The following is a 71,879-nucleotide window of genomic DNA, read 5'->3' as shown; positions in this document are numbered from 1 at the left end:
TATGATTGTTGTTGACATAATCTGAAGAATTCCCGTTTAGAGCAGAGCAGGACAGAAGTGTGTATTACTTTCACTGTTTTAACCTCTGCCCTAGTCTCCAGTGTCTCCAGTGGTCAAATACAGCACCATTTAATTGGCTTTATTCTTTAACTACCATCCAGTAACAGCATTCCCTCATTAGAACAGTGTGAGGGAGAAGAGTGTGTGTGTGTGTGTGTGTGTGTAGGTGTGTCTGTCTGGCCAAAGGTTAGTCACCAATCAATAATCACCAACCAGTCAACACTCACTGTCTGTATTTTACGGTATTTTACGAATACAGAAGGCGGTCCATCTGATGCTCTGCATACTTTCTTAGGACCCCAAGAAGTGGTGGATCATTCTCAGCGCTGCAGTGACACTGACGTGGTGGTGGTGTGTTAGTGTGTGTTGTGCTGGTGTAGAGTGGATCAGACACAGCAGTGCTGCTGGAGTTTTTAAACCCCTCAGTGTCACTACTGGAGCATCCTGTGTCCACCCAAGAAAGACTACAGATGAGCTACCGTCCCTGACCTGGACCCACGAGGGAGGAGTGTCTCACAGTGGACAGAGAGTGGACAGAGTCAAATTCAAATTTCCATCGATGCACTGAAGCTCATATCGTGTGATGTAGAACACGGAAATCAACTTGACTACTTCAGGAGAAAGTCAACCCTTTCTCCTTCCTTTTCTTCTTCGGCGTTCTCAGAGCGATAAAAGCGAAGAACGTAATGCGTCGGGCTCGACGTGAATGAGCGGAGATTAAAGCTGTGGTGGATATGATTTGTCATTGTACAAGGAGTGACAGAAAGTTTGCACAGGAACATGTCGGTGGAAAACTCCTTGTCTGGGGCCGACTGACTTTTATTATAAAACAAAAGCAGCTCATTCACTCCTCACTGTTTAAACAGACTGCTCCTAAACTGCCTCAAACACCAGCCACACTCTGAACACTGTTTACAGCCGGGTTTCAGTCGGACGCGGTGCACACTGAGGATTCACTCTATTTATAACAGCTCCTTCTTATATAAGGGGCATTTTGTATGTAACATTTAAATACATTCAACATAACTGTGTGTGTGTGTGTGTGTTCATTGTGTGTGTGTGTGTATGTGTGTGTTCAGTGTGTGTGTTCAGTGTGTGTGTGTGTGTTCAGTGTGTATGTGTGTGTTCAGTGTGTGTGTGTTCAGTGTGTGTGTGTGTGTGTGTTCAGTGTGTGTGTTCAGTGTGTTCAGTGTGTGTGTTTGTGTTCAGTGTGTGTGTGTGTGTGTGTGTATGTGTGTGTTCAGTGTGTGTGTGTGTGTTTGTGTTCAGTGTGCGTGTGTGTGTGTGTGTTCAGTGTGTGTGTGTCTGTGTGTGTTCAGTGTGTTTAGTGTTTGTGTTCAGTGTGTGTGTGTGTTTAGTGTGTGTGTGTGTCTGTGTGTTCAGTGTGCGTGTGTGTGTGTGTGTGTTCAGTGTGTGTGTGTGTGTGTGTGTGTGTGTTCAGTGTGTTTAGTGTGTGTGTTTGTGTTCAGTGTGTGTGTGTGTTTGTGTTCAGTGTGCGTGTGTGTGTTCAGTGTGTGTGTGTGTTTGTGTTCAGTGTGTGTGTGTGTGTGTGTGTTCAGTGTGTGTGTGTGTGTGTGTGTGTGTGTGTGTGTTCAGTGTGTGTGTTTAGTGTGTGTGTGTGTCTGTGTGTTCAGTGTGCGTGTGTGTGTGTGTGTGTGTGTTCAGTGTGCGTGTGTGTGTGTGTGTTCAGTGTGTGTGTGTGTGTGTGTGTTCAGTGTGTGTGTGTGTGTGTGTGTTCAGTGTGTGTGTGTGTGTGTGTGTGTGTGTGTGTTCAGTGTGTGTGTGTGTGTGTGTGTGTGTGTGTGTGTTCAGTGTGTGTGTGTGTGTGTGTGTGTGTGTGTGTGTGTGTTCAGTGTTGTAGATGTCAGTAGATGTTTTTCAGGACTCTAAGTGCATCAAGTGCAGAGCTCTTTGATCAGTTCAGTTTTATTATAAACGCAGGCGTTTATCCCGTGTTTTTCTGCTCCAGCTTTTCTCTGTTGCATTCAGAAAATGAATCCCTGTTCGCCTGATTTAATTACGCCTCACATCTCCATTCTGTCTCATACAGCGGGGTCAGAGCGTACAGACGACAGTGGGTGGCATTTAAAGTGCATTCAGTGGCGAAAGGTCTTTAAGATTAGACACGAGACCCAAGGCCTTCACTTACTGCCGTTAAGAACAACACTACAGTCACATTCTGCATTGATTCTAAACTACACTCTGAAAAAAGACTCAGTGATTCACAGCACAATGGGCTCCTGATTCTGGAGCATCTGAGATATAGCGCCCCTTGTGGTGAAATTCCTCACAGTGAATGAGTGAGTGGGTTACAAGCCAGGACCATGGGGTGCTTTGAAAGAACACTATTACAGGTCAGAAGGACTGGCGCCCCCTCCAGGGTGTGTTCCTGCCTTGCGCCCAGTGATTCCAGGTAGGCTCCGGACCCACCGCGACTGTGCTTACAGATGTGAGTGAATGTTACAGGTCAGTGGAGAATCACAATGGTTTTGAAGCTGTCATTTTAAGGTAAAAACACTACCCAGTGTTGCTTTAATTAAAGCTGAGCTATTAACACGAGGCAGATGTGGGCTAAAGCTTAAAGAAGCAGGTTTGAATGGGGTGGGGACACAAGAAGGAAAAGCACTTGCTGTTCCTTCTCTCTGTGTCTGCGTGGGTTTCCTCCGGGTGACTGTCTGTGAGGAGTGTGGCGTGTTCTCTCTGTGTCTGCGTGGGTTTCCTCCGGGTGACTGTCTGTGAGGAGTGTGGTGTGTTCTCCCTGTGTCTGCGTGGGTATCCTCCGGGTGACTGTCTGTGAGGAGTGTGGCGTGTTCTCTCTGTGTCTGCGTGGGTTTCCTCCGGGTGACTGTCTGTGAGGAGTGTGGTGTGTTCTCCCTGTGTCTGCGTGGGTATCCTCCGGGTGACTGTCTGTGAGGAGTGTGGTGTGTTCTCTCTGTGTCTGCGTGGGTATCCTCCGGGTGACTGTCTGTGAGGAGTGTGGCGTGTTCTCTCTGTGTCTGCGTGGGTTTCCTCCATGTGACTGTCTGTGAGGAGTGTGGTGTGTTCTCTCTGTGTCTGCGTGGGTTTCCTCCGGGTGACTGTCTGAGAGGAGTGTGGTGTGTTCTCCCTGTGTCTGTGAGGGTTTCCTCCGGGTGACTGTCTGTGAGGAGTGTGGCGTGTTCTCTCTGTGTCTGCGTGGGTTTCCTCCGGGTGACTGTCTGTGAGGAGTGTGGTGTGTTCTCCCTGTGTCTGTGAGGGTTTCCTCCGGGTGACTGTCTGTGAGGAGTGTGGCGTGTTCTCTCTGTGTCTGCGTGGGTTTCCTCCGGGTGACTGTCTGTGAGGAGTGTGGTGTGTTCTCCCTGTGTCTGTGAGGGTTTCCTCCGGGTGACTGTCTGTGAGTAGTGTGGTGTGTTCTCCCTGTGTCTGCGTGGGTTTCCTCCGGGTGACTGTCTGTGAGGAGTGTAGCGTGTTCTCTCTGTGTCTGCGTGGGTTTCCTCCGGGTGACTGTCTGTGAGTAGTGTGGCATATTTCACTAAGCAATACAATAATATATAATAATGCTAAATATATTTACTACACATCTAAAGTAATTTAACTGAAATATAGTTACATAGAGAATTCTGTGCTGCTTCTGAACCTACGTCCTGAGAGTGCTCCATTATTATATTTAAATCCAGCTCCTGCACAGTGGAGCAGTGAAGCTCATCGTGTTTCTGACAGAAGTCGTTTGTTGGTTGGTTGGTGTTTGGGTGCTGCACTGTTTTCAGCTGCAGGTACAAAAGCGATGAGGAAAACGAGCCTGTGATGAAGCAGTGGCCCTGGATTTTCACTGAGACTCCCACAGTGATCATTTCACCACAGAGACAGGAGTGTTTTTTTCCCCCTGAGCTTCTAGTCGTGACTTGTGACTTGGATGATATCTTCACCGGGGACACTTCAGTAAAAGACCTTGACAAATCCGGATAAATCCAGTGTAGTACGAGTTTAATGCTCAGAGTGGGTGAAGGCAAGGGTTGTGTTCCAAATCCACTCTGAAACAGAGTGTTGAACAAGCCTTAACGCAACAGAACACCAGTGTTAGGACAGGGAGGGTCTCCACACTAATCCACCTTACTCACTACTAGCCCTACACACACAGGTCAGGAAACCTTACGCGCAGTGTCCTGTTTCACACACTTTAGCACCTGAGCCACGTACGGAAATGACCACACTATTGGAAAACAATACAACTTCCTCAGATTTCCAGGTCTGGTTTGGGACAGCAGGTGATTCGTCACTGTTAGCCAATAAGATTTAACCTGTGAGCGTAATGAGGAAATAAAAGATGGCAGTGCCACTCTGTTTTAATAATATTAGACGTTAGCGCTGTCTTCATCCCGATAATTAATGCTGCTAATGGCTGGAAACTGATATGAAAAGCAGCGGTACATTTTTAATAAGAATATGCAAAACACAATCCATTACAATGTGAGAGTGCAGCCTTCATTAGCTTCAGAAACAGCTCTACATTTAAATGTTGCCCTCATAGCTGAGAGAAATGGACCTCATTTTTATAAAATTCTGAAGATGTTTCCTCGCCATGAACTCGAAACTGGTCTAATGTGTTTACGAACACACACTGTCTGTAAATGGGTAAAAAACCAAAGTGTCTCGGTCCAGTGCTAGTCTCTCTCTGTCTCGGCTCACGGCAGAGGCATCTGGAGTGTTTTTAGACGACAGAGAGACTCCAAACGTTGAAAAGCACGACCCGAGATGAGGATGTTGCTCTAGTCCTGCTCCATAGGGGGGTAACACTGACTTACTTTTGCTGTTACTTATCATTTAAGGTGGAAATGTCTCCAAACTTGGGACACGGCTAACTGCGTTAGCGACAGTGCTACAAAACTAAACAGCTCGAGTTACACATGAGTTTCTGTGGGAATTCAAACAGTGAATAAACACTTACAGACAATTTACACCTCAACAGTCGTTTTCTTTCCCCTCAAACACACCGTTCCACCTTAAAAGACGGTAAGCTTCAGAATGGCCCACAATCGTAGACATTCCCTTTAAGAGGCATGGCTAGCTGTATTCCAGTATTCCACTGGTTAAATCACTTCCAGCACCAGACTATCTTCTCCACCCTGCTGTTGGTGCACTCATGATGTAGCGGTTTAGTCGGCACTGAACCTGCATTAACGGTGGCACTGGGGCTAGATTTGGCCCTACATGTTATTTTTAACAATATTAATGCAGTTATCATGTCAGATTATTAGTCTTAGAGAGGTATTATACGCATCATATTTCTTTTAAATAATGAGAGTGATAATCAATAGCCTGAATTAATATAAATGCCTGATCAATAGTAAAATGACTGCTTTAGAAGTGGACAAATGGGTTCAACTACAAAACATATCTTCAACCTCCCTGCGAACGAACAGAGAGTGTTTATTACAGGGCAGGAACTCTCCAAGGCCAAAGCGACACAGGGCACAGATACAGACTCTTCTGGAGCCCAGATGTCTCTCTCCGCTGATTGGCTGTATTCCAGTCAGAACATGGGGACGTTTTCTCCGGACTATAATGTGTTTTAAAGCTGATTGTCTTAGAGTAACTATATTTTACATCCAGTTTCTAAATCACATTTTCAGATGACATTAAAAAAAGCGTTTTTTCTTATTAAACATAAAAATACATTTTAAAGCGTTTGTGTGATGTATAACAGTGATTTACTGTCATTTAAAATTGACCACTCATTCTGAGACAGATGTTATTTTATGGTAAGTCTTCCATAGTTTAAAAAAGACACGTTTCATTTTATTCAACTGAAAATAACCTAAAAAAGAAGCCGTGTAAGAAAGAGTTTATCGGGCGCTGCATTCGTTATGAGCTCCATCAGGAAAAAGAGCTGCAGAGGACTGTGATGGGTTTGTGCTGTTCTTGGGGAGAGTATTGTGTCCAAACTACGGTGAGTTTTAGTTTAGACGATTTACAGATGCTGATGTTAGCGATCGTTAACGTAGTGTTTTAATTCTTCACTTTTGTGTTAAATAAAGCGACAAAAACAAGACAAAACCTATGCAACAATGACCATAGAGAGGGACCTTCAAGTTACAGTTATATGTTCCACAAACACTCCATAGTAGACACAAGTCTACAAGCCCCTGTCCACTACATCACCCTCAGGGCTGCTCTGATCACCCCACCCCCATTCACAGATGAGCGGAGACTCGCAGCGCTGGGGGCTGAAGCCGAAGGGCGAACCAGAGAGAATATCTCTGTAGCTGTTGGGTGGTTTGTTACGGAGTGAGACCTGATGTAGGAGGATGGTGTGTGAAGGCGAGGTGTTGTGCAGCTCTGTGTGTGTTGCTGTGTTTTATGGGAGTGGCTTTGGAAGGAGGGCTGAATGTAGGCGGTGGAACTTTAATTTTTACTTACACCTACTCGCTTTTTGACTAGTGGGCTTTTTTTTTTTCTTCTGTCCTTGGATTCCAGGCTCCAGTTTTGAGTTTTGTTGGTTCTTCTTCATGTTCTAAAGATTTTTTTTCCCGCCACAGTGGCCCATCTGGGCCCTGGAGCTCTGATAAGCTGCTTTTGAAAATGCCATCTGTAAAATACACTCTAAAGATAAAGCAGAATTGAATTAAATTGAATCTAATCACCTACAGAAAGAGCCCCAAAGCCATAAGAAATATTATTACACTAAAGAAACCGCCTTAACATTGTGAGGAGCCCAGAAATAGAGCTTTTGGCACAAGGAACCATTACTTTTCTACAAAAAAACAACACTGCAGACACAGCCCTTCACAGCCACTGCAGAAAACTGAGCCTGGAGCACCATCCCCAAGATTTTAGCCAAAGATTTTCTCTCCAAATATTAGTTGTCACCAATTCCATCTGCCCGTGAGTCTCCCACAGTCACACACACAATGCCCCCAGCCTGAAGAGCATGGGCAGACTGTAGGATGGCTGAGGCAACACCAGCGTTCACAACAGTGGTCTCCTGATTAAAGGACCAATGCTTAGACCACTGTGTCACCCGGAGCCCCTTTACTAGCTTTAAAAAACTGCCAGAAAGCCCTATAGGAATGAACAGTCCTTTAATATCCTTTCAACCCAGCCTTAAATATGAGAAACACTTTTACTGCCTACTCTTTGTTTCTACAACTCTTCAGAAACCGTCCCTGCAAGTACCCCTTTAATAGCCTTCAGAAAGTGAGTAACCTTCCTAATACAGCTTTAACAGCCAATCAAGGTTAGCTTTAACCACCCTAAAGGCCTCAGCAGCACTTGCTAGGTTAACAACAGCCCTAAAAACCATAAATAAAGTAAAGAAACAGTGCTAGAGGTGGGAGTAGCTCGTATTAGACTTCCAAAATGGCCATGCAATGAATAAATAGTCTAAAAGGACGGTGATTGTTTACTTATAGAAAGTGAGAATATTGGGTTAGCCCTCATCAGCTAGGCTAACAGCTCTAACAGAAAATAACCCTCTTTTCTCTGGTAAAGAGGCAGTCCCAAAGGCCTGGGCAGCCTCCACAACTGTCTAAAGAAGTAAGTATTCCCTTATGAACACCGGAGGCATTTACTAAAGCAGCAGCAGGAGCCGTATTTAGCCTACAGCCCTAAAGGCAAGAGAAGACAACTGTACAAAAAGGTTAGTGTTCCCTTACAGAAACCTTAGAGGTGTGTACAGCCTTAATTACTCTCCAACACAAACAGCCTTAAAGTTGTAAGCAGCCCAATATCGCCTCAAGAACCAGCTCTAAACTATAAATATCCCTTATCAGAGTGAACAGCTCTAAAGACATAATCATCCTCACTAACAGTAAACAAACATGAGTTTTCCATTACAGAAAACCTACAGGTTGAGTTGCCCTGTTTGGCTTTGCTCTGAAATGCACAAATAACTCTTCCCAGAGCAGTAAGCATAGTCTAAAAGGCATGACTAGCTTTTACAACTGTACACATGTTAAATACACCCTTACAAAAACACTAGACATAAAAGTAGCCTGATGGTATACTACAGAAACAGCCCTAAATGTGCGAGCAGCATCTAAAGCTGTACAAAACTACCAGTATTCCTTTACAAGAACCGTTGGCTTTTATCATCAGCCCATAAGCCTTGGGTAGCCATACTGCACAAAAAAGGCATTTTTGTAAGTGCACAAAAGGGTATTCCTTTAAAGAAGCCCTAAAGGTGTGAGCAACCTTTAGGTTCAGCAGTATACACAAACACACACACATTTAGCAGTGTACAGAAACAGCCCTGGAGGCATTAAAACGTTCTACTACTGTACAAAAGGTGAGATCTCTAATGTAGAACGCCCAGAGGAGCAGGTAGCCCTTTACTGTCATACAGAAACAGCCCTAAAATGCAAAAATATGCCTTAGCAGTGTACAAAGTCTGCCCTAAAGGCTTTAGAACCCTCTAGTGCTGTACAAAAACGTAAGTCCCACATTACAGAAAGCCTACAGGAGTGGGTGGCCCTTTACTGTCATACATAAACTACTCTGCAATGCACAAATAACCACTAGAAGTCTAAAGAGAAAGCCCTAAAGGCATTAAAACATATAATATATGCTTAATATAATAGAGCAACAGCTAGGAAAAGCACAAATAACCCTTAGCCAGTGTAAATAGACAGCCCTAAAGGTATTACAACCCTCTAGTACTGTACTAGAAGGTGTGCTCTCCCTTACAGAAGCCTAGAGGAGTGAATAGCCCTTTATAGTCATACAGAAACAGCCCTGCAGGGCAGCATGAGCCTCATTCATGTACTGGACAAGCAGCCTGTTTACACGACTAGTGCAGGAGGGTCACTCCTCGTTCTCACCTCAATCAGAAAACAGTGCCGTTGCCCCTTGGCGTCTCTGGGCTATTGTCCAGCCCCCACCAGCAAAAGCAAATGAACAAGCAGTGCACACCTGCTCTGAGAAGCACACAGGCAATGCAAATGGCATTCAAATGATTTTCCCTTCGCATGATGAAACAAAACACGCAACTCCGTCTGGGTGGAGGCGATACGGAACATAGGGAATGCGTTACAGGTCTCGTTTACGCGCGCAGACACGGTGCCCAGCCGGAGAGGATCAGTGGGAGAACGACAACGTGGTCCACGGCCCCAGAGAAAAGCAAGACAACCCTTTTCTGTCCTCCCCTCCCAACTTTCTCCCCTCGTAGCTTCATTTGTAGGTTAAAATCGTACTTACAGTCCCTAGGAGCGGCTAAAAGATCGGCCGCATGTCCGGCACCATTCCCAGTGACGCGAGGGAGCCTCTTTCCAGCCTCACGCCCTTCCAGCGTTAGCCGCGTTGGTCTCTCTATCTCCCACAAACGACGACGTGGGGCTTCTCTCCAGCACCACCACACTTCGAACAGCTCCACTGACGTCACCCTCCACAACCCCGCGGCCACGCCCTTTAGATAAGGAGGCTGGCCAATCAGAACCCGAGCCCACAAACCCAGCGCTCGTGTTCTGAAAAGACCCCACCCAGTAGCGATGGGCATCTCAGTGAGTCGAATCAATTGGCTCGACTCTGTAAACTGAGTCGACTCTTTCAGCTTCCAAAACGGCCAGTCCTACTCCAACATGTTTATTATTTAAATGATTTATTACATATTAAACGTCCACGTGCATTCAAACATCACAACATACGAAAACTATCAAGACGTTACAGGAAATGAATACATAGTATTAACCAATGCTTGTATTGTATTAACACAGTGAGGTGTGTTCCACCTGTATCAGCGTGGGTGTCCTCCCTCTGTCCAAACACACACACTGGTAGGTGGGTTGGCCACAGGTGTGAGTGTGTGAGTGACTGGGTAAGTGTGTGATGCCCTGCGATAGTCTTGTGCCTTTTTGCCTATATTTAAAATACACACAAAACTAGCAAAAGAGAAGAAGAAGAAAAAGAAATATACAGCTCTCATATTTAGGTTCAGCCTAAAAATGTTTAATCAGCTCAACGAGTTGACTCCCTACGTTCATATAAAAGAATCGATTCGTTCATGAACGACACCTCACGCCCAGCCCAGTAAACAATTAGCCGTTGATTCAACGTTGAAATAACGTAATGACTGCCGTCTGATCAACGTTCTCTTAAGGTTGAAAATGAAAGTTGAAAAGACGTCCAAACACAGACATTGAAAAGACGACTATTAGACGTATTTTGGACGTCCATTGACGTTATTAATTGGTCCCGAAATAAATTACTTGTATAAAACGCGTTTTGGACGTCCACTGACGTTATCGATTGGTCACCACTTAACTAACTTATTAAGATGGATTTTGGACGTCCATTGACGTCCTACTTTTAGACCTGTTTTGAACGTCCAGGGACGCTCATTGTTTACTGGGAGGGCATTAAAACCTTATATAAAAACAGATGAAGAGAGGGACCAATAAATAACAAACAAACAAATAATTGTGCTTCATAAACATTCAGAATTCATAATGAATCTGTAGAAGACTCTGTGCGGATCAGACACAGCAGCGCCGCTGGAGTTTATAGACCACACGGTCACTGCTGGACTGACAATAACCGACAGTTATCGCCTCAACCTTGTAATCTGCTTTGTGGTGGTCCTCTGGGGGTCTTTAACTTTACACATTAATATAATCAATGTTGAATATATGAACATATATATGAGAGAGATAGAGAGAGAGAGAGAGAGAGAGAGACGGGGGGGGGGGGGAGGGATTTTAGTGGTTTAAGCAATAATCAAACGAGAGGGACTTGTATATACATACAGCGACAAAGAAAGTTAATAATAAAAACTCCAATTCCCATAAGGCACTGCCACCGAGTTCCGCTGTTTCCATAGTAACCACCCCTCAGCGCAGTCGTGTCCATGTAGTTATGACTGCTCTGAGTGAAAGCCGGCCGAGTTTATTTGAGGGGGGAGTTAATACTCGACAAACCTGAGGCAACTGGCCAAAGATAAAATGGAAATCCCAGGGTGAGGGAAGAGGGCTGAACGCCGTCCGTGTGTAGTTGAGTTGGTTGAGCAGACGCCACTCAAATTTAAACATTTATTTGCAGATACACACTAACGTCAGGGTTGTAAACCTCCGGTAAAATAGAACTAGACGAATATAAAAAATGGTTAGGGTTTAAGAAAAAAAAAAACCTAAGAAAAATGTAAAAATAATAATTTAAAAAATTAAAATTGAAAAAAAAAAACCTCACTGAAACAAAAACAAATAAATAAATAAATAAATAAATATAATAGTTATAACTAGCAAACACATGATGTGTACTCTTGTTCCTCACTGATCAGATTTGGTGGGCTGTGGTGAAGCTGAAGCTCTCTCTCTCACACGGCCTGATTTTGTTTGCAGCTCTGACACATTTTGTGGGCAGTGTTTTTCAGGAGCATGTGTTTTTAGTCAATTTTCTGTTCTGTCAGTGGGTTGTGTTCCCTGAAATATAATGCAGGAGCTCTTATAAATTTCCTAGGGCCATTGTCAGCTGTCTCAGCACAGCCTGCTCACTCGGTGTAGCCATTTGAATTTTATTATACAATGTAACCCTTTTCGGCGACACGGTGACACAGACACCGGTGGGTGACTGTCTGTGAGGAGTGTGGTGTGTTCTCCCTGTGTTTGCGTGGGTTTCCTCCGGGTGACTGTCTGTGAGGAGAGTGGTGTGTTCTCCCTGTGTCTACGTGGGTTTCCTCCGGGTGACTGTCTGTGAGGAGTGTGGTGTGTTCTCCCTGTGTCTGCGTGGGTTTCCTCCGGGTGACTGTCTGTGAGGAGAGTGGTGTGTTCTCCCTGTGTCTGTGTGGGTTTCCTCCGGGTGACTGTCTGTGAGGAATGTGGTGTGTTCTCCCTGTGTCTGTGTGGGTTTCCTCCGGGTGACTGTCGGTGAGGAGTGTGGTGTGTTCTCCCTGTGTCTGTGTGGGTTTCCTCCGGGTGACTGTCTGTGAGGAGTGTGGTGTGTTCTCCCTGTGTCTGCGTGGGTTTCCTCCGGATGACTGTCTGTGAGGAGTGTGGTGTGTTCTCCCTGTGTCTGTGTGGGTTTCCTCCAGGTGATTGTGAGGAGTGTGGTGTGTTCTCCCTGTGTCTGCGTGGGTTTCCTCCGGGTGACTGTCTGTGAGGAGTGTGGTATGTTCTCTCTGTGTCTGCATGGGTTTCCTCCGGGTGACTGTCTGTGAGGAATGTGGTGTGTTCTCTCTGTGTCTGCGTGGGTTTCCTCCGGGTGACTGTCTGTGAGGAGTGTGGTGTGTTCTCTAAAAAGATACACAGAACATGTCTGAAAATGAACTGATAGAATGTTTATTTCTGCAAAGAAGCTCTGTAAAAGAAACTGCACCAGGACACTCAGAGTAGTGTAATCTATGCTCTCAGCCGTATAAAGACTGGGCTCAAACTTAACAAATTGAAATCCATTTTTTAAGCAACCAAAATTGTTACGTACAAAAGAACATTGGGGTCATGGCTCCAATTACCCTCTCTCTGTCCGACTGACTGTCTACCCTCCCATCCATATCCATCTAGTGTAGTGTGCTCTGGCTAAAAGTGGATGGTCAAATGAACAAAAGTGAGTTGAGCATTACTGTTAACCCCTAAAGAGTTAACGTCATCATCAGCTGCAGACCTGTGATGCCCCTGAGCTTCTGGATGAGTTTTTATTCTGGTTCTGACTCAGCGACAGCTCGCCTTTAATGCAAAACTCACTGTTCCACACAAGCCTCTTCCTCTTCAAAGGTAATGAGTACATCTCCCTGTCTAAGAAATCAGAGAGTGGCCCAAGCCCTGCTCGCGGATCCTCCTGGGACTGGCCTTTTGTCTCCTCTGTACGACACATTGCTCAGGGGGAGCTCAGATGGGAATGCTGTATTCCTAATCACAAGTAGCGTACTACACTGCACAGACATCTCTGAGCCCGTGTTTGTGTGTTCATCTTGCACTCATTTCCATGTGTGGGAGGTGGGCCTAGTGCTATTTTAGTTTTCAACTGCGCCTTGGTCCCACTCTTTAGTTAAGCGTTCTGTGTAATTTAGAAACCCAAGGCTTTACTTACACAGACTCTGATCTGGGTTTTTTGAAATAATACAGAATAAAGGAACCGTGTAAACTACACTAAACAAACCCAGGGGTACAGCTGCTGCTCTCATTGGTGAATCCAGCGCACACACACACACACACAATGGTCTAATCTCCATAGAACAGCAGTGACCAATGAAATGTGATCTGGACCTAGAGCAGCCACCGAAGCCAAAAGCTGGGTTCTCTGGAGTGATCGAGCTCCATCTATAGTCTCTGGGATGAGTTGGTGTGGTGTTTGTGACCCAGGGTTAACACCAGCACCTGACCTCACTAATGCTTTCATGGCTGAATGCAATCAGAATCTCACAGCAGTGTGGAAACATTGTAAAACCTTACCAGAAGTGTGGGCGAGGTTTCCGCAGCAAGAGGAAAGCAGAAAAGACATTGCATGCTGCCAGAGCTGAGTGAGCTGCTCTGTGGCACGCAAAAGAGAGCTACAGAGGATCATTGGCTGCTCTATTCATACCCTGGAGGACTTACACTGTTTCTGCAGCCTCCAAAAGAGCCCATAACTGTATTAAGGACACATCCCACTCCAGTCACCACCAGCTTGAACTGCTACTGTCGTGTAGAGCCCTGTCTAGTGTATTTCTGCTGTCTGTGTATCATTGTTTCTGTTGCTTGTCATGTATTTCTAAGCACGTTGCTCTTTGTTTTGTTCCTGTCTTCCTGGTCTCCACCTTTGCGCCTCCTTTGTGTTCCTGCCCCTCGTTAGCTGTCCCAGGTGTTTCTTGTTTGTCTTGTCTTGTTATAGTCCACGTCAGTGGTTCCTGTTTGTGGTTCATGTCCTTGATTAGGAGTCCTGGTCTGTTTAGTTTCTCTGTGGTTAGTGTTCATTGTTTATGTTTCAAGGTCTTGGTATTGTTTTTTGTTAGTTAGTAGTCTTTGTGTTTAGCTCTTTTGTCTGTTCCTTTTGGTTACTATTAAAGTCTTCTGTGATGACCTCCTTCCTGTTCCTCACTACTTGACCTCCCCTACACACCACCTTATGACAGCGACAGTCAAACACTAGTGTAGAGCCATCAGAACAAGGGCTAACCGCCTTAAAAGCAGTTTATCCCACAACTCTTCAAGCCCCGAATGCCTCTTAATAAACAGGGACCTCTGCATTTTTTCTGACAGAAACATAGCTTTATCTGTACGTCTTGTCTTTTGCCTTGGCTTTCTACATTTTGTTTATAAGAGCTATCTTTACAGTTACGCTTATACAGCGCCTTTCTAGACCCCCAAGGACACTTTTACAATCCACACTGCTCAGAACACTCAGTCTGCACACACACTGGCGAGACGACGCAGCCAAACGCTCACAGTGTACTCTCGACCAGGAACAACTGTCCACCTGGAGGACTGCATCGGGCACTAGGTTGCACACAAGACAGAGCACCAATCCATATCTGGACTCACACTCATTCACTCACACACCAGGACAGTTATTAGAGAAGCCAAATCACCTACCCTCCATGTTTTTGGACTGTGGGAGGAAACCTGAGACCCCGGAGGAAACCCACGCGGACACAGGGAGAACACACCATACTCCTCACAATCACCTGGAGGAAACCCACGCAGACACAAGGAGAACACACCACACTCCTCACAGACAGTCACCCGGAGGAAACCCACGCAGACACAAGGAGAACACACCACACTCCTCACAGACAGTCACCCGGAGGAAACCCACGCAGACACAGGGAGAACACACCACACTCCTCACAATCACCTGGAGGAAACCCACGCAGACACAAGGAGAACACACCACACTCCTCACAGACAGTCACCTGGAGGAAACCCACGCAGACACAGAGAGAACATACCACACTCCTCACAGACAGTCACCCGGAGGAAACCCACGCAGACACAGGGAGAACACACCACACTCCTCACAATCACCTGGAGGAAACCCACGCAGACACAAGGAGAACACACCACACTCCTCACAGACAGTCACCCGGAGGAAACCCACGCAGACACAGGGAGAACACACCACACTCCTCACAGACAGTCACCCGGAGGAAACCCACGCGGACACAGGGAGAACACACCACACTCCTCACAATCACCTGGAGGAAACCCATGCAGACACAAGGAGAACACACCACACTCCTCACAGACATTCACCCGGAGGAAACCCACGCAGACACAGAGAGAACACACCACACTCCTCACAGACAGTCACCCGGAGGAAACCCACGCAGACACAGGGAGAACATGGAAACTCCAGATGGGACTTGAGCCCAAGATCCCAGCGCTGGGAGGTGAACGTGCTCACCACTAAGCCACCGTGCCGCCGTTATAAGATATCACGCTATTTACATTTAAACTCTAGTTCCTTACTTACTTCTAGTGTTTATCGTTTAACGTTTAATGCTCTTTTGTACACGTTACAAAGACAATAGAGGAATTCTCTCCTGTTATTCTCGGTTCTGTTCTTTAGGAAATGCAGAAAGTCTCAGGCCGTTACATATGCCGCACAGTGAGAGTGATGATCAGAATATCGAAGTGACATTTCACCGGCAACATCTCTTTTTCCTTTCGTCTTCGTCGTTCATCACCACTCGCCCACGTCCTGTTTTTCCATTCTCCATTTCCACGCTCTTTAAATCAGGGTTTAACAGAAACACCCTTCCGCACCTCACTGATATTTCTTTTTTCTCCACCACCACGATGCTGCTGCTGCTCCCCTCACACTCGAGCACACACACCGCAGGCCTTTCAGCATCAGAAATGTGATCCCCCAGCCCGTGTGATTATGAATATAGGTCATATTTCAGCCTGGTGCTGTCTCACATTGCCCTGGATCTCTCCTTCTTAATTGATTGGATTTTTCAGTGGCTGCCAAGCGGCACTGTGTAAGCGTCCTGAGCCCCCGCACCGTCCTGCTGCTGCCAGATCACACAAGACCTGCTCCACAGCAGCCACAGAGTTTGATAAGAGGTAAAACACACACACACACACCTGATCAATGAGACGAGCTTTCGTTTGGTCCCTTTCCAATCAGAGAAGCCTCTTTTCCTGCAGATTTCAGATTACAGCTTCGTTCACAGTGGAAGGATACACAGAAAATACAACCACAGCAACAGGGGATCATCGTGGAGATGAACGCTTTACGTCCCGTGAGAGAGATCATGACGGATTTAATCATTTCCCAAAGAATCATAATCAGTTCTTAGTGAGGTCAGAGATAAACGCTGAACACACCCAGGCAGTGTATCAGGTTCCTTCAGCTCCAGCGGCTAATACATGTCCTGTCATTCTTCCCTCGGGCCCTGAGTGTATTATAAACAGTGTGTGTGTGTGAGAGACAGTGGGAGAGCGCAGAGGGATATTGAACAGTGTGTGTGTGTGTGTGTGTTGTGCTGGTGTAGAGTGGATCAGACACAGCAGTGCTGCTGGAGTTTTTAAACCCCTCAGTGTCTGGACTGAGAACAGTCCACCGACCAAAAACATCCAGCCAACAGCGTCCTACACTCTAAGCTTTTATGAGGTCCACAATTCCAGAACGTAGTCCACCCGTTGCTCTGCATACTTTGTTTGCACAGATCAGGTGTAAAAGGTGTTTACGTTTTTCGTGAACGTGTTGTTGACAGCTTGTTCTCAGCTCGTGTCCAAGGTCAGCGTGTTCACGCCAGGCTCTGATTGGATATTAATGAAGGAGAACGAGTGCTGAATCAGCAAAGAGCCGTGGCGCTTGCCTACTCTATTAAACATAATGAGATTACAGGGGGCTTTGTCCATATCCGCTCTCTGTAAACACAGTGCCCTGACAGCCCTGCTCTTACAAAGCACCCCACTCTCACTCACCCAGAGCCCGCGCTCCTGGCAGAGTTACAGGAGGCACCGTGTACACCATATGGCCGAAGGGTTGTCGACACCTGCTAACAGACACACACATTTCTTTTAAAGGGGACTCTTATTTAATACGTGACATGGGTATAGTGTGATATTGGGAGAAGGCTGCTGCGTAGCTATTGGCCCCCACAGGTGGGGGTGGGGGGGGGGGGGGGGGGGGCTGTGAGACCTGAAAATCTGGAACGTCCGAGGTTGGTCAGTTAATACATATTCCCACTTCTAGTGAAATCCACACTGCTTCAATCCCTGTGTTGAACAACATCGCACCCTCCACTTCCCCCTCCTCCCTTTTTCTCTCTGATCATTTAAGTCCTGGGGGGGTGCACGGCTCTACGCGCATTCCTCCACGCCACCTCGGACTCCAGGCCAAACCTTCTGAGTTCTCCCCCCTCTCTGACGCTTCTCTGGGCGTGGCCTATCCTAGTAAAGAGTGTGCTGTATTTAAAATAGGAGTAAATTGGTACAAAACTTAGGTCCTAATTGTACTATAGGTATAATACAAATCACACAGAAGGAGTATTTTTAGGTTAAAATTACAGCTTCAGAATCACTGATGCTCCACTGAGCTGTAACGGAGATTAGAGCCTCTGTCGTCCGGGCTCAGCACTATAGAAACTGTACTATGTAACTTCTCTGAGGAAGGGTAGGGTGTTCCTGACCAATGAGGAACTGGGAGAAAGGGGCAAACACCAGGGTTATTGTAATGTTACTGTTATTTGGTGTAGCTGTGTTAGACAAGACACCTTTAATTATACATAATAAAACGTTTAAAGGACAGCAACTTCCTGCACAATCAATAAACCAAATTAAGAAATAATTAAATGTTATCAAGGTGGTGCAGCAGGTAGGTGTCGCAGTCACACAGCACCAGGGACCTGGAGGTTGTGGGTTCGATTCCCGCTCCGGGTGACTGTCTGTGAGGAGTGTGGTGTGTTCTCTCTGTGTCTGCGTGGGTTTCCTCCGGGTGACTGTCTGGGAGGAGTGTGGTGTGTTCTTCCTGTGCCTGCGTGGGTTTCCTCCGGGTGCTCCGGTTTCATCCCACAGTTCAAAAACACATGTTGGTAGGTGGATTGGTGACTCAAAAGTGTTCGTAGGTGTGAGTGAATATGTGTGTGTGTTGCCCTGTGAAGGACTGGCGCCCCCTCCAGGATGTGTTCCCACCTTGCACCCAATGATTCCAGGTAGGCTCTGGACCCACCACGACCCTGAACTGGATAAGGCTTACAGATAATGAATGAATGAATGAATAAATGTTATCACAAGATTAAAAATATAACCAGTCAATATCTTTGAGAATTCAAATCCCAGGACAAAAAGGGGTTTTCTTTACCGTTTCTAATGTGGGAGGGGACTTTACGAAACATGGAAGTCTGGTCTTAGACCAGGGTCTTGGCCCGATCTCTTTTAAACTTTAGCTGGGAACGTGGAGCTGTTACAAGCCAGTGATTTGAGGAATGCGCCGATGGAGGAGGAGTGAAACGGAGCAGATCAGATACAGAGCGAGGTCTTAAAAATAAACAGTAAACAGTTCACTTCAGTTCAGAATCTCACAGGTATCCACTGCAGGGGGGAAGTGATGCTCTCACGTGTCTTCGGGTCAGAAGCAGTGTTTTTGAAGCGGCTGCAGTCGTGACAGACAGAACTGACTGAGGAGTACAGTGAGGTACAATAATCAAGACCTGGAAGATAGATAAACGAATGAACGGCAGTTTCCCAAATATTTAAAGTGCGTTAAATTAATGTGAAATATATGAAGACTTCTGAATAGAGGCCTAAAGCTCAACTGCGGACTCCTGCAAAGAGCATTTACTGAGTTGGACGAACAGATTCCTCCCTGTAAGCCTGTATGTGTGTGTGTGTGTGTGTGTGTGTGTGCAGTCCCCAGCCCCCTCCAGAGTTAGACTTCTAAGGGAATTTCTTCCAGCTTTTCTAAAAAGAGCCTTTATTTATATCGTCAGACTGAAGCACTGCTTGTCATTACGGTGCCCACTGGAGCCTGGGCTCCACCCGGATGCTATTTCCAGTAAAGAGTCCGGAGCCCTGCCCTGCGCTCACTGCTGCTAATGTGTTATTACAGACGGCAATGAGAGACTGCTGCTTCCTCTTCCCCCCCTCAGTCTCTCCCTCTCTCTCTCTTTCTCTCTCTCTCTCCCTCTAATCTTTCTCTTTCAGTTTCACTCTCTTTCAATTCTTCTCCTCCATCTATTACTCCTGTGTGTCTCTCTCTCTCTCCACCTCACCCTCTCTTTCTGATGCCTTTTGTGGTTGTGCCAATGAGTTCCACATGTCAAACACACACACACACAGAGCAAGTGGTGTCTCTACTCTGTTTGCTAACGTGATGGTATTAAAGGCTGTGTGCTAGCGTTACGTTAGCCGTGTCAATGGCATTTCTGTGTGTTTATAAACATGTGATAAATAAAAGACACTTCCAAACTCAGCATTCCTATAGAGGAAGCATGATTAGACCTCATGGCTCCCTTGTTGCCTGCCGCTGTGCCCAGATGAGACAGGTGTTTCTCACTGGGATGGGGCCTACAGTTCATCAGGAGACCTGAGGTAGGTGAGGAGTCTCCGCTGTGCTCAGCCCTGCCCTTATCCTCCACCCCCACCTCAGGGTCCAAACGCCAGTCTCCTCAAGAGTCTGTCCTCCTTCTGGGAAGACTTTGCCCTCGGTGGCACGTCTCTGTGAGGAACTGAAGGCCAGTCAGCCTCAGGGTGATTAGTGAGGTCAGGTTGTGATGGTTTTTCAAATTTCATTCAGACTGTAACTGGGGTTGTGCAGAGGTAGGGGCTGGTACACAGCTCTATACAGTGACTAGCTCTACTCCACCAATCACTGATGAGGAGCTGTGCCCAGACTTTTGACTGACACTGTGCATTCTAAAAGACTTATCACAGTTTGGGTCATTTTATCTCCTACTAGAAAGAGTCTCTGCTCTAAACGTATCTACACTACGTTGTGGTTTTCTGACTCTTCCCTGAGTCAGATTTCTGACGGATATTTCACACGTATGAAGCAGTAAGTACAGTTTTCCCTTTGCCCTGTGTTTAACAGATCGCTGGATGATTCACGCCATGGATTTTACTGCAGAAAGGCGAAGTGGGACATTTAAACAGCTGCTATTTACCCAAATATTGATAGAGAAATGCTTTATGATTTGCTGATACGGAATATGAGCAATCAAGTGAAGTGAGTCACGGACGCTGATGAGCATTTCCTGTAAACGCAGCGAGCCGGGGGTTAGGAACAAACATAAACAAATGTGTACGAGGCTGAGGATGAGGGAGAGAACAACAAAGTCCTGTTATTCATGTTACTCAGAGCCCTAATGTAGTACAGCAGGACTGAGATAAGAGCACTCTCCAGAGAGAGAGAGGAGAGAGAGAGAAAGAGAAGGAGAGAGAAAGAAAGAGAGAGAAAAAAGAAGGCAAGAGAGAGAGAGAGAGAGAGAGAGAAGGCAAGAGTGAGAGAGATGCTATAGTTGATTCTTGGCTATTAGGAACTGTTCCCTGCACAAACACAAACCAAATCATAAAATTTAAGGGTAAAAAAAAGTATAGCACGTGTAAAAATAACAGCTGGTGATGCCGCATCAATACAGAGGCAGTGTGGCAGGGTCCTGGGTCCTGGGTCCTGGGTGGGATCCTGTGTGGGTTTCCTCCCACATTTATAAACAATTAATTGTTATTGTGTGCAGACTCTGAAGAAAAAAAAAAAATTAAATTCTGTACAGATACATTTGTATTCATTAAAAGATAATTGTACCGTTCTGTGCCGACGTCTAGGTACCTGAGATTATTTTTTAAAATAACTTTGCGTAATGTTTTACAAATACTGATACAGTAAATACAAAAACAAATACCTTAAAATAACAGTATTTTTTTTTCTAATACGTAGCCACTGTGTTGTGAGCGAGTGAAGAACACAGTGGGTTTCCCGATGTTTCTTCTGATCGTATGGATTTGTTAAATCTACAGCACCCTTCATTTAACACAATGGAGTGTTTATTATCCGCTGACATTAGGCACGGAACGATCACCTCAAATAACACTGGACTGTCACCAGGAGAGACGTGGAAAAGGTTAAACCAACACACACACACACACACACACACACACACACACACACACTGTGATAATGGGATTTGGTTTTGGTTTAATTAGTGGGTTTGTTTGTTTAATAAATAAACTCTCATATAAACAGCTTTTTATCTTTCCATTGAGAAATGTGAATGTTTTTTATTTTCTAAAACACTAAAAAAAGTGTATGAAATCAACGCCACCCAGTTCCAGTTCTGTTCTCCAGTTACTGAAGAACACCGCGGTGAAAAGGTAAAAAAGTTTGAGACACACACGGCTGCTGCTGTCCTCTGGAGGCGCTAATGAGTGACTGCGGGAGGTCGGTGTTGTGTTAATGCAGCAGTGATTTAATAGTAATTTAACTTCGTCTGTCACTTGAGGCAGTGTCGTGCTGCCCCCTGCTGTTTGAGTTTACGCAGTTCTCACAGCTCGTGGCAGAGGAGGAAGAACCAAATTTAATCACAGCCCTCAGGGGTCACATAATGACCTAATTAAAGTCCACAGCTGGGGTTAGCCATTAAATGATTGAATATGTGTTAAAAATAGACGTAAACATATGCAGATTCTTAACTGCGTAAGACAGCCTTAAACCACTGATGCGATTTAAAACGTCTCACTTCTTCACACACTGTGGAGTTACTGATGATGCTCTAATTATTGAAAGGTAAACACACACTGGCTGTGTATCTCTGGCTTCTCGTTTTTATTGTGGGATTCTTAAGGAAACAGTGAAGTAAATCCATTTCAAACGTCACTTTTCCCGGTTCATTTCTGTTATTAAGTATAACACAAGTCACTGAATCAATACAGTTTCAAACTTCAGTGATATTTGAAGAAGCAGCAATGTAATTTTAATCTATTTTGGGAAATTGAGACCCCACATTTAACCCATTGTGGGCAGTGAAACACACACACACAGGGCAGTGTGCGCACACACTTGGAGGAGTGCAACAGGAGCCTTGCTAAACTGCACTTCAGCCGTGGATGTTGAGGGACCGCAAAAAAGGGACATAACCATTTTCTTTTTCTATTTTGCTGTTGCAGAAAAGTGATCCAGCAACCTTTCAGTCTCAGGCCTGTTTCACTAACGTTCAGACGATGGCTACATCCAGGGCTGGTTAAAGATCTATACCCAGTAAACAATTAGCCGTTGATTCAACGTTGAAATAACGTAATGACTGCCGTCTAAACAACGTTCTCTTAAGGTTGAAAATGAAAGTTGAAAAGACGTCCAAACACAGACATTGAAAAGACGACTATTAGACGTATTTTGGACGTCCATTGACGTTATTAATTGGTCCCGAAATAAATTACTTGTATAAAACGCGTTTTGGACGTCCACTGACGTTATCGATTGGTCACCACTTAACTAACTTATTAAGATGGATTTTGGACGTCCATTGACGTTTAAAATAGGTCTAAAAGTAGTCTGTCCGTCAAGGACATATTTTGAACGTTCAGGGACGTTCCTTGTTTACTGGGTATTTCATGTCAAAAACCAAGAATCAATGCCCAAATTCTCAGCAGGTTTGATATTAATCAGAACAGCTCTGTGCTAACGAACCCATTCCTGCTCAGCACACAGATGTCGTCCTTTAACGTGATTAAAGAGAGAAAGCAGGGGGTGTTTTTAATTCTTAACTTTGTAATTGTTTATTAAAATACGAGCTAATTTTTTGCCTGAATTTTTGTCGCAGTTGGACGTGCTTTTACCTAACTTTATTCTGTTTCTATGTCAAGGGCAGATGTGGTAAAGCTGGAGTCGATCTAAAAACACAACAGACATCCTATAGATGTGCACTTACACTACAGGGACAAACGTTTGTAGAACGTTCTTCTGAAATGTAGGGTATTAATAAGGAGCTCGCTGCCCTTCGCTGCAGTAACACGTTCTGCATTAGATTCTGGAACACTGCTGTGTGTGTTTTATTGCCTCCATCCACAGGACCAGTTAGAGTGAGGTGAGCTACTGATACGTTTCAGCAACATCAGCACAAACCTAATGGAACACACAGTATACTACATCAGCAATAAAGAGAAGATAAATGGAAGCAGTCTGAAGGCAAGGGATGGGAAAGTAATATTGCATTAGTGTTGTTTCTGAATAAATAATAGAACGTGAGGCTGCACAGACCGTGTCCGTATTCAGGGTCTATACAATGTTGAGAGAGTGGACTCTGCTGATGTTATGGAGGTTTGCTGAAGGCTGGTTCATGGTGTGAATGCTCTGGGTAACTTTTGTTGAGTTTTTGACTTGAGTGGTTTCTCTCGGTCAGTTGGACCAGCTGCTGCTTTTCTAAACTAGCAACACGCGGTAGCACTCCCTCTAGTGGCCGTGGGGAGGACACAAGAGCAGAAAACGTTTAGGAAAGAGCGTAATGACTGAGAAAATCTGCTGTAGGGTCTGATCCTCTATTACTCAGCATGTGTTCTGGCTCCGCGCCACTAGAGGGCGCAGGAGACAAGGAATGGCGTCTTTATGAGGGGGAAAAAAAGCAGAAAACGTACAAAGGAATAAAGAAAACACAAATCTTATTATGAAGAATAAGGAAAGGTGGCACAAAATCAATAAAAGCTGCAGTTAATTTTATATTCTTCGTTTTCCTTTTCTCTTCCGGATTTTCTTTGTTGTTATTTATTTATTCTTTTTTCAGTGTTTGCTTTGAATATTTAGAACGTATTTTCTTGGTGATTTTCCCCTTCTTTTCAGACACACTTCTCTGAGACACCAGCCCGGTCACCCCTTTACACAGGTGTGACACTGCGTGCTGTTTGGTATGGGCTTAGGTACAGCACTCTGCACGTGATCCTCGTCAGCCCAATTAACCCAGAGGAGTCTGGGAAATGGAGTTCATTTAGTTACTGACTGTAGTTGTCCTAGAGTGCTGGTTCCTTACGTTGGCAAAAGAATATAAAGCAGAGTTAGTATGAGTGTTTATGGTTCTCTGTAGGGCTAATGTCTTTAGTGAAGTTCCCCTGAAGAACCATTATTATGGTACTAGATTACTAGAACCTTAACTACCAGTATTAATGACCAATATTTAAAACCTTAAAGAAATGCCCTTTTTTCTTCAGTCTTTAATCCTCAGTTATCTTTAAACCCTCTATAAAAGCTGAAGTGGACTGAAGGTTGTGTGTGGTCCTAGAAGGTCCTGGGACAGTGGAACCCCAAACGAGGGGCTGTGTTATTGTTGGAGATTACACTTGTCTCAGTACTGTCCTGTTGTTTAAACACAGCAAATTCTAACCAGGCATTTTCCTCTTCAGACTGCGACGTTAGCACAGCAGCCTCTGACAGCCCCCACCTCTGAATCCAGTCCAGAGTGACCTTGGCCGGACCTTCCAGTGAGAGTCTTCCTCTTTCCCAAAGACTGAGAGGATCCTTTTCTTTGTGAACAATGTGAGTCAGTCCTCTGTCCTTCTGCGACCCTCTCTGAGCTGTGTCTCTCATCAGCTTCTTCCCACAGCAGAAAGGATTCCAGGATCAATAGTGAACAAACAAACAAACAAACAAAAACATCTCAGGGAACAGCACACACATAGACCTTTCTTTCACTGTAACATCATGCTATTCTTATTATTTAGCTTTAATTTCTACATTTCTAAACATCAGGTGAAGGTGAAGACCTTTCTTTACCAGTTAAATACATAAAATAAGGGGAATATTTTGTTTATTTTTGTAAAATACTGCAGTAACAGGGTAAATGATAATGATACTCAATAACGCTGTTCTGTATTTAAGATCTAACCAAGCACAGAAATCATAAGCTGGTAAGATAACGATGGGAATGTTGGGAACATTCATTCATTCATTATCTGTAACCCTTATCCAGTTCAGGGTCGCGGTGGATCCAGAGCCTACCTGGAATCATTGGGCGCAAGGCAGGAACACACCCTGGAGGGGGCGCTAGTCCTTCACAGGGCAACACACACACACTCAGACATGCACTCACACCTACGGACACTTTTTTGAGTCACCAATCAACCTACCAACGTGTGTTTTTGGACTGTGGGTGGAAACTAGAGCACCCGGAGGAAACCCACGCAGACACAGGGAGAACACACCACACTCCTCACAGACAGTCACCTGGAGGAAACCCACACAGACACAGGGAGAACACACCACACTCCTCACAGAGAGTCACCCGGAGGAAACCCATGCAGACACAGGGAGAACACACCACACTCCTCACAGACAGTCACCCGGAGGAAACCCAGGCAAATACAGGGAGAACACACCACACTCCTCACAGACAGTCACCCGGAGGAAACCCACGCAGACACAGGGAGAACACACCACATTCCTCACAGACAGTCACCCGGAGGAAACCCATGCAGACACAGGGAGAACACAGCACACTCCTCACAGACAGTCACCCGGAGGAAACCCATGCAGACACAGGGAGAACACAGCACATTCCTCACAGACAGTCACCCGGAGGAAACCCACGCAGACACAAGGAGAACACAGCACACTCCTCACAGACAGTCACCCGGAGGAAACCCATGCAGACACAGGGAGAACACAGCACACTCCTCACAGACAGTCACCCGGAGGAAACCCACGTGGACACAGGGAGAACACAGCACACTCCTCACAGACAGTCACCCGGAGGAAACCCATGTGGACACAGGGAGAACACACCACACTCCTCACAGACAGTCACTCGGAGGAAACCCACGTGGACACAGGGAGAACACAGCACACTCCTCACAGACAGTCACCCGGAGGAAACCCATGTGGACACAGGGAGAACACACCACACTCCTCACAGACAGTCACTCGGAGGAAACCCACGTGGACACAGGGAGAACACAGCACACTCCTTACAGACAGTCACCCGGAGGAAACCCACGTGGACACAGGGAGAACACAGCACACTCCTCACAGACAGTCACCCGGAGGAAACCCATGTGGACACAGGGAGAACACACCACACTCCTCACAGACAGTCACTCGGAGGAAACCCACGTGGACACAGGGAGAACACAGCACACTCCTCACAGACAGTCACCCGGAGGAAACCCATGTGGACACAGGGAGAACACACCACACTCCTCACAGACAGTCACTCGGAGGAAACCCACGTGGACACAGGGAGAACACAGCACACTCCTCACAGACAGTCACCCGGAGGAAACCCATGTGGACACAGGGAGAACACACCACACTCCTCACAGACAGTCACCCGGAGGAAACCCATGTGGACACAGGGAGAACACACCACACTCCTCACAGTCACCTGGAGCAGGAATTGAACCCACAACCTCCATGTGGGGAACAATGTTTCAGAAATATGTTAAATATGTGTAGAATGTATGAATTGAAATAATACACTGTGCAACTGGTGCAATAAATTATAATTTCATACCCAAGCCATTTACTTTGTAATAAAATATTAAAACATTTCTAAAATGTGTTTATTTAAATGTTTGTGGCCTACTTTGGTCTAAACAGCCCTGTTTACAGCTACAGAGCAGGAGAGAAAATGTGGGAAAGTGTGAACTCTCTTCTTCAACACGAGCAGCAGCTTATGACACCAACCACACGAGTTTCTTTAAAAAATCAGACTTTATTAAAAATATAAATGATCCATTGTTGTAAATATAATAAATGTATATTTCCTGTGGTTTCACAGCAGTATTTACAGTCAACACAGAAATGTTCAGCAGTGTTTCTCTTCACACGCTCAGTCTCAGTGTGTGGCTGTTGTAGTTGTTGGGTTTCGCTGATCCACTGTTTTCATGTGACTTTGGACCCAGGGCAGGTCAGGGTTCACACAGAACCTCTTTCCACTCGCCATGTTTAATCTGAAACAAAATAAAGGAAATATAATAATGAGACAAGTTGGAAAACATGAATGTAGCCTGTGTGTGTGTGTGTGTGTGTGTGTGTGTGTGTGTGTATGTGTGTGTGTACATGTTGGAAAAACACACAAAACCTTGTTTCTCAAAAATCCTAACATTAGTTTGAATGTAGATAGAGAGACAGATGTAGAGTATTATTAAGTGCTATTTTTTACAGGTAAAAGGACACTAACTGCACATATTTATAATAGTTTCTTCAAACATGTGATACTCACACAACAGCTTTTAGGGGGCAGTTGCTGTGGGTCACAGTGTACGATACGATGTGCTTCACAGGAATTTTATTCAGTACGGACAGTTTCCTACAGCAGTCCTGGACACCCACATCTACAGGATCTGAGAAAGGCAAATGAGTTAAAACACTGCAGAAGTGCTTCCAGTGATTTTAATAGAAATATTACCCTACACTTTGTGTTGTTCCTGATTAAAGGCAGCGGCGTCCAGAGATAAACAAGATACTGAACATAACCAATGCCTTTTACAAATGACCTCATCAGGTTTTAACAAAATACAGATCAAATATATCTTTGAGTTTCTGTGTATTTTTAAAGAGTGAGTCATGTTTAAACCAACTATCAGTGCATTGTTTATAACAAAGATTCTAAAGAGTGATGACACTCACCGCTAGAACCCAGCTGCAGAGAACACAGCAGAACCATCAGGAGAACACACAGGTTCCTCATCGCAGCAGAACCTCTAACAGTTGAGACCCAGTCCAAGCTTGAGCCACAGAAACAGGAAACAGTGGTGGAGAAAAATAACTGTTTCAACAAATTTAATGTGGAACTGAGCACCAACGAAACAAATGGAAAAACAACGAGTAATAAATGGAGAATATTTTAAACAGAAACAGCTACAGAGTTAAACACCAGTGAGATTTCTGAAGGAACAGCGCTGAAAACATTCCCATAAATCACTCCTGAAAACCACTCTCTAAAATAACGGAGAACCAGGCCCTGAGTGATTTACAGAGATATTACAGCGGATCAGGCGGAGGTACAAAAGGGGAAAAGGTTGTGACAAAGTTCAAAGACCTTATAAAACAAGCAGAGAACTGCAGAAACTTAGAATAATAAACAAATCTCACGGAGAGACGAAGTGCTCACGGCTCTTTGGGGGCGTTCACACGGGGGCTGTGACCCAGGGAGGTTATGTATGAGCCGTAAAACCGGGAGTGGATCACAAATCAAATTCAGAGATCAAAACACGGACTGGAGTGAGCAGCAGAACCTGAGAGAGTGGAACCCCCCCACCACCACCCACCCACACACACTACACAAACAACTCAGAGTAACACCCACTTTAATGTTTTCTGCTTGTTTCTAGCTCCACGGACAGGAGAACTCTGTAGTTCTACAAATACACACCACCTGTTGCTCTACATACTCCCCATTTCCCCCTGTTCTTCAGCGCTCAGGACCCCCACAGAGCAGGTGTGATGACATGACAGCAGCACTGCTGTGTCTGATCCAGTCGCACCAGCACAACACACACTGACACACCACCACCACATCAGTGTCACTGCAGCACTGTGGTGAATACCTGCTCTGTTGGGGTCCTAACCATTGAAGAACAGGGTGAAAGAGGACAGAATGTATGCAGAGTAACAGATGGACTGATATGTACTTGCAGAACTACAGTGCTCTTGTGTGGGGCGGCACGGTGGTGCAGCAGGTAGTGTCACAGTCACACAGCTCCAGGGTCCTCGAGGTTGTGGGTTTGAGTCCCGCTCCAGGTGACTGTCTGTGAGGAGTGTGGTGTGTTCTCTCTGTGTCTGCGTGGGTTTCCTCCGGGTGACTGTCTGTGAGGAGTGTGGTGTGTTCTCCCTGTGTCTGCGTGGGTTTCCTCTGGGTGACTGTCTGTGAGGAGTGTGGTGTGTTCTCTCTATGTCTGCGTGGGTTTCCTCCGGGTGACTGTCTGTGAGGAGTGTGGTGTGTTCTCCCTGTGTCTGCGTGGGTTTCCTCCGGGTGACTGTCTGTGAGGAGTGTGGTGTGTTCTCCCTGTGTCTGCGTGGGTTTCCTCCGGGTGACTGTCTGTGAGGAGTGTGGTGTGTTCTCTTGGTGTCTGTGTGGGTTTCCTCCAGGTGATTGTCTGTGAGGAGTGTGGTGTGTTCTCCCTGTGTCTGTGTGGGTTTCCTCCGGGTGACTGTCTGTGAGGAGTGTGGTGTGTTCTCTCTGTGTCTGCATGGGTTTCCTCCGGGTGACTGTCTGTGAGGAGTGTGGTGTGTTCTCCCTGTGTCTGCGTGGGTTTCCTCCGGGTGACTGTCTGTGAGGAGTGTGGTGTGTTCTCCCTGTGTCTGCGTGGGTTTCCTCCGGGTGACTGTCTGTGAAGAGTGTGGTGTGTTCTCCCTGTGTCTGTGTGGGTTTCCTCCGGGCGACTGTCTGTGAAGAGTGTGGTGTGTTCTCCCTGTGTCTGTGTGGGTTTCCTCCGGGTGACTGTCTGTGAGGAGTGTGGTGTGTTATCTCTGTGTCTGTGTGGGTTTCCTCCGGGCGACTGTCTGTGAGGAGTGTGGTGTGTTCTCCCTGTGTCTGTGTTGGTTGGTGGATTGGTGACTCAAAAGTGCCCATAGGTGTGAGTGTGTGAGTGAATGTGTGTTGCGCTGTGAAGGACTGGTGCCCCCTCTAAGGTGTGTTCCTGCCTTGTGCCCTGTGATTGTGGGTAGGCTCCGGACCCACCGCAACCCTGAATTCTGTTCTTCATAATGAGTAGCAGCTTAAAACACCAACCACACGTTACAACAAAGGAGTTTCTTTAAAAAATCAGACTTTATTAAAAATATAAATGATCCATTGTTGTAAATATAATAAATGTATATTTCCTGTGGTTTCACAGCAGTATTTACAGTCAACACAGCAGTGTTTCTCTTCACACGCTCAGTCTCAGTGTGTGGCTGTTGTAGTTGTTGGGTTTCGCTGATCCACTGTTTTCATGTGACTTTGGACCCAGTGATGGTCAGGGTTCACACAGAATCTCTTTCCACTCGCCATGTTTAATCTGAAATAAAATAAAGGAAATATAATAATGAGACAAGTTGAAAAACATGAATGTAGCCTGTGTGTGTGTGTATCTGTGTGTGTGTTTGTGTGTGTGTGTATCTGTGTGTGTGTGTGTGTGTATCTGTGTGTGTGTGTGTGTGTGTGTGTATCTGTGTGTGTGTGTGTGTGTATCTGTGTGTGTGTGTATCTGTGTGTGTGTGTGTGTATACATGTTGGAAAATACACAACCTTGTGTCTCAAAAATCTTAACATTAACATTGACACTAACTGCACATATTTATAATAGTTTCTTCAAACATGTGATACTCACACAACAGCTTTTAGGGGGCAGTTGCTGTGGGTCACAGTGTACGATACGATGTGCTTCACAGGAATTTTATTCAGTACGGACAGTTTAGTACAGCAGTCCTCGGCTCTCAAACCTACAGGAACTGAGAACAATTAAAGAGTTTAAACACTGCAGAACGTGATTCCAATAATTTTAATAGAAATATTATCCTACAATTTGTGTTGTTCCTGATTAAGGCAGCGGCGTCCAGAGATAAAAAAGATACTGAACCAGCTTTGACCGGTGAGATACAGTGCATGCTTTAAGGAGTTCATTTAAATTACTAGTTAAAACTATGCACACTGATCTTTAACCATGTGACTCTGCTGATGTCTAACTGTGGTTCTGTTCGTACTCTGCAGCATTTATAATCAAGATCCAGAAGAGTGATGTATACTCACTGCTAGAGACCAGCTGGAGAGAGCAGATCAGAGCCATCATCAGAACAAACAGGTTCCTCATCGCAGCAGATGAACAGAGAGAGACGGAGAAGAGCTGATGATGGAGAGAGGAGAGAAGAGTCCAGTGCTGAGCAGAGAGCAAGACCCGTCATTTATACACAGCAGAAAAAAGGAAGAAATCGCCAGCTGTCAGTATCCGCACGTTTTCTCAGTATCTTCTCCCACTGTGACATCCTTCCTCTTCACTTCTGAGTGAACAACTTCAGTTATTTTCAGAATTTGCTTAGAATCTGCCCCAAGAAACAATACTGTATTCTTACAAAGAAAATAAATATGAAGGAGTTCTTCTAAAAGATGAGAGACAGAGACAAACACACAGAGAAAAAAACATGAACGCAGCACTGTGCACTGGGGGAAAAAAAACACTAAATAAAACAAAAACCTTGCACTAATTTTAGAGAGTACAGAGACCCATGGATTAAATGGCAAAGAAGATAATGATAATAAAGATAACATACAGTGAGTGTGATATTGTGTGCGTGTGTGTGTGTGAGACACTACACCACACTCCTCACAGACAGTCACCCGGAGGAAACCCACGCAGACACAGAGAGAACACACCACACTCCTCACAGACAGTCACCCGGAGGAAACCCACGCAGACACAGAGAGAACACACCACACTCCTCACAGACAGTCACCCGGAGGAAACCCACGCAGACACAGGGAGAACACACCACACTCCTCACAGACAGTCACCCGGAGGAAACCCACGCAGACACAGGGAGAACACACCACACTCCTCACAGACAGTCACCCGGAGGAAACCCACGCAGACACAGGGAGAACACACCACACTCCTCACAGACAGTCACCCGGAGGAAACCCACGCAGACACAGGGAGAACACACCACACTCCTCACAGACAGTCACCCGGAGGAAACCCACGCAGACACAGAGAGAACACACCACACTCCTCACAGACAGTCACCCGGAGGAAACCCACGCAGACACAGGGAGAACGCACCACACTCCTCACAGACAGTCACCCGGAGGAAACCCACTCAGACATGGAGAACACACCACACTCCTCACAGACAGTCACCCGGAGGAAACCCACTCAGACACAGGGAGAACACACCACACTCCTCACAGACAGTCACCCGGAGGAAACCCACTCAGACACAGGGAGAACACACCACACTCCTCACAGACAGTCACCCGGAGGAAACCCACTCAGACACAGAGAGAACACACCACACTCCTCACAGACAGTCACCCGGAGGAAACCCACTCAGACACAGGGAGAACACACCACACTCCTCACAGACAGTCACCCGGAGGAAACCCACGCAGACACAGGGAGAACACACCACACTCCTCACAGACAGTCACCCGGAGGAAACCCACTCAGACACAGGGAGAACACACCACACTCCTCACAGACAGTCACCCGGAGGAAACCCACGCAGACACAGGGAGAACACACCACACTCCTCACAGACAGTCACCCGGAGGAAACCCACGCAGACACAGGGAGAACACACCACACTCCTCACAGACAGTCACCCGGAGCGGGACTTGAACCCACAACATCGAGGACCCTGGTGCTGTGTGATTGTGACACCTACCCGCTGCGCCACCAGGATTTACTGTATTTATGTTCTTGTATTGATTGTGATTTTTTATGACTTTTATACAAGCACCATGCTTAGTGAGATAATAATAATCTAAGGTGCCTAAGACATTTCCACACTACTCTATGTGCCATTATTATACTCCTTAGACAAATATTAACAAATGACTTTGCAGGAAAATTGATTCATTCATTCATTATCTGTAACCCTTATCCAGTTCCAGGTCGCGGTGGGTCCAGAGCCTACCTGGAATCACTGAACGCAAGTTGGGAACACACACCCACGGACACTTGAGTCTCCAATCCACCTACCACCGTGTGTTTTTGGAGCGTGGGAGGAAACTGGAGCACCCTGAGTTTGCAGGAAAATAAGTTTGTTTATGTTTTTTATTAAACAGCATTGTTTCTATCAGTCGATGTGTTGTGAAAAATTCACAGAGTGAAAAGAGCAGCTGTCGTGTCTAAACCTTCCAAAGATATAGTTATGGAAATAGATTCTCTGAACAGATGCAGCAGAGCTTTAGAAGAGAGGGGTTTCTAATAAAGTGGAAAGTTATTGTAAATGTATGAATGGCAATTAAAGTAAAACTGCAGCTGTTTCCCTCCGAACTGAAATCACGGCCGACCGACTGAGGGCACTGAATTCGTGGAGCTGATAGAGAACAAAGAAAGGGAAGTGCTGGGTTTTTTTTTTTCTAATTATAAGGAAATAACAGATGTCACTCTTTATGAAGTGTGAGAGTGGTGTGTGTGTGTTTCCTTTCCTTCCGTTACACACTAGAAATCTTTGAAAAGAAATTTTAAAAGTCTTAAGTCTGTCACTCTCTCACCTAAAGACAGTGTTGGAGATGATTTGTGGTTTTCGAGTGTCACTAACTACAAGACTGCAACTACATTCCTCAGTACAAACCGGATTCCAAAAAAGTTGGGACACTAAACAAACTGTGAATAAAAACTGATTGCAATGATGTGGAGGAGCTGCCAACATCTAATATTTTATTCAGAATAGAACACACATCACAAATCAAAAGTTTAAACTGAGAGAATGTGTCATTTTAAGGGAAAGATATGTTGTTTCAAAATTTCATGGCATCAACAAATCCCCAAAAAGTTGGGACAAGGCCATTTTTTACGACTGTGTGGCATCCCCCCTTCTTCTTACAACACTCAACAGACGTCTGGGGACAGAGGAGACCAGTTTCTCAAGTTTAGAAATAGGAATGCTCTCCCATTCATGTCTAATACAGGCCTCTAACCGTTCAATCGTCTTGAGCCTTCTTTGTCGCTCCTTCCTCTTTATGATGCGCCAAATGTTCTCTACAGGTGAAAGATCTGGACTGCAGGCTGCCATTTCAGTCCCCGGATCCTTCTCCTACGTAGCCATGATGTTGTGATTGCTGCAGAATGTGGTCTGGCATTATCTTGTTGAGAAATGCAGGGTCTTCCCTGAAAGAGATGACGTCTAGATGGGAGCATGTGTTGTTCTAGAACCTGAACATAGTTCTCTGAATTAATGGTGCCTTTCCAGACATGCAAGCTGCCCATGTCACAAGCACTCATGCAGCCCCATACCATCAGTGATGCAGGCTTCTGAACGGAGCGTCGATAACAACTTGGGTCATCCTTGTCCTCTCTGGTCCGGATGACATGGCGTCCCAGTGTTCCATAAAGAACTTCAAATAGTGACTCATCTGACCACAGAACAGTCTTCCATTTTGCCACACTCCATTTTAAAAGACCCCTGGCCCAGTGCAAACGTCTGAGCTTGTGGAGCTCGCTTAGAAATGGCTTGATAACTTAAAAGTCTTTGCTATTTTACACTGGGTAACACCATTCTGGTATCGCTGCACTATCTTTCTGCCCAACAATGGTGGAATTGGTGATCCTCTTACCATCTTGGCTTCAGAAAGACTGACACTCTGAGAAGCTCTTTTTATACCCAATCATGTTGTCAATTGACCTAATTAGTGTTAATTGGTCTTCCAGCTGTTCGTTATATGCTCAATTTCCTTTTTCCAGCCACTTATTGCTACTTGTCCCAACTTTTTTGGGATTTGTTGACACTGTGAAATTCTGAATCAAGATATTTTTCCTTTAAAATGTTACATTTACTCAGATTAAACTTTTGATCTGTCGTCTATGTTCTATTACGAATAAAATATTGACATTTGCCGTCTCCACACCATTGCATTCAGTTTTTATTCACAATTTGTTTAGTGTCCCAACTTTTTTGGAATCCAGTTTGTACACTCTCAGAAAAACTGTGGAGCTGCCCTCAAGGGAACACACTCAGTACAGTTAGGTGCAGTTGTGTCGTGTGGAACATAATTGTATAGATTACAGATACCCCTCTCTCTTCTGGAGAAAACAGTGTAATGAACCTTTAAAGAACACAACTGGACTCTAACACCACTGCTGTACCTTTAAAGACACACTACACTGCTGTACCTTTAGAGACAATAATGAACCTGTACCATACTGTACTTCACCCACCACCGCTCCACCGTCAGCTTTATGAGGTTTTACAGTTTCTCCTGTGCGTAATCACAGCTGGGATGAGTTGGAGTGGTGTTCTGATCCACAACTAACCACCCAGCACCAGCACCTGACCTCACTAAAGTTCCCGTCCCTGGCCGCATGCAGATACCAGGCCACTTCAGACAGAGCTGGACCTGGAAAACTGATGTGACCCAAACCGTGACCTCTGCTGATGTGTAGCGCTGGTTTGATGAGTGTCATTTCAGACCAGGGCCAGAATAACTTTGCGATGGGGGTGGCTGAATGCCATCAAATCCTCATAGACATGTTCCAACATCTAGTGTAAGACCTTCTCAGAAGGGTAGAAGGTATTAAAAATTATATTTTAAAAAACATATAGAAAAAATTAAGGAAAGTTTCAAAGAAAGGTTAGACTCAAGTGTGGAGTTTTCCTGCCCCTGAGGGAGGAGCACCTCTCAGCTGTTCATCAGTTCTTCGGACACTCGGCACTAGCAAATTGAAAAGCTCCAGGAGTTGATAATGGATACAACAGATTAATGAATGAATGAATGAATGGATACATATTAATTCAGTTTTGCACGACCTAGGGGTTCGCTAACGTCTGTCCGTTAAGTGCAGAGAAGAAAGCCATTAGCTGTGATTCTCTGTGTTTCTCAGAAGAGTGGGTCAGTGAAAGTGCATCAGTGGAAATACGTCTCCGCTCCCAGAGCTAAATTCTGCTGGCGCTGCAGAGGGTGACGGACTTCCTCTTCTGTGTGCAACACTGCTTCACGTTTAAACATAAACAAACCAGCCTTTCTTCTAATTCTGATTCTGCTCATGGCTCTAGGATATTTCACATTCACTTTCACTTCAGCAAACACACATTTCCCTGCAGCCGAGCAGAGGATCGTATTCCAGAGCAATTAACACCAGTGAACTGTGGAGACTTTTACACAAAGAGTTCACTCACCCTCCTCCTTCAGGGACAAAACCTGCTGTAGGTGTCCACACACTTTTGGTCATGTAATGTAGTTAGAGAACAGTTAGAGAGCAGTTTAGTAGGGTTTCAGATCTGTGTCGTTGCATAAAAACACCCAACTATTAAAGACAGCGCAGTCCCCTCAAAAAATCTTCACACACGGGTTTCAGTTTAAAAAGAGAATAGGCCTCAGCCTTTATTTAATCAGGTTAAGGTCCAGACCAATACCATACAATGTTCACAACACTCAGATTTATATACACTGCACAAAAACATACAGGGAACCCGGAGGAAACCCACGCAGACACAGGGAGAACACACCACACTCCTCACAGACAGTCACCCGGAGGAAACCCACGCAGACACAGGGAGAACACAACACACTCCTCACAGACAATCACCCGGAGGAAACCCACACAGACACAGGGAGAACACACCACACTCCTCACAGACAGTAACCCGGAGGAAACCCACGCAGACACAGGGAGAACACACCACACTCCTCACAGACAGTCACCCGGAGGAAACCCACGCAGACACAGGGAGAACACACCACACTTCTCACAGACAGTCACCCGGAGGAAACCCACACAGACACAGGGAGAACACACCACACTCCTCACAGACAGTCACCCGGAGGAAACCCACGCAGACACAGGGAGAACACACCACACTTCTCACAGACAGTCACCCGGAGGAAACCCACGCAGACACAGGGAGAACACACCACACTCCTCACAGACAGTCACCCGGAGGAAACCCACGCAGACACAGGGAGAACACACCACACTTCTCACAGACAGTCACCCGGAGGAAACCCACACAGACACAGGGAGAACACACCACACTCCTCACAGACAGTCACCCGGAGGAAACCCACGCAGACACAGGGAGAACACACCACACTCCTCACAGACAGTAACCCGGAGGAAACCCACGCAGACACAGGGAGAACACACCACACTTCTCACAGACAGTCACCCAGAGGAAACCCACGCAGACACAGGGAGAACACACCACACTTCTCACAGACAGTCACCCAGAGGAAACCCACGCAGACACAGGGAGAACACACTACACTCCTCACAGACAGTCACCCGGAGAGGGACTCGAACCCTCAACCTCCAGGACCCTGTGACAGAGACACTACCTGCTGCACCACCGTGCTACCGTTTGCTTTTCATAGTCGATGAACTACAAAATGTGACGCATTAAAGATAAGATTATTGAGAGGTAAGCATTAGTTTTAATTTCACGACTAAAACTAAAACAATGTTAGTTGTCAGTGCTACCACTAGTTGTGTTTGTGATATTAAATAAACATGTATTATCACTATATTTAATAAAAGTTATCGTGAAGAGTCTTCATTGAAGCTGAGCACTGCTTTACGCAGAACAATGATGCCCTGAGTTTATAGCAGGGGTTTCCCTGGTTAATCCCTAGAACTGAAGCAACTGTGCCTTAAAATATTACACTGAACAGGCCGATTAAAATATTATTAAATCATTCACACGGACATACACAAATATATTTCTGTTTTTGGTAAAGTCATGCACACACAGTTTGTATAACCTTCAGGAGATGTATGAGCTGAAATGAGAAGAGCTGGAGCAGCTGCACATAAGCCCAGTGTCACCAACACCAACACCAACACTAAAGGGGTAAAATTCCCCCGGCCTTAGAACAGTGGAACTGTGTTCTTCAGGGTCCTAGAGCTCTATCCAACACCTTTGGGATGAGTTGGACTGGTGTGATCAAGAACTAATCACTCAACATCACTACCTCCTGAATCCTCTGAACACCATCAGATCCTTCCAGAAATGTAAGAGCTGTTTGTACAGAAACGGTGGACGACCGACTTATTAACACCTTTCATTTCAGGAGAAGTGCCTGAGTGCACCTTTTCCTTAAAGTGGAGACAAGGCCCATCGACCGAGGGGATCGAATTCCTGGAGCTGATGGGGAAGTGCTGTTTTTATTCTAAGTGTAAAGGAAACATCAGCAGTCACACTTCATGCAGTCTGAGAACAGCGTGGGTGTGTGTGTGTGTGTGTGGGTGTGTGTGTTTTCCTAAACTCAGAACCTCTTTTTTTAAATTAAGTAGTTAATTAAGCTTCTTACATGTTCAGCCACTGTGGACAGAGAGGAGTTACACAGACACAGGCTGAATAACGTACAACACAAACAACGATAACACGTTTAAATAAACTGTAATCTTACGGTAACTGTTAAATAACAATTGTCATTTTATATTAAAACTAAATCTCATTGTGGTGCAGAGTATTAAAGGAGCAGGGGGGTCATGGGGGAGCTCCCAGCATGCTCTGCGTGTGCCCTTTTTGTTGTTGTTGTTCTGAGTGACATTTGTGTTCGTTTACGTTTGTATCCGTTTCCCCACGTCCTGTGATGTCACAGTATTAATATGCTATGTTCCTGACTTCGCAATCTCTCTCTTTAAACCATCAGAACCAAAACTCACAGCATTTTGAATGAAACATAATCCCCAGGAGCAGAACAAATCCATCACATGCTTCTGCAGCGCTCAGATGTGGTTCCCGAGCTTCCAGATGTGGGCCGCTGCTGGTAAAGATGCAGCACAGCTGGCCCTCTGTCAATGCTGGAAACCGTATGTGAAACTAGAGTAGCTCACACATTAAAAATGCTCACTTCACCCATACACCACAAACCTGACCCAGTTCTGGATTAGACTGTTCTGGGTGAGGTCAGCTGAATGTGAGCCCAAATAGTGGAACGCGTTTTATAGTTGAAACAGTGATGTTGTACCTGGAGGTTTTCCTGGTTAATCCCCAGAACTGAAGCCACCGTGAGAGGACGTGTCCAAACATATAGCACTGAACAGACCAATAGGAGTGACCCACAATGATGTGAGCAGCTGCATATGAGCTCAAGCCAGGTTTCAGCAGGAGCATTAGAGCAGTGGAGCTGAGTCTGATCACAGAACTCTTCTGCCATCTAGTGGAGAGCCTCCTCAGAGGAGCAGAAGGTTTTTCAGTGCAGTAAAGGAGCCTTCACTTTATTGAAGTGCATTAACAGACGCAGACTAAACTGTGCACCTCAGAAAATGAGATTTAAAAAAGAGGTGCAGTAAGAGTTTATCTGCTCAAATACAGTGATAAATAAATACACTTCTAACATTACTATGGAAACAAATGTTATTCCAGTGAGGGATACTGTGTGTGAATGTGTTGCTTTAACCCTTTCCATGTCTCTTCTCATAACAGTCCAAACTTTACAAACTTTCTTCTTCACTCACTCACACCCTATCTACTACTTACATTGTGTTTTTGTATTCATTATAAACCTTAAATAATAATAATCGTAGGTGTAAGACTTTACTATTTATCAGTGCTTTAATGAGCGTTGTCCAGTGCAGCAGAGGTTCCTCTGTTTGAAAAAAAAAAAAAAAAAAAAAAAAAAATAATAATAATAAAAATAAAATAAAATAATCAAAAATATTTCAGCTTGTGTCTGCTACAGTTGATGAATTATGGGTGATTCAGTCTGTCTCTCGTCTGTCTGTCTGTCTGTCGGTCTCTCGTCTGTCTGTCTGTCTGTCTGTCTGTCCCTCGTCTGTCTGTCTGTCTGTATCTCTGTCTGTCTGTCTGTCTCTCTGTCTGTCTCTCATCTGTCTGTCTGTCTGTCTCTTTGTCTGTATCTCTGTCTGTCTGTCTGTCTGTCTGTCTCTCATCTGTCTGTCTGTCTGTATCTCTGTCTGTCTCTCTGTCTTTCTGTCTGTCTCTCTGTCTGTCTCTCTGTCTGTCTCTCATCTGCCTGTCTGTCTGTCTCTTTGTCTGTCTCTCATCTGTCTGTCTGTATCTCTGTCTGTCTGTCTGTCTGTCTCTCTGTCTGTCTCTCATCTGTCTGTCTGTCTGTATCTCTGTCTGCCTGTCTGTCTCTCTGTCTGTCTCTCTGTCTGTCTCTCTGTCTGTCTCTCATCTGTCTGTCTGTCTGTCTGTCTCTTTGTCTGTCTCTCATCTGTCTGTCTCTCTCTCTGTCTCTCATCTGTCTGTCTTTCTGTCTCTCATCTGTCTGTCTTTCTGTCTGTCTGTCTCTGTCTCTCTGTCTGTCTCTCTGTCTCTCTGCCTGTCTGTCTGTCTGCCTGTCTCTCTGTCTGTCTGTCTGTCTCTCTGTCTCTCTTTCTGTTTCTCAGTCTGTCTGTCTTTCTGTCTGTCTGTCTCTCATCTGTCTGTCTGTCTGTATCTCTGTCTGTCTGTCTGTCTCTCTGTCTGTCTCTCATCTGTCTGTCTGTCTGTATCTCTGTCTGTCTGTCTGTCTGTCTTTCTGTCTGTCTCTCATCTGTCTGTCTCTCTGTCTGTCTCTCATCTGTCTGTCTGTCTGTCTCTTTGTCTGTCTCTCATCTGTCTGTCTCTCTCTCTGTCTCTCATCTGTCTGTCTTTCTGTCTCTCATCTGTCTGTCTTTCTGTCTGTCTGTCTCTGTCTCTCTGTCTCTCTTTCTGTTTCTCAGTCTGTCTGTCTCTCTGTCTGTCTGCCTGTCTCTCTGTCGGTCTGTCTGTCTCTCTGCCTCTCTGTCTCTTGTCTGTCTGTCTCTCAGTCTATCTGTCTCTCGTCTGTCTGTCTCTGCCTGGCTCTCTGTCTGTTTGTCTCTGTCATTCTGTCTCTCTGCCTGTCTGTCTGTCTTTCAGTCTTTCTGTCTCTCTCTCAGAATATCAGACGAGTGATTAGTACATCTATATCCAACAATGAGTCTGTACCCTCTCCATCACCTCATAAACACTCTTTAGTTAAAATGAGTTCAGTTCTGTTTATAATTACATTTTAATCGACACAGTTAATCATCTCAAATCATCCACTTGCAGCCTCCACACACTACCAAGCACATTTTTAAAGAGTGTGTTTCACAATATAGCACCAGACATACTCCACATAGTAAACACCTCACTCAGGTCGGGGGTGTTTCCGAGCTCCTCACTAAAACCTGCAGTCGTAAATCCTCTTCTAAAAAAGAACAATTTAGAATCATCTCTGATAAGAAACTACAGGCCAGTGTCTAATTTACAGTTCAGTGGCAAAATCATTGAGAAAATAGTTTTCAGGCAAATCACTAGTTTCTGGTCCATTAATCACAGCACGGAGACTGATCTAATCAAGGTAATTAATGACATTCGCTTAAATACAGAGGATGGAATTGTATCTCTTCTATCACTTCTTGATATACTTCTTAGTGCTGCCTTTGATACCATTGACCATAAGATTCTTATAGATAGACTCGTAAACTGGGTCGGACTCTCAGGAACAGCCCTGAAGTGGTTCGTTTCTTACCTGGAAGTCAGGAACTACTTTGTAGAAATAGAAAATAATATTTCAGAGAACATGCCAGTAACCTGTGGTGTTCCCCAGGGCTCTATTCTTGGTCCACTTTTATTTAATTTATATATGCTTCCTCTTGGCCAGATTCTACAGAACTATGGGCTGTTCCTATCACAGCTGTGCAGATGATACTCAGATTTACATGGCACTGTCCCCGAACGATTCTGGCCCAGTTGACTCATTAAGCAAGTGCCTTGAACACATCACAAACTGGATGGGACACAACTTTCTGCAGCTGAATAAAGATAAAACTGAGATTATTCTCTTTGGGAACAGCACTGAGAGACAAAGATAGGCTAAGTATCTGGACTCGAGAGCCCTCAAATCTAAAGAACTGGCTCGCAACCTTGGTGTATTAATGGACTCAGGTCTCAGTTTTAGTCTCATATTAAAGCAGTTACTAGATCAGTATTTTACCATCTTAAGAACATCAGTAAGAATAGAAACTTTCAGACTGAACCAGACCTGGAGAAACTGATCCATGCCTTTATTTCTAGCATTGATTACTGTAATGGTCTCTTTGCTGAACTTCCACAAAAGACCATTAAACAACTTCAGCTGATTCAGAACACAGCCCCAGAGTCTCCCTCGGAGCAAAAGAAGAGACCACATCACCCCCCCACCCCCTTCATCCTCAAATCCTTCCACTGGAGACCAGTCTGTTACAGAATAGATTTTAAGGTGTTATTACTGGTTTATAAATGTCTAAATGGGGTAGGACCAGTGTATTTATCAGATCTGCTACAGAGATATGAGCCGAGCAGAGCTCTCAGATCTTTAGGAACTAGACTTAGTCCTGCCTCAGGTCAAAACTAAACATGGAGAGGCAGCGTTTAGCTCCGGTGCCGCTTTTAAATGGAAGCAGCCGAATGAGAATATTAGAAGAGCCCCAGCGTTAGACACTTTTAAATCAAGACTGAAACACTCTGTTTGAGCTACAGCTCAGTTTAAAGCACTCCGCACGTTTCTGTAACAGCATTTTATTTCTTTTATTCTTTTCTTTTATTGTCATTTTAAATTGTTTTAATCATTTTACTCTTTTTATGTAATTGTCTTATTGAACATTTATGATTTTATTCTGGCTTTTAATTTAATTGTTTCTTTTTGTGTAAAGCACTTTGAATTGCTTCTGTATGAAAGGTGCTCTATAAATAAACTTGCCTTTCCTCTGTCTGTCTCTCTGTCTGTCGGTCTCTCTGTCTGTCTGTCTCTCAGTCTGTCTGTCTGTCTGTCTGTCTGTCTGTCTGTCTCTCAGTCTGTCTCTCTGTCTGTCTGTCTCTCAGTCTGTCTGTCTCTCTGTCTGTCTCTCAGTCTGTCTCTCTCTCTGTCTGTCTGTCTCTCTGTCTGTCTGTCTCTCAGTCTGTCTGTCTGTCTCTCTGTCTGTCTCTCAGTCTGTCTTTCTGTCTGTCTCTCTGTCTGTCTCTCATCTGTCTGTCTGTCTGTCTGTCTGTCTCTTTGTCTGTCTCTCATCTGTCTGTCTCTCTCTCTGTCTCTCATCTGTCTGTCTTTCTGTCTCTCATCTGTCTGTCTTTCTGTCTCTGTCTCTCTGTCTGTCTGTCTGTCTCTCTGTCTCTCTGCCTGTCTGTCTGTCTGCCTGTCTCTCTGTCTCTCTTTCTGTTTCTCAGTCTGTCTGTCTTTCTGTCTGTCTGTCTCTCATCTGTCTGTCTGTCTGTCTCTCTGTCTGTCTCTCAGTCTGTCTCTCTGTCTGTCTCTCAGTCTGTCTCTCAGTCTGTCTCTCTGTCTGTCTGTCTGTCTGTCTGACTCTCTCTCTGTCTGTCTGTCTCTCTGTTTGTCTATCTGTATCTCTGTCTGTCTCTCCGTCAGTCTATCTGTCTCTCTGTCTGTCTCTCAGTCTATCTGTCTCTCTGTCTGTCTGTCTCTCTGTCTGTCTCTCAGTCTGTCTGTCTCTCTCTCTGTCTATCTGTATTTCGGTCTGTCTTTCTGTCAGTCTCTCTGTCTCTCTGTCTGTCTCTCTGCCTGTCTGTCTCTTTCTGTCTCTCAGTCTGTCTGTCTCTCTGTCTGTCTCTTTGTCTTTGTGTTTCACTTTTGAGAAACCATTTACATTTCTTTCTTTGTAGCTGTAGAACATTATTTCTGAAGCAGGTTCTCAGCAGCATGTGAAAGAGGAAGGATGTCAGCTGTAAACCTACTGAGAAACTACAATACTCAGAGGAGTCGGGGATTTCACCCTCTCCTCTGCTGGGTATAAATGTTTGGTCCAAGTCACTCGTTCATCACTGGAGTCTACTGTCCTCTGAACATCAGCTGAAGTCCTTCATCCCTCTTTGCGTTACACAGAGTTTCTGCTGCAATGAGGAGGCTGTTTGTTCTGCTGATGGTTCTGCTCTGCTCTCTCCAGCTCGTCTCTAGTGGTGAGAACCCATCGCTCTTTAATCCTCTCCAATGTCAACTGAACAGATTTGAACAGACTGTATATCGCCACTTTCTGCATCAAACCTCAGGACTCTGATTGTTGTTGGCTATTTTTATCATAATCTGAAAACACACTAGATGCCCTTCACATCGTGATAATCTCATTAGGAAAGGGCCAATAAAAAATGCCAGTGTCTGTCTATCTGTCTGTATCTCTGTATCTCTGTCTGTCTGTCTCTCAGTCTGTATCTCTGTCTGTCTGTCTCTCTGTCTGTATCTCTGTCTGTCTGTCTATCTGTCTGTATCTCTGTCTGTCTGTCTATCTGTCTGTATCTCTGTCTGTCTGTCTGTCTGTCTGTATCTCTGTCTGTATCTCTGTCTGTCTGTCTATCTGTCTGTATCTCTGTCTGTCTATCTGTCTGTATCTCTGTCTGTCTGTCTATCTGTCTGTATCTCTGTCTGTCTGTCTCTCTGTCTGTATCTCTGTCTGTCTCTCTGCCTGTATCTCTGTCTGTCTGTCTATCTATCTGTCTGTCTCTCTCTCTGTCTGTTTGTCTGTCTGTCTGTCTGTCTATCTATATGTCTGTCTCTCTCTCTCTGTCTGTCTGTTTGTCTGTCTTTCTGTCTGTCTGTCTTAAAGTAACGGCAGAAATGTATTGCTCACTCTGTTTAATGTTTTTTTTATTTATTTCTGCTCTGAGACTAAAACTCTCTTGTTGACTCCCCTCAGACCTCAGCTTTCAGCTGAGCCAGGACTGTTGTGATAAACTGACTACGGTAAAGATCCCTTTAAGACGCATTACATCCTACTGGTGGACGAGCAGCAGCTGTGCAAAGAGAGCCGTTGTGTGAGTATCAACTTTACCTGAGTCTCCTGAGCCACTCCAGTCATTCAGAGCTCTCAGATCAGTCAAATTTATTGAATTATAATCAGAACCATAAATAAATATTACCAGCATTGTTTTATCTGACCATGGAGTAAATATTACACCCAAGGATTATTCCTACAGTTTACTTTACAAACCAAGATTAATACAAATATAGCACTGGATTAATTTAGAATCTCTGAATGTAGTGAGAGGAAACTCCAACCATCCACTCACCAGAACTGGGCTACAGTTCGACTTGGTCCAGTTCGTAGAGCCTTGGTTTCCAATGTTGACCTTTCAGTGGGTGTGTCCCCGAGGTTGAGCTCATGGTTGTCCTTTGACACTGTGCTTTTGGGTTCCTCAGGGAGCAAGACGTTCACTCACTTAAGGGTCTCTTTTGGAGTTTCAGGAGTCCCTCTGAGTCCAGTGACATATACCAGTGTATAGCAGGTTAAACATCTGTGCTCACTGAGAAACACTGGCTATAATTACATTATCCCAGCTCCCCATGATAAACAACATGTTCCGTCAGGCCCTGCCCTGCACTGACTCTGGACCTGTTCATTTATTCCTCGTGTCCTGAATTAACAAATATTTATTTTTTTTATTTTTTAACAGGTTTAAAACCTCTAAAGGGCAGAGATGTGTGGATGCTTCAGCCTCATGGGTTAATGGTCACATAGCAGCACTGGACAAGCGGCAAGCTTCAGCTGCAACAGTGAGAACCAACACCGCAAACCCGATGATGACCGTGGGAAGACACCGCTCTTGAAATGTTCTTTGTTAAAAGCAGTTGTTAGAAACATGACTCTCAGAGAACCATTAAGATGCTGAAATGCTTCTTTGTCTGCCGTTATGTGTCAGGGCCCTTTCTCAGTGCTCTGCAGCAGCTGTTTGGGTTTAGATTACACGGTGTGTAGCAGAATATTTATAGCTCTCTGTACATTTGCACATATCACTACAAACAAAGCTCAACTATTTAATGTCTTAACTAAACTGTATTATTGTAGTCTGTTAATAAAAGGTTAAGCCCATGTTCTGCTTGTTTTACTTGATGCTGAAGTAAGTGCTTAAAGGAAAGCAAAAATAAGTATGAAATATAAAATGAATCCATAGGGATCCATAGGGTCCACATTTATAAAGCAGCACAAATGGAAACCGCATGCTCTTTAAAAAAAAGCGAGTGTTTAATTTCACGGAGAAATGTGGCGGAGTTGGTGCTCAACATTCTGACAGGTGTCGCTCACTCAGACCCCACCACATCCTCAGTGATAGTCTACAAACGGTTGTAGTGCAGTAATAAAAAAAAAAAAAAAATTATTTAAAGGCACAGTGTTGTTTTTTAAGTTTAAAGAGAGGTTGAAAAATGATCATTAATTTATATAAGTTTGTTTTCCATTATAAATAAAGTGTATTTAAATTGTGCTGAAATAGTCATGGCCCTGTGAAGGACTGGCTCCCCCTCCAGGGTGTGTTCCCTCCTTGCGCCCAATGATTCCAGGTAGACTCTGGACCCACCGCGACCCTGAACTGGATAAGGGTTACAGACAATGAATGAATGAATGAAATAGTTATGTGCTTGTTATTGAAATGTGTGAGTCTGTGAAAGACTGGCGCCCCCTCCAGGGTGTGTTCCTGCCTTGCAGCCCAATACAGCCAATGCGACCCTAAACGTGGTTACAGCAAATGAATGAATGAATGAATGAATGAATGAATACTAATATGTAATTTGCATTATATTACAGCTTTTCTCAGTCGATTTGGTTCATTTCTCAGATCAGAATTGAAATTCTCAAAACTGTTCATTCAATCTCCACATCTCCTTGTCACTTGTGCACCTCATAATAGCGTTCCTCATTGTGTTTCACATTTTGTAAATGCTTTAGTACATTCATGCAGATGGTTCATGTTCAATTGTCAGCTGGTTTTTCATTTCACTTGCTTATGTCACGTTCATCAAAATGTTTTCTACTGATTGTCTGATGAATTGTCTTTCCCTCCAAAACATTTAGTCTTTAGGTCATTGTCTAGGTTCTTAAATGCAAAAGTGCTGAACATGTCCTAATCTCTCAAGCATCATTTGTACATTTCTATGAGACCTTTTTGGTATATTTTTTGGCAATTTTTCCTAAATTGATGAAATTGTTTGGGCGGCATGGTGGGGCAGCTGGTAGTGTCACAGTCACACAGCTCCAGGGGCCTGGAGGTTGTGGGTTCGATTCCCGCTCCGGGTGACTGTCTGTGAGGAGTGTGGTGTGTTCTCCCTGTGTCTGTGTGGGTTTCCTCCGGGTGACTGTCTGTGAGGAGTGTGGCGTGTTCTCTCTGTGTCTGTGTGGGTTTCCTCCGGGTGACTGTCTGTGAGGAGTGTGGTGTGTTCTCCCTGTGTCTGCATGGGTTTCCTCCAGGTGACTGTCTGTGAGGAGTGTGGTGTGTTCTCCCTGTGTCTGTGTGGGTTTCCTCCGGGTGACTGTCTGTGAGGAGTGTGGTGTGTTCTTTCTGTGTCTGTGTGGGTTTCCTCCGGGTGACGGTTTCCTCCCACAGTCCAAAAACACACGTTGGTAGGTGGATTGGCGACTCAAAAGTGTCCGTAGGTGTGAGTGAGTGAGCAAATGTGTGTTAGTGTTGCCCTGTATATTTACATTACAGTCATGAAGTCTCACACACAAACATCTCTCTCTCTCTCTCTCTCTCTGCTAACCCACGACAGCTCTCCATCACACACCTCCAACCTCCAACAAGTTTGCGGATGACACGACTGTGGTAGGCCCCATCAGCAACAACGATGAGTCACACTACAGGAGCGAGGTGAGCCGGCTGGCCTCTCGGCTATCTATCTATCTATCTATCTATCTATCTATCTATCTATCTATCTATCTATCTATCAACGGCTCTACTTTCTCCGCAAGCTAAGAAGAGCAAGAGCTCCCACCCCCATCATGATCACTTTCTACAGCGGGGCCATCGAGAGTATCCTGACGAGCTGTTTCACTGCGTGGTACGGGGCCTGCACAGCACCCTGCCGTAGAACCCTCCAGCGTATTGTGAGAACTGCTGAGAAGATCATTGGTACCTCTCTCCCCTGCCTTCAGGACTTATACAGCTCCCGTCTCCTATGAAAAGCCCTCTGCTTGGCAGGTGATCCCACTCACCCGCTACACAGCTTCTTCAGTCTGCTGCCATCAGGGCAGAGACTGCGTAGTCTCAGGGCTACAACCAGCAGACTGAGGGATAGCTCCATCCATCAGGCTGTGAGAATGCTGGACTCTCTCCCTGCTCTGCCCCCCACACACACTACTCAGCAACCTCATCAAATACCACCAATAACCAACTGTGACTTTGAAAATCAGGCAGGCACTCAACCACTTTAACCAGCCTCCAGGCTTCATATCCCTGTATTTGCACTACTGTTTACACCGGGTCTGTTTATATTGGTACTGTCACTTAAGCTCCTGATCAGATCTAACTGTGCCTTTTTCAATAGGTATGCACTTGTTCACTTTACTTAGTTGTTATACGATTATTTTGCACTACTGTCTACTCTGCCTTGTACATCCAGTATCCTACCTCCAAATCAGGTTATTGTCTTCAGTCAGTGTCCCACTGTCTCGTGTATGTCTATCAGTGAGCTGCTGGTATCATATGTCCTGCACTTGTCTTCTGTTTGTTAACTTTCATATATTTATATACTGAGTTGAATTTAGTCTATTTTTGTTGAATGTTACTGCATCTTGGAGAGGAGAGTAACGTAATTTCAATCCTTTGTATGTCCTGTACATATGCAGAATTGACAATAAAACTCTCTTGACTTGACTTGACTTGAATGTGTGTTATCAAATACATTATGTTGGATACTTGATAAAACCCATATATCTGCTCCCAGTTGTGTCCTCAGGTCTGTTTCAGCTCACTCTATTGTGTAAATCCAGTTCAAATCTTGTATGGCCTCTCTCTCCCTCTCTCTCTCTCTCTCTCTCTCTCTCTCTCTCTCTCTCTCTCTCTCTCTATCTATCATCCTTACAAGGAATATGATGCTAGATTGTTCTTGTAGCTTAATAACCACTGGTGGGATTTGTGCTGTAAAGCGTTACGCATTTACAGCTCTGTGTAACATCACAGTCATTTAGAAGATGTAATTTTAAAGTAGAAATACAACATTGTGTTCCTTTAAAGAATATTTTATCATATATATTGAGTAGTCATGTATGGTTTTGGGACCTCGTTTCTTCATTTCATAACCGTTCCGTGAAATTGGGTCATCCGGCCACTCTAGAGTTAACCTGCTAGTGACTAAACACTGAGCACATGTCTCTAAAGAAGAACAGAGACTGCGTTGTGCTTTGACATTTTTGAAAAATGAGTCCAAACTCCTGTTTTCTTTAGGAATATTTATCAGGGAAGTGATTCAAAAATGACTCAGAAACGTTAACCGAGAGATGTGTTGGTGGGTGGATGCTGTTGCCAGACCAATGAAAAAGACTTTACTCTCCTTCTAAACCGCAGGCTTTTTGGCCGCTATTTAATGAAGCTACTTACTACGTTTTCCTTCTAGAGTTGGAATTTTGTTTGCACCTTGCACTTTAATCCAAGATGTGTCCATTTATACATAAAGGCCCTCACTGTGGGTCGATGGATTCTGGTGTCATATTCACGTGTAATATATTTCAGTAAATCACTTTGGTATTGAATAATCTTATTTTTTATTAATATTTATATTTATTTATGTATATTTTATAATGATTTACTTAATTATTTCTCATAAATAAAAGGTACGGTAGAGTACAGCAGTGGTGGTAAAGTCCAGTTGTGGACACTGGAATGTACATTCCATTCTCTTCTCCAGAAGGAGAGGTGAATATCTTTAATCTTTCATTATAGAACTGTGTAAAATTAAAGTCCTGGAGGTATAATTTTGCATATGATATGAAAACCATTTTAAAATGTACAATTATAATTATATAAGGTACATACAGGTGCTGGTCATAAAGTTAGAATGTCATGAAAAAGTTGATTTATTTCAGTAATTCCATTCAAAAAGTGAAACTTGTATATTATACTCATTCATTACACACAGACTGATATATTCCAAGTGTTTATTTCTTTTAATTTGATGATTATAACTGATAACTAATGAAAACCCCAAATTCAGTATCTCAGAAAAGTAGAATATTACTTAAGACCAACACAAAAAAAGGATTTTTAGAAACGCTGGCTGACTGAAAAGTATGAACATGAAAAGTATGAGCATGTACAACACTCAATACTTAGTTGGGTATTTCTATGGGGTTAAGGTCAGGGGAGTTTGCTGGCCAATTAAGAACAGGGAGACCATGGTCCTTCAACCAGGCACTGGTAGCTTTGGCACTGTGTGCAGGTGCCAAGACCTGTTGTAAAATGAAATCTACATCTCCATAAAGCTGGTCAGCAGCAGGAAGCATGAAGTGCTCCAAAAATTCCTGGTAGACGGCTGCCTTGACCTTGGACCTCAGAAAACACAGTGGACCAACACCAGCAGATGACATGGCACCCCAAACTATCACTGACTGTGGAAACTTTACACTGGACCTCAAGCAACGTGGATTCTGTCCCTCTCCTCTCTTCCTCCAGACTCTGGGACCTTGATTTCTAAAGGAAATGCAAAATTTACTTTCATCAGAGAAAATAACTGTGGACCACTCAGCAGCAGTCCAGTGCTTTTTGTCTTTAGCCCAGGGGTGAGATACTTCTGTTCAAGAGTGGCTCCACACAAGGAATGCGACGCTGAAACCCATGTCTTACATACGTCTGTGTGTTGGTGGTTCTTGAAGCACTGACTCCAGCTGCAGTCCAGTCTTTGTGAATATCCCCCACATTTTTGAATGGGCTTTGTTTCACAGTCCTCTCCAGGGTGCTATCCCTATTGCTTGTGCACTCTCTATTAATGAGCTTGGACACAGAGCTCTGTGAACAGCCTCTTTACAATGTCCTTTTGTGTCTTGCTCTGCTTGTGTAAGGTGTCAGTGGTCGTCTTTTGGACAACTGTCAGTCAGCAGTCTTCCCCATGAGTGTGGAGCCTACAGAACTAGACTGAGAGACCATTTAAAGGTCTTTCCAGGTGTTGAGAGTTAATTCACTGATTAGAGTGTGGAAGCAGGTGTCTTCAATATTGAACCTTTTCACAATATTCTAATTTTCTGAGACACTGAATTTGGGGTTTTCATTAGTTATCAGTTATAATCATCAAATTAAAAGAAATAAACACTTGGAATATATCAGTCTGTGTGTAATGAATGGGTATAATACACAAGTTTCACTTTTTGAATGGAATTACTGAAATAAATCAACTTTTTCATGATATTCTAATTTTATGACCAGCACCTGTATATGTTCCCTACCTAAAGGTATGGATATTTACCATTGAGGCACCACAGTGACAGTGTCTCTGATAGTGTACCTACTGTATAAATATTTTAGGCCCCTAAGATTACTATTTCATATTAAACTTATATATTTATTTATATAATTCCAAAAAATACAAAACACAAATACTGTAAGAGTAAAGTGATTTTTCTGTCTATCTATCTATCTATCTATCTATCTATCTATCTATCTATCTATCTATACATCTTATGTATAGTATAACTGCTATTTTTGGTACCCTCTCTGAAGTGAAGATGACGGTGCAGAAAGAAGAGGAGGTGACCTTACAGTGGTCGAGAGTTTTTGTTGATGTAGGCGAAGGAAACTTATGTTATTAATAATGCTATGTACTGAAAAGGTAATTCTCCGCTGTCCTTTACAAGACTAAAAATATCTCCTTTTTACACTTTACCCACACGCAGTCTCAAAGGTGGTGGAGAGAAAGGGTAGCGCTACACCGCTGCACGAAGCTGCACTGATAGTGTGAGATAAGGACCGTCTCAGTTAAAGGTGCTATGTGTCTTTTATTTAGCACAAACAATGCGGTAAACTAAAAAAAGAAAGCGACTGCCTAATGCTTTCTTTTTTCCCATAGATTGCAGCTCACACTACATGCTTCATAGAGTGGTCTCTACACAGAGGCAACCAAAATAGTTTTGGGGCTGAAGCAATGTCACTGTTGACTCCCCTGGAGAATTTATGTAAAAAATACAGCTGAGTTTGTGGTTCTAGCATTTTTAAACCCTTTGTTGTGTTGAACAACCTTCATGACTCCTCCAGTGTGTTTAATCACATGGCTATAAAGAGGAACTGATAAAAAGCTGCTGGATATATTAATCAGGAGAAGTTTTCTAAATCGGGAGCTTGTGTCTGATTGGCTGGAGATACGATGATTATTTTATAAACATAGCAGAAAAAGTAAGAACATTTGTGTTTGTAGATTTTTTCTTTGTTGTAACAATGCTTCTTGGCAATAAATCTTACACCATTGGAGCCTGTTAATTTCTCTTGTATATGGTGCTACATTTGTAAATAACATGGGTTGCACCCATGAAAAATTTGCCAAATCCTCTCTGCCGAAGCCAAGCTTCTTCTGCCATTGACTCGTTTGGTGTGTGATGACTAGATGAATGAAGTTTGAACAAACTACATATTGGCAATTTAATAAGTTATTATTTAACAAACAGGGGCCTCAGTAGCGTGTGGAAGAACCACACACAGCCACAACAGCCTCCACCTCCTCCTCTCACGTTGGTCACCAGCCTGGTCACACATTGCTGTGGGATGGCATCCCATTCTTCAACCAGCATTTGTTACAAGTCAACCACCGTGGTTGTGTTGGTCACTCTACCGCGAACAGCACGCCCAAGCTGATCCCACAAGTGTTCAGTGGGGTTGAGGTCAGGAGCTGGCAGGCCGTTCCATCCTCTCCACTCCCACTTTCTGGAGGTAGTCTCTGATAAACCCCGCTCCGTGGGGCAAGCTGTGGAGATATGGGATTACCACTGTTTGCAGAACTGGTTGCACACACTCAGCTCTACTGCTCCTCCCACAAATGTATGTTCCTTACAAACGTAACACCATATACAAGAGAAATTAACAGGCTCCAATGGTGTACGATTTATTGTCAAGAAGCATTGTTACAACAAAGAAATATTCTTTGAAGCATTGTTACAACAAAGAAATAATCTACAAACACAAATGTCCTTACTTTTTCTGCTATGTTTATAAAATAATCATCGTATCTGCAGCCAATCAGACACAAGCTCCCGATTTAGAAAACGTCTCCTGATTAATATATACAGCAGCTTTTTAAAGGAGTACAGAGCATGTGCAGCAGTGTGAACCAGTACAGTTCAGTTTCTCTGTGAGTTCTGTCTCAGACATGTCTTAGACATGGGTGGAGGTACTGGGTTTACCGTGGGAAGATGATTAGTTGGTGGGTTTCTACAGGAGATCAGTCACGCAGATTGTGGCTTCAAACAACCATCCACCACTGCTACATTTTTAAAGAAATATTCTCAGGAGGACGTCTGGCACCAAGAAGAGATCTCCAAAGGAGAGGTGACCCCTGGTTAAGAACTCCTGTAATAGATTACAAGTAATTCTACAGAATTGTAAAAACGTTAATAACATATTTGAGCTAAATTATAATGGACAGATTACAGAGTAAGTGTAAATGATAACATGGTAATGACTGAGTTAAAATAAACTTTCTGTGACACTGTGAACTAAACGTGACAGATATATATATATTATTCTTAAGGAAATGTTTGTCAAGACTCTTATTAATTGCAAACTTCACACAGATGGAATTACAGATTGTGTTCCTGTGTAATGCAAGTTGAAGTAGATAAGCACATGTGTCTACATGTTCTCAGTATGTTCCACCGCTGTGATATCACTTCCTCTCATCTCACCATCACTTCAGAGTGGGTTCCAGTACCACACAGTCTAATTTCAGACACTGGCCGCAGAGACACATGGCACTTTCTTTATTTAGACAGGTCAAAGTATTTTAACATGGTGATAAAAGCCTACTCGTGATTGGTAAATATGCTGTAAATACTTATATATATTTAGCACGTACATGTTCATTTATATAAAAAGTACCAGGGAGAGCAGAAGTATTCATTCTTACTCAGAATGAATGTTTAATTTGTGATATTTATTAATGATTTTATAAATACACCTGCCAGATACATAGTAACCTATTTAAAACGTAACAGTCATACACAGCATTACTTATTTGTGTAGTACAATAAATATTGTACTGAAAGTAATGCGTGGTCTTTAGAGGTGACTCTTTCATCATCTAATGAAGTGGAAGCTTTTACATTCATTTACCAAACCATTACAAACTTGTTGCTATCATCAAAAAAACACAGGAGAAAATCTCGAGGCTAATTTTTTGTAAAACTGAAGCAACTCCAGGTGTGATCTGAGGGATGTTATTGGAGTAAAACTAAGCATTTTTGTTCCATTTCATAGCTGTAGTGTATGGTACCTGTCAAAGGCTCATTCATTCATTCATTCATTATCTGTAACCCTTATCCAGTTCAGGGTCGCGGTGGGTCCAGAGCCTACCCGGAATCATTGGGCGCAAGGCGGGAATACACCCTGGAGGGGGCGCCAGTCCTTCACAGGGCTCAAAGGCTCATTAATTATAATAAATATCCAGAAAACTCACTCTGTTCTTTACAGCAGCAAAACACATTTAGACAAAGTCTTTTAATGAAACAAAAATGTATTTGTAGTTTTCCAAAAGCCTTTGTGTGTAAATGTGTTGCTCAGTTGTCGACATAGATGTTGTGAGATAGATTCAGAGGAAGTTGATGATGATAAAATTGACTGTGAGAGGTCTGAATGACCTCAGACCTCAGACCAAGGTTCAGATAGCAACAAAAACAACCATAGTTTCTCTAAATGTGGCAAGGAGGCTGTGAAGATCAACACTAAAGAGCCTTTGAGGTTTTGATGTTTTATTACCACCAGTATATGAAATGTAAACAGGTCAGAATGAAGAACAGAATGTACTCATAGGTCAAGGACCTTTGCAGCAGTGTTTTTTCATTGGCTCAATGTTACGATTTGTTAAAGGCCCACCATAATTTATGATTTTCCAAAAAATCAGTTTTACGGTATTAGGGTATTATTATTTCATGTGTCAGGCTTTAAAGAGTGACTGACAGTCTGTAGATAGTGTGTAGCACATCTACAGAAACAACACTGATAGTGTGATGAGTCTAGTGATGATAATTAGATGACTGTGATGAGTCTAGTGATGATAATTAGATGACTAAACTTTGTATTTTACATTTTATTGAGTGTCAAAAGAATTCCTACAAATATGTCTCTCTAGTCTATAATACAGCGACAAAATGAGTGCTTAAATAAATTAAACTGACAGTCTGTTGATGTATTTCTTAATGATAAGTGAAATCTGTACAGATACTGTACAGAAAAGTAAGTACTTTGTCATTATAATATGCCCAGTACATATTGACATAGCACATAGTGTAGTAATCAATTAAGGACCAAAGATCAGTAAATATCTCTATTCTTAATAGCATGTAATCAAACGCCTTCGATACAATAAAACTACAATGTGCTACTAAGTAATCTACTCTGTACATCTATCCCAGTAAACATTTAGCCGTTGATTCAACGTTGAAATAACGTAATGACTGCCATCTAATCAACGTTCTCTTAAGGTTGAAAATGAAAGTTGAAAAGACGTCCTCTTATAAAACACATTTTGGACGTCCACTGACGTTATCGATTGGTCACCACTTAACTAACTTATTAAGATGGATTTTGGACGTCCATTGATTTTTAAAATATGTCCTTGACGGACAGATTACTTTTAGACCTATTTTGAACGTCCAGGGACGTTCCTTGTTTACTGGGATGGTAATAGGACCTTAAATGATAGAGGGATGCATATTTTACATCTATATGCAGTACATATAAAAATAACTTAAAATTTATTGTAAGACAAAACCAGACACCACTGATGTATTAGTGTGACCTTTGAGCCCTCAGATGGCACTGCATGTGAATTCATCCGGCTGTTGTAATAAAAATAGCCACAAGAACATATATCCAAAATATATGTAGAGCAACACTAGCCTGTCTGGTGACTAAAGCCAAACCAAGCCCCGCTGGCACCGTTAATGAATACTCAGTGCCAACATTTAATGTGAGCTTTATGAGATACATCACCAACAGCGGTGCATTTCCCCAATTAGTCTGTGCCCTCTTTATCCACAACCACTGACTAGACCTTTCAGCTACTTCTGATAGCGTCTTCACCGCTGCCCTTAGTTTTCATTCCTTAAAGCATAACAGCACTAGCAAGGATGTAGCGGAGGTACCTGCAAATCCCCTAACACCTATTTCTACCGGCCTTACCTCCTGAAGCTTGGTACGTCCATGGATGACGTCACAGTTCATGCTGAGCAAACGACTCTTCTTTGGTTTCAACTGTGAACTAACTTTTCTAATTAATGTTGGTGGAAACGTGCCAAATGGTTCCAACTTAAGTTTGTTAGTAGAAAAGCGCTATTTGGGAACTGTATTGTTTTTTAGCCTACATTTGTCAGCATTTTTTTATCTCATACCTCACCCAATCTATCCATTTTTATAGCCTTAAAGTGAACTTGAGGCTGGACGGTCAACAGTTCAATTCCCTGGAAAGACTGGAAAAAAAAATCATCCACAGCTAAAGTGCCCTTAAGCAAGCCCCTAACCCCCAAACTACTCCCAGAGTGCCAATGTTCTCACTCACACACAAACCTAACCACATTATTAATACCACCACTCACAAACACATTAACCTCTAGGTGTTTTCTGTTTACAGGATAATACTGTGCGCACCTGATGTATATATTGACCCTGCGAAAAACTAACCTTGTATTCTGATCAATTTTGTTACATTGTGACACCCCCCACACAATCTACAACTAGCTCACATACCCACTGCCCAAGAACGTTGTAAGTTACGCCCCGCAAAAACTTCAAATGACTCACCTCCACTGCCCACAGCTCTTGCCAAATCTTCAACATCTTTCGATTTTCCCAATGAAGACATTGTCTTTGTTTTTCTTGTAAACCTGCTGTTGCGCACATGCTTCCTCTTCATGAAAAAAACTGTTTTTTCAAATGTATCACTCACCTTCTCTCTCTGGTGATGTGGCTTTACTTAAACCTTTCCAAGAAACAACTAACCCAATGCCTGCATTCCCACATTGCACTTGGCCGATTACGACCCTTAACCCTGCCACTCATGGATTCCACTTTCCTTCCTGCTGTAGTGACCGGCACTGCTGTTATCTGTTATTACTGCATACGTAGACCCCAATATGAATTCTCATCACTCACCTCACACCCTTAAAAATAAAGGTGCTACAAAAGAGTGATGCCATATAAGAACCACTTTTGGCCCCATAAAGAACCTTTGTACTGTTTAAGAAATGCATGCGTGAAGAGCCTTTTAAAGGTTTAAAAATCCATCACTCGATATTAAGGTTCTTTACACGTTTAAATAATACCAGCAAAAATGTTTCTTTATGGTTCTTCTGTGGCATCGCTCAAAAAACCTTGTGTGGCACCTTTATTTTTAAGAGAGTAACACATTTAAATTCCTCAGCTAAAATTGAGTGTTAGTACGTAGCAGAGGGAGGTGTGTATTGACGGTGTGAAACTAGAAAACTACTAATAGTAAGCCCTGGTTTATATATTTTGTAGTTTTTATATGTAATTATGTTTGTTCACATAGCGTCCTTGGGTGTCTAGAAAGGCACTATATAAGTGTAAAGATAAATAAATAAATAAAAGTTACACATTCAGTTCTGATTCACTATTGCTAATATTGCTAATTAGCACATGACTTGTATATTTTACACAAGTTTCCATGTATTTACAAAGAGATGAATAAGTACCATATAATAACTATTAAGTTGTGAGCAAGGACTGCTATACCTTTTAGTTTTTAGATAAAGTACTATGCACTTGATGAGGATGTACCTATTTACCTGTAAAATACTCAGAATTACTATATCTTACAATAAAATGTTGTCATCTATCTATTTATATAAACATCATGTGCGTCTCAGGGAAATTCTTACTAAAGGCTGAAAATAGTTGCTATAAGGCATTGGCACCCACTCTGAAGAGATGATGACAGACAGGAAATGATGTGTCAGCCCCGGAACACACTAAGGTACCATGTGAATAATTAGATCTATTGGGGATTTCACTCTCTCCTCTGCTGTGTATAAATAATGCGCCCTGGTCACTCATTCAGCACTGGACTCTTCTCTCCTCTGAGCATCAGCTGAACTCTCTGTGTTCACCAGAGTTCCTGCAACAATGAGGAATCTGTTTGTTCTCGTGGCTCTTCTGCTCTGCTCTCTCCAGCTGGTCTCTAGTGAGTATCCATCACTCTTATTGTAACTTATTTTAATAATTTCAGCTTTGATCAAAACTAATTTAAACTGATAATATATCGCCGCTGTCTGGATCAAACCTGTTTTTGTTTCTTGTTGTTGATGGATAAGGAATTTGACTTGTCATCAACAACATATTTATGAATTTACTGCAGATTAAAGTTAGCTTCAGTCTGAATATCATCTGTTAAATGTTCAGGATTCTTTTTCTACTCTGAGACTAATATTTTGTTGTTGATTCCTCTCAGGTAGTGTAGGTCATTCAAGCACAGATGTGACTACTAAGATATGTTGCAGTGACCTGTCTACAAGACCGATCCCTATAAGACGGATTGTAACTTACTGGCGGACGAGCAGCAGCTGTGCTGTTAGAGCCATAATGTGAGTATCAACTTCACCTGAGACTCCAGAACAACTCTACTACATCCATTCATTCAGAACTCTCCCAATATTCACCAGTTATGGAATTACAATCGCTAACATTTATATACAGTATATTACACACACACACACACACATATATATATATATATATATATATATATATATATATATATATATATATAAACATGGGGTTATTTCTACAACTTAACATATAAGTATTATAAGTAATAACACTGAGAAACACTAGCCATGCTGACATTACCCTCGCTCCCATTGTAAACTAATCCCCTCTCAGTTTCACTGACATCACTTTAATCAGCACCACTCTGCACTGGGACTGGAATTCTAATATAAATTATTTGTGTCCTGAATTAACAAAGATTTTTGTCATTATTTTGAACAGCTTTCAAACTAATACAACGCTGATCTGTGTGGACCCTTCAGTGCCTTGGGCTGATCATCACATAAAAAGACTGGACAAGAAACAGCTTTGAACTGCTACAGCAAAGACAACACATCCTTGAAACCCTGAAGATGACCCTATTGACCACATGACGACATACAGCTTTTAAAATGCTTTTCCATTTGTACTGTGCTCAACATAGATCTTGCCTAGATCACTTTTTATTGTTCAGCTGAAGCCCTTTAAAGAGTAAAGCGTACGCAGTGTGTAGTGGATTATTTATAACTGTTCACTTGTACATACCTCACTGTGAGTAAACCACAAAGCTTTTTTTATATATTACTTGCTAAATTGTATATTTCTATTTTTTCAATAAAGGCTGGTTGCTACACGTCATACGTGTTTTGTTTGATGTTGGAGTGACTTGTATTCATCACATTTCCTGAATAATGTTAAACATTAGTAAAGACGCACCTAAAAAGGCCTATTTAATGGTTGATTAAATAATATATTTCAGAACCCATGTCGTGTAGTCTATATGTAGGACACAAATGGAAACACTAGACCTAAGTAGATGAGCCCCCGTAAAACTTGTATAAACTCAGAATAATGATAAATACTGTTAAAAATGTTCGTTATATTTTTTCCACGTGTTTTGATTCTGACTCAAACAAAATACAATTCTAGGAAGGTTCAGCTTTGGCTGTGTGTTTACACACGTCCCTCTCTGCAAAGACTCATTACAGGGAGATATCCTTGTGAAGTGGTAAAGGCCTCAGAAGAGCTTCTGCCACCGGGAAATTGCTAATGTGTATTCCCTGAGTCACCAAGGAGTCACCAAGGGTCCCAGATCAGGTTCTCCCAGTGGGCACAGGTCTGTTGAAAAGACACTGAGGAGACTGAAGTCAGCCGATGTTCTCCTGTTTTTTTGTGGAACAGCATGCGTCATGGGACGCTATACACTTTCTCAACCTTTGTGTTACAGTATTCAGCTGAAAGAGTGTTTGTTTGTAGACAGGACTCTACTGAGGGGCACATTTCTCCCGCAGTGTGTGAGCAGGTCAGTCTGACTGATTACTTTCATACGGTGTGAGAATGTAAATTACAGTCTTTGTCCAAACACTGCAAACAATTCAACCGTGCAGTGAAACCGTGTGAGTTAAACAAAACCTCCCTAAAGACGTGCTCTGTGGTATCAATTTGAAATAAGGCTACATTAAATACAGTTCATACATTTTTTAAAAACGTTTATTAATGATTATTAAATATGTAGTTAATGCACTAAATGTCATTAATAATCAGTTACAACACAAATGAACATGAACATGCAAATGAGCAGAAAATGCAACATTGAGCTGTTGTTTGCCAAAAAGGGAACCCACATCCGTCTCAGATCTCGCAGAATACTGACCTCACTCTGTCGCCTCCATCAGTCGACATTAACCCTGTCAGCTCCACCACATATTGGTTAATAACACTTTAACCACCAACAGAGTGTCTTTTTAGACACTGATGATAATGTGGTGTTTACCTGAAAATATGAAACGAATAAATTCACATCCTCAGGTCTGAGCTTGATCTTTACCTTGACATTTTCAGTAAATTCTCTGACACTTTCACGGTTAGAGTGTTACATTGTTTAAAAGAGCTCACTTTTGCCCTTTCTACCTCTGTGTTACAAATGATAATCAATGACTTTTAATGTGTTTACAACTTCATTAATAACCATGTAATGAACAGGTTTGTATGTCATTTATAAAACTTTTAAAATATAGTCTTATTTTAACGTGGTGCCAGCTCTGTTAAATACTTAGATTAATTAGAAACGAATTATATCTAATTAATGATTTTTTTTTTTGGGGGGGGGGTTTGAACTTTGGACCGAAGTTGATGGTTGAAAATTTTACTGTTCAATCACAGGGGGAGACAGACTGACCAAAAGGGGCAGACCCTGCCCGCAGAAAGAACATAGGATGGCTGACATAAAAATAGCTGAGATAAAAAAAAAAAAAACAAAAGCTGTCAGAGGAAAGCTGGCCACCCGAGGAGAGTGGAAAAAGGAAATAAAAACGTAAAGGTTTTCCTAACTAAAAGTATAAAGTTAAGGGGAAAACCGAGGGAAGAGACAAGAACTTTTCTAAGAAAAAACAAAAAAACATCTGAGAGGTCAAAGAGAAAAAGTGAGGGGGAGTGTGGGAAATCTCAGTTCTCTACAATTATCAGATGTTTCTCAGTTCTCTATTTGAGACAAACACTACTTTCCCAAGTGCAAGTGTGCTGGCAGTTTCCTCTGAGGTCCCGTTTCTTCCTCGACTTGAATTTTTTGTGGGATGTTAAAGTCATTAACTAAATAAATAAAATAACAATGAATAAAACATGTTCATGAATTACTAAAAATTACACTACTCTTAGAACGTAAGTAAAAAGGGTACATTATTATTTGGTATTTTACTGTTGGTGGACGGTTTCGCAGCGAAGATTTAGATCTCAACCCAGTTCGTGCTGCACTGAGAATTTCGATGTTTCCTACTTCAGCTTTTGAGAGGGTTCATTTGGTGCCAACTGGTGGAAAACTCATTTTCCACTTGAAAAAAAAAAAACTGACCCAGCAATGAGCTCCATGTCTTTCGGCTTATAAAGCGCTCTGCCTAGGAATGGGCCGTTGAGCCTGATTAGCTCTGGGGTACATGGTTAAATGTAGTAGTGCTGAAAGAATGTATTACTGGTGTTAGCTCCACCTAACTGTTATTTTAAAAAGCCTCATGACGACAAGAAAGGTGGAGGTATAGCTGCGCTACCTCATGACTCTTTCTAATGCAATGTCTGTCTCCAGGCACCGACAATAGGACTAGTGATCGTCTACAGGCCATCTGTAAATGCTGGTGATTTTAACACACACATTAACAATTACAAGGCCGTTATGGCAAGTACACCTGAGACATATTTGATTCTGACCAGAACCATCCAGTGTCACAGTCACACTCCGGATGTGGTAATCTCAGACTGTCTCAACATACCCACTGTTAAAAATGTGGGTTTGTCAGATCATTACTTTGTAGTCTTTGAAATGTGTATTACAATAGACAGTTCAGGGGGGCGGTGAGTCTGGAGCCTACCCGGAATCACTGGGCACAAGGCAGGAACACACTCTTGAGGGGGCATCACACACTCAGACATTCACTCATATGCTCACACCCACGGACACTTTTGAGTCACCAATCCACCTACCAACGTGTGTTTTTGGACTGTGGGAGGAAATCCACACGTCACTCAGAGTGGGAATCAACCCCCAACCCCGGATCCCTGTGGCTGTGTGAGGTATGTCCCACTACCCGCTGCCGCCCCCAAACACATCAACTCAAAAAAACGTCAACATTTAAAAGCCATGAAGTTCATGAGCAAAATATGGACTTCATCATGTGAACCACCTGATTCTGTTGATGTTCTACTGGAGAGATTCAACCAATAAATTGTTAGTTTTATGGACAGGATTGCACCAGGTGTGGTTTAGACTATGTCATGCCAACAGAAAGCTACTTGGGGAATGCTACTACATTTTAGCTTAAAAAAAAAAAAAGATTGTAGAACGGTCGAGCAGATGTGATGTCAAACCTAAGAAATGCTAAAAGAATTGCTGCATGATTGTAATGGAACCTTCTCCAACGTTACCAACAGAAACATTAACAGAAACAAAGACACCATGGTTGACAAAATCACTCACACATATGGATCCTGAATAAGTTATAACTGAAATGTGTATTGAGTTCAAATAATTTATTTTTAGACTAATGTCCACAATATCAGCCAAGGCACTGGTACGTCTATATCCAGCAATGAGCCTGAAATCTGCATCACCACATAAATATATCATAGTTAGAGTGCCTCCTTTTCATGGTATTATGAAGAAATCCATTTATTCATTCATTCATTATCTGTAACCCTTATCCAGTTCAGGGTCGCGGTGGGTCCAGAGCCTACCTGGAATCATTAGGCGCAAGGCAGGAACACACCCTGGAGGGGGCGCCAGACCTTTAATGGAGAAATTGTCATCTCAATTCATCCACTTGCAATTGCAACCCAGTAAAGCAAAAGCTCCACATTAGTAGTTATGTTAGTTACATTAATTATATTAGTAGACACACTGCTACATACGAAATTGTATTTACACACACGTATGCAGTTAATAATCCAGACGTGTGTCTACTAATATCCCAAAAGTGAAGCTTTTGTTTCACTGGGTTGATACAGGCTGGATACACACATGCAGGTGGATTTGTTTGGAAAAGACAAGTAAACAACAGTCTCAGTCACAAACACTCTGCCCACACGTTGACAGAGAGTATATATATATATATACTATATATATATATACTATTTATATATATATATATATAAACTACGGATACTGGAAGGCTGTGCTAGCATTTCACCTGCGGTGTTGCTATCAGTGTACTTTGAACACATATTATAAGTGGTCAGAAACTTGTGAATAACTCAAGTCAACAAATAATGAAAGAATAAAGAATAAAGTTACTTTAAAACCAATCACACCATTGTTTTTCTTGTGAAATTCCCATTAAGTTTGATGTGTCACATGACCCTCTTCCCATTGAAAAAACAAAAGTTGGATCCAAAATGGCCGACTTCAAAATGGCTGCCATGGTCACCACCCATCTTGAACAGTTTCCCCCCTCCCATATACTAATGTGCCACAAACAGGAAGTTAATATCACCAACCATTCCCATTTTATTAATATGTATCCATATAAATGGCCCACCCTGTATATACACACACACATGTGAATCATGGCTCTTATTGGTCTGAAGTGAATCACAAAGAGTGCCTCCTTCTACACGTCATGCTAAATAGCAGACTTGTGATTGGTCCTTTTGCTTGTCAGTCAGATTTCCTGCAATAGCCGTCTGTTCTTAGCACCTAGCCACTGCAGTGCATCGCTTTGTAGCGCCGGTCCCCAAAAGCCCAGATCAATAGGAAGGGTTGGGTCAGGAAGGGCATCCGGCATAAAACTGTGCCAAATTGATAATGTGGATCGGCTGATCCAGTGTGGCGACCCCTGACAGGAAACAGTCGAAGAAAGACCAAGTAGAAGGCTGTTCTTGGCCACGTTAAATGGTAAAGTGAGACAAGATAAACATTAACACAGTGAAACAAAACACAGCTAGACTTTTCCAACAAGAGACTGACTGAGCTGTGAGGGAACACAAGAGAGAACACAGTCAAGACTTTTTGTCTCATCTTTAAGGGCTCTTTATTAGAGCTAACAGGGCATGTGTATTTATAAAAAAAGAGTCATGGGGATTGGGGAACTTCCGGTTTGTTTTAATGCTTTTCCTTATCAACACTGTGGGACAATAATCAGACACTTAGACAGACAGGGCAGTTAAAGGGACAGTTTTATGTCCCTTATGAATAGTTGTGTTATTTGTTCAGCAGATGTTCATAGCATAATATTATATTGTGGATAAACCTCCCACTTGGAATCATTAATAACTGCCCCTTGTTTATTCTGGCTCTACACAATGGATCTATGTGACGTCTAGGAAAGGCTCTGTATAAGAGTCCAATCTCATATTTCCTTTTCTTTCTCAAATTTCCCCAACTTCTCCAAAAGGGAAGTTTCCAAAATAAATCTGTAAATCAAAAATCCCTACCCAGGTTGGAGGGGACCCAGTGTGTAACATGTCCATCCCTCTACACTCCTCATGTGACATCAAGAAACCTGATGGAACTGGAAATGTATTAATCTGAGCTGTAATAGGGAGAATAGATCCTCTTTCATTGCTAATCCAGGCTCATCACTGCAGAAGCAGCACTATGTAACTTTTGGAGGAGGACAGGAAACCCATGAAAACACCTAGAGAGGAATCAAAGGCCTATAGCCAGTAAATAATTAGGGATAATGTTCTGTGCCAATGATGTCAGCAAAATTGATGACATAGAAGATAATAAAATGTAGAATTAATGAAATGTTGATGCCAAGGTTTGGAAAAAGAAACAAGATTTGGAAGATGGTAAACACGAGAATGGGGGGTCTTGCTGATCTTCCTCCCAGAAACCAAAGAGAAAACAGTATAAATATTGTGTTTTTGTGAAAAAAAAAACGCTTGTTAGGAAAGCGTTATTTAACAAAAACAAACGCTTGAAGCCTATTCTGTTTATTAACTTGATTCCTTTTTTTTAATCAACCATTGAGGCTAATAGCCTTTTAATAGTCATGGTGACACGGGATTCTTTGGTCATGCCAAACCACTTTAAAAAGTGATTTTATTTTTATTTTAATTCACAAGACAAAGTATCAAACTGCTTTGTAGCTTCTGAAAAACTGTGCTCCATATATTGGGGCCCCACATGTAAGTAACTATGTTTAAAGGTGTTCATAAATGTAATCAAAAACATTTTTTGTGCATCCAGCATTTGCTGCTGTCCTGTCGGTTTGTGCTGGAAAGCGGTCTGTGTTTACGAAGCCCTAGTGTCATTAACAAAAACCAATGTGGCTGGTTCAGACGCTAGGCTTCCTCAGAAACTGCTCACGGCAGAAAAACAGCAAGAAGCCTTCATTGAAAATAATGAATTTTCTTTCGAAATAGGTGGGTTATAATGACTTATTTTTGCTGTTTTGTTGTTATTTCTGTTGTTTCAGATAGAAACCAATTCTAAATTCAGGAGAGCGCTGACTGCATGAAAGTAAACACAGAGGGAAAGTGCTACAAAACTAAACAGCTCGAGTTACAAATGAGTTTCAAACAGTGAATAAAAACGTACAGACAAATTAAACTTTAATTCATATAAACAACAGTATTTTTTTTTTCCTCAAACACACCATTCCACCTTAAAAGACACAGAGCTTCTGAACATAAACAAACCAGAGAGAACTGCAGTTTCCCGAGACTGAAGACGTTCCCTTTACACTAGTTTAAGTACAGAATCACTGACACATCTAGGCCACCACAAACAGCAGAGAAATATTCACAGCAAATCACAACAATTTAGTTTGCTGTTTGTAAAATGCAACCAATACAGAGTGATCCACACAAACCCTTTCATGTTAGTGGAGGATTGAGTCTGTACAGGACACCCATTTACGTTCACAGTGTTTTGTCTCAGTTCTGTCTCTTGCTGCTGTGGAACTTGGGTTAAAATGAATGACGATTGTTGATGGGTCTATAAATCTGAGTAATCATATGTGTCAGGGCAAACGTGTCATGGTGTGTTGGAATACATTCATTCATTCATTATCTGTAACCTCTTATCCAGTTCAGGGTCGCGGTGGGTCCAGAGCCTACCTGGAATCATTGGGTGCAAGGCGAGAATACACCCTGGAGGGGGCGCCAATCCTTCACAGGGCGACACACACAGTCACACATTCAAACCTACGGACACTTTTGAGTCGCCAATCCACCTACCAACGTGTGTTTTTGGACCATGGGAGGAAACCGGAGCACCCGGAGGAAACCCACACAGACACAGGGAGAACACACCACACTCCTCACAGACAGTCACCCGGAGGAAACCCACACAGACACAGGGAGAACACACCAACTCCTCACAGACAGTCACCCGGAGGAAACCCACACGGTTACGGGGAGAACACACCAACTCCTCACAGACAGTCACCTGGACCGGGAATCGAACCCACAACCTCCAGGTCCCTGGAGCTGTGTGACTGCGACACTACCGTGCTGCCCCTGTTGGAACACAAGGAATGTAAAACAACTTGGCCAGGAATTGGGATGACGTCAACCAAAACATTGAATCCACCTCCTTCTTTATAAATTCATTGTTATACACTTTTTTATCAGTTCTAGTTCTCTCCTGTCAGTGGTCATGACCACCACAGAGCAGCTCACAGTGCTACAATAACACTGACATGGTGATGGTTTGTTGATCCTTGTCAGAATCAATGAATACAGGAAGGAACACTCCCCGAACGGGGCACCACTCCACCCCGTAGCATCATGCACTCACTCACGTACTCCTACCTGTGTGAAACTTCACACAATCACTCAATCACAAACAGATACGGACATTTTTTTACACAGTCACCAATCCCACACACTCACATCCAAATCCAGCCGGTCCAATCCAAACACCACGTGTTCTTGAACTGTGGGAAGATCCTGGGTTCTCCACACAGACAAAGAAATAGCTCCCTGATCTCCTCACAGTGACAGTGGCACTGTGGATCAGATCTTGGATATGAATTATGTTTCTGGGGGAAAGTCCCCCAGCTTCTCTCAGTGTTGGACTTCAGTTAGCAGAAAACTTTCCGTGACCACTAAAGAGAGCAATTTATTTCTGCTTTGGATGAGGTCCAGCACTGCAGTAGCGATAGAGCTGGCCAGACAGTGTGGAGCAGAGTAGTTCTGACCTACAGCTGAATAGTTAAACAGCTTGTGTACTTTCCTATCTGGATGCCCGGACTGGAATTTCCTGTTAACTCCCTTTATTCATAAGGTATAGTTCACATGAGGTGAACATATACATGGTTTTGTAGTCTCTGAATAAACCAGGCCATGATCCACACAGGGGCAGCCATGTTTAAATTAGTTCTAGTAAAATCTATGCATGATACAACTGTTATTATGTTTCTAGTTGAAGAAGTTTTATACAGTGACATGTTTCCTCTGTGAAGGTCCAGTACTAATATCAGTTGTAGACTGTATGTGGACTCTGAGAGTGAACTCACCATCCCACATTGACAGGGTGACATTGTAGAACTACAATGAACAACACAAATATAGAACATATGTACCATATATCAACAGGAGTAAACAACATTGGTGAACACAGCAAAACTACAAAGTAACCAACCTAAAAGGAGAGCACCAGTTGCGTCGTGGTAGGAATCATAAAACCGTAATGGGAATACAGTGTTCCTCTCAGTTTTCTCTCTCACACAGTCATTTCAGTAGGTGCTGCTCAATTGATACTCCAGTTTTATCAAGTCCACTGACCACAGGGTATAATGAGGCTGAGCAACAGATGGACTACAATCCGTAATCACTGAACTACAATGTCCAACAAGCTTCACTGAATGGGTTTCCTTACAAAAAGCCTTACATCTGATGCAGTGGTGTAAAGCATGCTGTCACCGGACTCTAGAGCAGAGGAGACGTGTTCTGGAGTGACGAATCGTGCTTCTCCGTCTGGGTCCGATGGACGAGTCTGGGTTTGGCGTTTTCCTGGGGAACGGTACTTGTCTGACTGCATTGTGCCAAGTTTAAAGTTTGGTGGAAGGGAGGGATTATGGAGTAGGGTAGTTTCTCAGGAGCTGGGATCTGCCCCTTAGTTTTAATCTTTTGGGAACAGTTTGGGGATGGTCCAACATGACTGCACATAGTTTATACACCAGTGTGAATTCCAAATACACTAGTTAGGATCTACTCACCGAAGAAACTCCCCAATCAAATGAATAGAGGAGTACTGAATAATGGAAAACATGAGACGAATGAGTGCTACAGGTCTGTAATTTGGAGTGAGATAAAGTCTTGTATAAAGTGTAATTTTGAAATTAACCTTGAAATTTGCACACTTTAGAGCACTTAATAAAGATAAATTAAAAATAAGTAGCAGGGCAGTGGATGAATATCACGTACAGTTCAGTATTCCAGACCAGTGTGGACATAGCTTACCACAACACATCAACTATGATCAATATACTTGTTAAAAATATGTACTGCAACATTAAGTGGTAAATCGAATTGGTATACCAGTCAAACGTTTGGTGGAAGAGGGCTAGTCACTGTATAGAGCTGTGTACCAGCCCCTACCTCTGCACAACCCCAGTTACAGTCTCAGACACATTCAGAAGAGAGCGGTTCTACAGATTAACTCTCGACGAGGCCACTGCTGTTCACTGAAAACCGTTCCAGGTGACGACCTCATGAAGCGACTGAGAGAACGGAGAGAGTGTGTGAAGCTGTCGTCAAAGCAACAGGGGGCTACTGTGAAGAGTCTAAAGTATAAAACATAGTCTGCTTTCTTTAACACTTTGTTGTTCACTAGTTTTAATGTCTTCCACATTCATTTACAACGTAGAAAATAACAAAAAAACATGAATGAGATGATGTCCAAACTTTTGACTGGTGCTGTACGTTCACAACATGTGGAAAACAGTGTTGGATGCTGGTCTTTCAAGGAGGGGAAGCTCAATTTCGGCCTACATCATAAAATGTGTGGGTTTATTTATACGTAAATTCTACCCTCCGTTCCTTTTCAAGAAAATGATCTGTGACCCTGTCGTACCAACAAGGCGTCTTTTCCAGGGACTTGACTAGCGTCCTCTCAATGGCCATCAGAGCTAGGCTGCTTAAACGGCCTTGGCCCATGTGAAGTGTGTCCGCCTGTGAGTGCTTTGTGACGGTGGAGGGGCTCAGCAGCACCCGCTGGACAGAAACTGTGATAGAAGTCAGAAAGAGTGATAGAAGTCAGTCTCCAAACACAAGCAGCTACAAAAAACCCACCAGAAATAGAAGCTCGATTTGTCTCTAGTCGTTTTTAACAAAGAAAATGCCACTAAGAGCTTTAAGAAAGTTTCCGGTTCAACTCAGAGCAGAATGAAAATGTAATGCTCCCACAGATCTTTAGACCAAAGGATCGCTGATTCGTTCATTTCGCTGTCAATCAAAAAGGGATTCAGCCTCAGACAGATCATCCAATCATCATGCAGAAGCTGAGCGTCCGGGTCAGCCGAGGCCAGCCCACTGCCCCATAGACCCCCAGAGACGCTGAGCGTCCGATGGGCGGGACAAAGCCCAGCATTTATCCAATCACTCGTCTCGTTTTGCTGCTTCGCTATTGAACTCTCTGGACGCTCAGCGTCCTCACTGTTTAAAGCACCGTGAAGCTGCGGGAATGACTGAGAGGAAAGCCGTGTCTTTACCAGTGATAAGAAGCTGATTCTGAACAATAGTTGAGCACGTTGTAGTGCATATTTATTCAATGACATGTACACACAACAGTATATATTTGATCACTTATTTTTTGACATTTAGGGGAAGCTGAGCTTCCCTCGCAGTCTTAGAGCAATCGCCTCTGGTGGAAAATGGCCCAAAGAAACCCTCCCTGAGTGGGCGTACATCTGTGTCTCATGGGAAAATAGAGCATTGTTATGGTTTGGTAACCCATTCCATCTAGTTTCCTCACAGTGAAAATGTTACGTCTTTATAAACAGTAAGTTTTTGTCAGTGTGGCAAAAGTTCATACGCCCCCCACTAGGAGTGATGATCAAAGGATGTGATGTCAGTGTTGGACGAGAAACTGGGGGCATAACAGCAGTAGCTGGGGATTTCACCCTTTCGTTTTCTGCTGTGTATAAAACGAGTGCTGGTCCTTCCTTCAGCACTGGGCTCTCCTCTGTTCATCAGCTGCACTCCTCTGACACTCTACTTATTCAACAGAGATCCTGCTACGATGAGGAACCTGTGTGTTCTGGCGCTGGTTCTGCTCTGCTCTCTCCAGCTGATTTCTAGCTGTGAGTATCCTTCACTTTTATTTGAACTCTAATCATTTCCACTGTGAGCTGAGCAGGTTTAAACAGATGGTTATTCATTACTCTCTAGAAGAAAACTCAGGTCTTTCCACACCTGGATAACGCCAGCTGCATCTCATGAAGCACGGGCCAATAGAAATGCTTCTAAATCACATGATAATAGACATTTCACATGAATGTCCTTTAGGTTTGATCCTGGAGCCACAATGTTTTTTCAATCATTGGGTTTTAGTCTAAAGATTATATTTAAAATGATCTGGAATCTCTTTTCCCTCAGTTTTTACTAAACTCTTGTTGATTCCTCCCAGTTCCTTTAGCCATGGATTTCATCAGACCCTGCTGCAGTAACCTGACTAAAATAAGGATCCCTTTAAAACATATAATATCCTACTGGAGCACAAGTAGTAGCTGTGCGAACAGAGCCATTGTGTGAGTATCCACCTTCTCTGACCCTCCACAACACCTCTGCTACATCCACTCATTCAGAATGACTCAGTGCTCAGTTCTGGAATTCCAGTCACCACCATAATGTACTATCACCTGTATAGATTTAACCCTTTATGTGTGTGAGACGGGGTAATGTTATACAGCTGTATAGTTTCAACCCGGGTTTCCTCCGGGTGACTGTCTGTGAGGAGTGTGGTGTGTTCTCTCTGTGTCTGCGTGGGTTTCCTCCGGGTGATTGTCTGTGAGGAGTGTGGTGTGTTCTCCCTGTGTCTGCGTGGGTTTCCTCCGGGTGACTGTCTGTGAGGAGTGCGGTGTGTTCTCCCTGTGTCTGCGTGGGTTTCCTCTGGGTGACTGTCTGTGAGGAGTGCGGTGTGTTCTCCCTGTGTCTGCGTGGGTTTCCTCCGGGTGACTGTCTGGATAAGCACTTACAGATAATGAATGAATGAATGTACTGAAGTTTATGGTTGTGATATTATTTCCTCAGATGTATAGAGTGTAATTCAGGTGAAATCTTCCAGAATATTTCCTTGTGTGAAAGCACAGTCTGTAAATGACTGAGAAACACTAGCAATATTTACATTCCTCCAGCTCCCCATTATAAATCAATACCCTCATAGTGTCACTGTTATCAGCACTGCTCTGCACTGGGACTGAACCTGTTTGTTCTTTGTGTCATGAACTAACACAGACGCATTCTGTATTTGTTTAACAGCTTTCAAACTGTTAGAAATGGCAAGAAAAATCTGATCTGTGTGGATCCTTCAGCTCCTTGGGTTGATCATCACATCAAAAAACTGAACAAGTGAAAAATTCAGCTTCTACAGCAGAGACCAACATGTTACGAAGAACCTGACGATGACCAAACTGACCACATGAAGACCTACACCCTTTAAATACTTCTTTAAACAGCTCTTTACTGAAACAGTTGCTCAATACCTGACAACACACTCTTAAAGAACTACTGAGAAGCAGAAAGAGACCGTTCTTCTGTGCTCTAGAGAAGCCCTTTTCTAACAGTATACAGTGTGTAAAAGAATATTTAAACCTGCTCCCTGTAAATATGACCCTATCACTGTGAACAAAACTCAACTATTTACTGTATTTACTAAAATGTATATTTATTTTTTGTTAATAAAAGTGTTTTTCCTCATGTACTGTGTGTTTAACTGATGTAGTGTGTTACCACTTCCCAGAATTACTCAACACAACCGACTCCATACCTTAATGACTTATAGGTTTATAGAAATGTAGCACATATGGAAATAGCAGGAGGTTTTAGCCAGTCGACTTTCTACACTATGAAGTACAGTCCAGTGCTAATCAGATCAGTGCTAAAAGAACATGAAGCCAGGTCCCATGGCCCTGAAACTGTGGGATAGTTAGTGGAAATACGACGCCCACCAAAGAAAAGATGAGAGACAAGTTTTTGTTGTTTCTCCTGAACAGTGGCACTTTTTTGTCTTACAGCTGTTTCACTGTACAGTGTTGTGAAATGTGGAG

At 43.3% G+C, this 71,879-nt stretch overlaps 3 protein-coding genes and 1 long non-coding RNA gene across 4 annotated transcripts; 3 read left to right on the top strand and 1 right to left on the bottom strand.

Annotated features, from left to right (window-relative positions):
* Positions 1-29,640: 29,640 nt before the first annotated feature.
* LOC136673170 (monocyte chemotactic protein 1B-like) lies at positions 29,641-30,736 on the bottom strand. The gene is made up of 3 exons (XM_066648490.1): positions 30,599-30,736; positions 30,180-30,300; positions 29,641-29,867 (listed from the first exon to the last, which is right to left on the bottom strand). Exons 1-3 carry the CDS (start codon positions 30,657-30,659, stop codon positions 29,753-29,755), a joined length of 297 nt encoding a protein of 98 aa, XP_066504587.1. The 5' UTR covers positions 30,660-30,736; the 3' UTR covers positions 29,641-29,752.
* Positions 30,737-43,288: 12,552 nt separating this feature from the next.
* Positions 43,289-45,269, top strand: LOC136673128 (monocyte chemotactic protein 1B-like). Its single transcript, XM_066648428.1, has 3 exons — positions 43,289-43,416; positions 44,148-44,265; positions 44,905-45,269. Exons 1-3 carry the CDS (start codon positions 43,356-43,358, stop codon positions 45,056-45,058), a joined length of 333 nt encoding a protein of 110 aa, XP_066504525.1. The 5' UTR covers positions 43,289-43,355; the 3' UTR covers positions 45,059-45,269.
* A 12,172-nt stretch (positions 45,270-57,441) lies between these two features.
* LOC136673171 (uncharacterized) lies at positions 57,442-58,806 on the top strand. The gene is made up of 3 exons (XR_010795893.1): positions 57,442-57,613; positions 57,881-58,013; positions 58,420-58,806. It is a non-coding gene; the product is annotated as an uncharacterized lncRNA (long non-coding RNA).
* A 10,993-nt stretch (positions 58,807-69,799) lies between these two features.
* Positions 69,800-71,463, top strand: LOC136674160 (eotaxin-like). Its single transcript, XM_066650047.1, has 3 exons — positions 69,800-69,914; positions 70,241-70,361; positions 71,092-71,463. Exons 1-3 carry the CDS (start codon positions 69,854-69,856, stop codon positions 71,183-71,185), a joined length of 276 nt encoding a protein of 91 aa, XP_066506144.1. The 5' UTR covers positions 69,800-69,853; the 3' UTR covers positions 71,186-71,463.
* The last annotated feature ends 416 nt before the right edge of the window (positions 71,464-71,879 follow it).

The sequence above is a fragment of the Hoplias malabaricus genome, chromosome 17 (assembly GCF_029633855.1).
Source record: "Hoplias malabaricus isolate fHopMal1 chromosome 17, fHopMal1.hap1, whole genome shotgun sequence".
In the NCBI taxonomy this organism is placed as follows: domain Eukaryota; kingdom Metazoa; phylum Chordata; class Actinopteri; order Characiformes; family Erythrinidae; genus Hoplias; species Hoplias malabaricus.
The sequence above is the reverse complement of the archived record's forward strand: the minus strand, read 5'-3'. Positions and strand labels throughout refer to the sequence as shown.

Excerpts from the sequence above, each read along its gene's own strand:
- LOC136673128 (XM_066648428.1), top strand. The coding sequence starts at position 43,356 with ATGAGGAGGCTGTTTGTTCTGCTGATGGTTCTGCTCTGCTCTCTCCAG. Across the intron at positions 43,417-44,147 it reads TCTCCAGCTCGTCTCTAGTG|ACCTCAGCTTTCAGCTGAGC; the intron begins GTGAGAACCCAT and ends GACTCCCCTCAG. Across the intron at positions 44,266-44,904 it reads TGTGCAAAGAGAGCCGTTGT|GTTTAAAACCTCTAAAGGGC; the intron begins GTGAGTATCAAC and ends ATTTTTTAACAG.
- LOC136674160 (XM_066650047.1), top strand. The coding sequence starts at position 69,854 with ATGAGGAACCTGTGTGTTCTGGCGCTGGTTCTGCTCTGCTCTCTCCAG. Across the intron at positions 69,915-70,240 it reads TCTCCAGCTGATTTCTAGCT|TTCCTTTAGCCATGGATTTC; the intron begins GTGAGTATCCTT and ends GATTCCTCCCAG. Across the intron at positions 70,362-71,091 it reads TGTGCGAACAGAGCCATTGT|CTTTCAAACTGTTAGAAATG; the intron begins GTGAGTATCCAC and ends TTTGTTTAACAG.
- LOC136673170 (XM_066648490.1), bottom strand. The coding sequence starts at position 30,659 with ATGAGGAACCTGTTTGTTCTGATGATGGCTCTGATCTGCTCTCTCCAG. Across the intron at positions 30,301-30,598 it reads TCTCCAGCTGGTCTCTAGCA|TTCCTGTAGGTTTGAGAGCC; the intron begins GTGAGTATACAT and ends AATTGTTCTCAG. Across the intron at positions 29,868-30,179 it reads TGCCCCCTAAAAGCTGTTGT|ATTAAACATGGCGAGTGGAA; the intron begins GTGAGTATCACA and ends ATTTTATTTCAG.